This window comes from Neoarius graeffei, chromosome 10, assembly GCF_027579695.1.
Source record: "Neoarius graeffei isolate fNeoGra1 chromosome 10, fNeoGra1.pri, whole genome shotgun sequence".
Taxonomy (NCBI): Eukaryota; Metazoa; Chordata; class Actinopteri; order Siluriformes; family Ariidae; genus Neoarius; species Neoarius graeffei.
The window spans coordinates 14,641,128-14,707,932 of NC_083578.1; the positions used below are offsets into that span (position 1 = coordinate 14,641,128).

General features: G+C 42.5%; 2 protein-coding genes across 6 annotated transcripts in view; both read right to left on the bottom strand.

Annotated features, from left to right (window-relative positions):
• Positions 1 to 14,816: 14,816 nt before the first annotated feature.
• On the bottom strand, positions 14,817 to 47,074 carry entpd4 (ectonucleoside triphosphate diphosphohydrolase 4). Of its 5 annotated transcripts, none has more exons than XM_060930696.1 (14): positions 46,879 to 47,074; positions 46,020 to 46,073; positions 45,780 to 45,900; positions 32,714 to 32,908; positions 32,336 to 32,541; positions 29,771 to 29,921; positions 29,575 to 29,678; positions 29,416 to 29,475; positions 19,597 to 19,751; positions 18,789 to 18,955; positions 18,305 to 18,629; positions 18,108 to 18,193; positions 16,032 to 16,193; positions 14,817 to 15,768 (listed from the first exon to the last, which is right to left on the bottom strand). In XM_060930696.1, exons 3-14 carry the CDS (start codon positions 45,785 to 45,787, stop codon positions 15,537 to 15,539), a joined length of 1,851 nt encoding a protein of 616 aa, XP_060786679.1. In that variant the 5' UTR covers positions 45,788 to 45,900; positions 46,020 to 46,073; positions 46,879 to 47,074; the 3' UTR covers positions 14,817 to 15,536. The 5 variants fall into 5 exon arrangements, with proteins under 5 accessions (XP_060786679.1, XP_060786680.1, XP_060786682.1 ...); XM_060930697.1 differs by having other exon boundaries at positions 46,875 to 47,074; XM_060930699.1 differs by lacking the exon at positions 46,020 to 46,073 and having other exon boundaries at positions 19,621 to 19,751.
• Positions 47,075 to 62,618: 15,544 nt separating this feature from the next.
• Positions 62,619 to 66,805, bottom strand: part of chmp7 (charged multivesicular body protein 7) — an 8,672-nt gene continuing 4,485 nt past the window's right edge. The window contains exons 6-11 of the mRNA XM_060931335.1: positions 65,751 to 65,799; positions 65,463 to 65,582; positions 65,121 to 65,219; positions 64,961 to 65,018; positions 64,223 to 64,439; positions 62,619 to 63,051 (exon numbers count right to left, since the gene is read on the bottom strand). Coding sequence (XP_060787318.1) covers positions 63,039 to 63,051; positions 64,223 to 64,439; positions 64,961 to 65,018; positions 65,121 to 65,219; positions 65,463 to 65,582; positions 65,751 to 65,799 — 556 coding nt within the window. The 3' untranslated portion in view covers positions 62,619 to 63,038. The remainder of the gene's footprint in view (positions 63,052 to 64,222; positions 64,440 to 64,960; positions 65,019 to 65,120; positions 65,220 to 65,462; positions 65,583 to 65,750; positions 65,800 to 66,805) is intronic.

The window sequence follows — 66,805 nt, forward strand, 5'->3', positions numbered from 1 at the left end:
GCCTCTCGCCCATAGTCAGCTGGGATAGGCTCCAGCTTGCCTGCGACCCTGTACAGGATAAGTGGCTACAGATAATGGATGGATGGATGGATGGATGGATGGATGGATGGATGGATGGAAGGACATGGCAGCGAACCCACACACATACCGGTACTGCTGTGCAAAAGCAAACTGCAGTATCTGCATATTGTGTCAGTGGCAAATTGCCGGTCCACATTCACACCTGCCGTCTAGTGGGGACAAGTCCGCATAAGTGGGGCAAGCTGGAAAAAGAAGAAGATTATTACGAATACAATTATTATTATGAGTGGTGCACAGGTTAGCACTGTTGCCTCACAGCAAGAAGGTTCTGAGTTTGAACCTTGTGGCTGACTGGAGCCTTTCTGTGTTGGTTTCGTCTGGGTGCTCCAGTTTCCTCCCATAGTTCAAAGACATGGTATAGGTCAACTGTCTACTCTAAATTGCCAAAAAGTGCAAATGGTTGTTCCATTTGTGTGAACCCTGTGATAGATTGGAGCCAATCCCACCTGAAGTCAGCTTGGATTGGCTCCAGCTTCCCCTTGCGACCCTGACGGATAAGCGGTACAGATAACGGATGAATATTTATTTATTTATTTAGTAGTATCAGTTGTAGTTTCTCAAGTAAAACTTGAGTTGCCCTGGTTTTAAGGATGACGGCAGTAACACACACTGGGCGTATTGTGTTCCGTCCTGTGAGGGAGCTCAGTGCTGACTCATGCTCTGTTGTCTCTGAGTGCGCTCGTATCTCTGGTGAGCTCGCCTGAGATAAACAGTCCCTCTGTAGCAGCTCTATTGAATCCAAACAAGCGACTGGTTCAGAGCTGAATGTTTCAGGCTGAAAATCAAAATGGCGTTTCCCAGGCTGTACTACGATTCACAAGAAACACAGTTTACTGCTATTCATGGTAGAATAACATAAAGCACTCATTTATACTGTACGTTTACTTTTACAGCATTTGGCAGACGCCCTTATCCAGTGCAAATTACACAAGACTTGCTTTGTAGTCATCAGAAACATATCCTCGTGCTAGTACAAATAGGTCAGGATCTAAAAATACTCCCAAGCTAAGCTCCTGTTAGAGACGTTAGTACAATGAGTCGGTCGGTATAGCAACAAAACCCCTATTGCACTGAACTGCATAGAAATCAAATTATTTCTGGATGTGATATACAGCATATAAAACAGACTTGGTCTGAATATGGAGAAGAAAGATGATAGGAAATTATTCAGGGAAATGATATTCAAGCTTCAAAATTGTCTCATTCATCTCATCTCATTATCTCTAGCCGCTTTATCCTGTTCTACAGGGTCGCGGGCAAGCTGGAGCCTGTCCCAGCTGACTACGGGCGAAAGGCAGGGTACACCCTGGACAAGTCGCCAGGTCATCACAGGGCTGACACATAGACACAGACAACCATTCACACTCACATTCACACCGACGGTCAATTTAGAGTCACCAGTTAACCTAACCTGCATGTCTTTGGACTGTGGGGGAAACCAGAGCACCCGGAGGAAACCCACGCGGACATGGGGAGAACATGCAAACTCCACACAGAAAGGCCCTCGCCGGCCACGGGGCTCGAACCCGGACCTTCTTGCTGTGAGGCAACAGCGCTAACCACTACACCACCGTGCCGCCCCTGTCTCTATACATGTAATCACAAATCGGAAAAATTTGGGACGGTATGTTGAAATTGAAACTGAAAACAATGATTTGTAAATAATCTTTGACCTGTATTCCACTCAAAACAATACAGCACCACATTATTATTGATGGTTTACCTCATGATTTTTTTTTCCAAAATAAACACATTTCAGGGTGGCACGGTGGTGTAGTGGTTAGCGCTGTCGCCTCACAGCAAGAAGGTCCTGGGTTCGAGCCCCGTGGCCGGCGAGGGCCTTTCTGTGCGGAGTTTGCATGTTCTCCCCGTGTCCGCGTGGGTTTCCTCCGGGTGCTCCGGTTTCCCCCACAGTCCAAAGACATACAGGTTAGGTTAACTGGTGGCTCTAAATTGACTGTAGGTGTGAATGTGAGTGTGAATGGTTGTCTGTGTCTATGTGTCAGCCCTGTGATGACCTGGCGACTTGTCCAGGGTGTACCCCGCCTTTCGCCCGTAGTCAGCTGGGATAGGCTCCAGCTTGCCTGCGACCCTGTAGAACAGGATAAAGCGGCTAGAGATAATGAGATGAGATGAGACACAGTTCAAAAAAAAGTTTTGGACAGTAAAGCATTTACCACTTTATAATGTCACCATTCCTTCTCGCAACACTTAAAAGATGTTTAGGGAATGAAGACACCAAGTGATGAAGTGTTTCAGGTGTTATTTTGTTCCATTCTTTCTGCAAACAGGTCTGAAGGTGTGTAACAGTCTGGGGTCGTCATTGTCAAATTTTTCATTTCAAAATTCACCACGTTCTCTATTGGGGACAGAGTGAACACACCCTCTTCTTCCACAGTCATGCTTTTGTAATGTGAGCAGAACGTAGTTCCGCATTGTCTTGTTGAAATCTCCCTGGAAAAGACGGCGTCTTGAAAGCAGCATATGTTGCTCCAAAATCTCAGTGTACTTTTCTGCATTAATGCTCCATCACAGAAGTGTAAGGTACCTTTGCTAAGGGCACTGACACAAACCCATACCATGACACACCCTGACTTTTGGACTTGTTCCTGGTAACAGTCTGGATGGCCCTTTTTGTCTTTGGTCCAGAGCACATGGCGTCCATTTCTTCCAAAAAAAAATACCTGGAATACTGATTCATCTGACCACAATAAACATTTCCACTGTGTGATGGTCCATCCCAGATACCCCTGAGCCCAGAGAAGTCAGCAGCACTTCTGGACACAGTTAATATAAGGCTTCCTTTTTGCACAGTAAAGTTTTAACTAGAATTTGTGGACGTAACTCTGTATTGTAACTTAAAGGTTTGCCAAAGTAATCCCGAGCCCATGTGGTTATATCAGCTATAGATGAATGACAGTTCTTGATGCAGTGCCGTCTGAGGGATCGGAGATCACAGGTGTTCAACTTAGGCTTGAGCCCTTGCCCTTTATTCACTGAAATTCTTCCAGATTCCTTGAATCGTTTACTGATCTTATGCATTGTAGAGGGTGAAATATCCAAATCCCTTCATATCTTTCTTTGAGGAACATTGTTTTGAAACATTTCAAAAACATTTTTCATGCATTTGTTGACAAACTGGAGATCCTCGGCCCATCTTCACTCCTCAAAGACTAGGCCTTTCCTGGATACTGATTTTGTTCCAAATCATGATTACAATCACCTGTTGACATCACCTGTTTCAAATCACATCATTATTTAATAGTTTTACCTCGTTACTAGCCCTAAATTGCCCCAGTCCCAAATTTTATCGGAACATGTTGCAGGACTGAAACACAGGAAGGGATGTGTACATTCTGACATTCTGTCACATGTCCCAGACCCGGTGAAATGTAACTGAATTGTCTTGGCCAGCCCTAAGGGTCCCATCTGCATCTCATCATTGCTGAGGAGTGTGCTCCCATCACCCAATCAAGCATCCAGCCAGAGCAGGTCATGATATTTTTTACCATATTAACATGCCATTGTTGTGTGTTATGCCTAATGTAAAGACTCTCGTCTCTGCGAGCCTACCACACAGATTTAATACTTGTCATTTTTAAGGCATACCTAACAACCTGTGTTTTCTTTCTCTCTCTCTTCCCCCCCCAATCTGTCCCTCTGAGTTACATGTTGATCCTGGGATTGAGATGCTGGCCTCTTCTGCCCCTTGGACCTGCTTGATCCATCCTGGTGCCCTGTGTCTGGTCGGAGTTTTATCGCACCGCTCCTGTGAAGGACGGCCCCATGAGGACAGTTGAGGGTTATACCTGTTAAAACTGTTAATATTATAGTCAGGCTGTCTGTTGTTGCCCAAATGAGGATGGGTTCCCTTTTGAGTCTGGTTCCTCTCGAGGTTTCTTCCTCATGTCGTCTGAGGGAGTTTTTCCTTGCCACCGTCGCCACAGGCTTGCTCATTGGGGATAGATTAGGGATAAAATTAGCTCATGTTTTAAGTCGTTCAAATTCTGTAAAGCTGCTTTGCGACAATGTTTATTGTTAAAAGCGCTATACAAATAAACTTGATTTGATTTGATTTGATGTGTATTAAGAAATGAATTGAAGTTAACCAGCAAACCATGAAATATCTTGGGTTCATACTGTCTGCAATGAAATACAAGTCAAAGTAAATTTACAAAATCACTATTTTCTTTTTTTTATCTGCATTTTCCATAGCATCCCAGCTTTTTCTGTTTTGGGGTTGTATTACAATAGCTGAAGTATTAGGTCAATACAGTATCTGACTGTCCTGTACATATTCCTTTTTGTTCTTAAATTGTTCACACCATACAATTAATTAAAATGAGAACACATAAAACACTGTTTGGTATTGCCTTCTCTTAACAAACATTTATTTTGACATAATTCTGACAGTTCTCCATGCTTTGTCATCAGTACTATGAGTATCTTCACAGATATGTAGAACAAGAACACATTTTTCGAGTACTCAATGGGAATCATTTACACTTCAGGGCAATTTCAAGTAGCCAGTTCACCTGGGAGATTCGAGGAAACCCACACGAACAATAACCTGAGCTCAAGATCAAACCAGGGCCCTGAACCTGCGAGGTGAAACCACTACTCGCTGCACCAGTGATATTTTTTACACATCTTGGTCGTGTACGCAGACTTTTAGACCCTCAGGCACAGACAGTAGGCTTGGGTCAGAGAGTGGCATTACAGACTACCGGCTCTGTCCTTTCAGATCATCTCTCTCCAGCCTGACCTCCAGCAGACAGGAGCCACATTACAAACATGACCTCAGTCAGACCCCCTGTGGCCAGGACACACACACACACACACACACACACACACACACACACACACACACACACACACACACTTAAACTCACAGCCTTTTGGGAATGCACCTCAAAAAGGGGCTAATATCCAGCTCCAGGAACGGACCATCTCCTGTGTAAGAATAGCTTCATCACTCAAGACGTAGTAAGCGAAGGTTGGAGAAAACATCCAAACATCTTTTCACATCGAGAATTAAATGCCATTTGAACAAGAAGTTTCACAATGTTGGTGATTCACACACATTCTGAAGAATTTCTTGGCCTGTTTCCGACAAGTAGGAAAAAGTGACAAGAAATATGTGATATCCATCAGATTTACCAAGTCTTCGCCATTAGAGGACAGTGAGGAGACACTCTCGGGGTTCAGCAGACTACTGTATAGAACAAAAGTCTACTATCAAGAATTGTTTTATTCTTCCTTCGTCGTCGTCTTCTTTCATCAACAAATACAAATTTTCTCATTATATTTATCAAAGAAAATCAATCCTGAACACATACAAGCCTTTAAATACAAGAACAACTTATAAGATTTGGTTACATTCTGATAACTTCAATAAAACATCTGCTTGGAGGAGAAAATTAAAATGAAATGTTTTTCTGAACAAGAGATTCACAGATTTCAATTTAATATAGGTTGGTTTTTTTTTTTTTAAGTTAACTCAAATAGATGATTTGTGTCCATTAAGACAACCCTTTAATAACTTGAATTGAAAATAGACTCCCACTTTTGGTCCCCACTAATTAAAAAAAAAAATAATACACCCATACCATTATTTAACCAGCACGATCCCTTGACAGCAGCACAATGCATACAATCATGCAGATACAAATCAAGAGCTTCAGTTAATGTTCACAATGTTCAAACATCCGAATGGGAAAAATTGTGATCTCAAAGTGTGACTTTCTTTCACTGTGGCATGGGTGTTGGTTTGAGCCAGATGGACTTGAGTATTTCAGAAACCGCTGATCTCCTGGGGTTTCACACACAACAGTCTTGACACAGAATGGTGCAAAAAAACAAAAAACATTGAGTTGAGTGAGCGACAGGTCTGTAGGTCGAAACGTCTTGTTGATAAGAGAGGTCAGAGGAAAATGGACAGATTGGGTCGAGCTTTTTTGCCAGGAAGGATTTAGTAACTCACAGCCACTCTTTACAATCGTGGTGAGCAGAAAAGCATCTCGGCATGCAACAGCAGAAGACCACATTGGGTTCCATTCCTGCTAGCCAAGAACAGGAATCTTAGAATCAAAAACAAGTTCCGATTAAAGTGGCCGGTGAGTTTGTATGGAAATAATGAGACGGCTTAGATTAGATTTTAGTAACTCAAATTACATATATTAGCAGTGGCGTGCACAGACATTTTGGGGGGCAAGTGCTCTGGGGGGAAAAAAGGGCACTTTTTTGTGCATGTGGAACACCTTAAGTCTGAGATTTAACCGTCCTCTTGTGTTCAGGTCGCCACTGACCCGTTTTAGTTTTTAAAGGTGTAAAACAACCACTTAATGTTAATTTATTACATCAAGGCTTTTTGACTTTGCCAGGAATCTCTAGTTGAACAAAATAGAAAAAGAAATTTTTGTTTTCCTAAATCTGAAAATGGTCTAGCAAAAAATATAATACTTATGTGCAGTTGTTTCTGTATGCGACGGGCTACTTCACGACAAAATAATTACAGCTTGGGCTTAGAGGGCAAACAATACATTTTCACTCGATTCATGTGTTACCTGGCTGGTGGGGCAGGGGAAGAGCTGACTGACTGCCCGATGTGTTGTCTGCGCTACGACAAGGCCGTGGCTTCCAGGACGCTATGCTGCTGCAATAGGGCTGCACGATATCAGAAAAATATGCGATATTCGATAACATGAATGAATATCTCGATATCGATATGTATCACGATAATTAAATATATAATGCTTTTCTTACCTCTACTCGCCGTTCTGCCCTGTATCTAGCATTTAAAAAAAAACACCCAATGCATCGCTTCCATTCCAACATTATTTTTTATTGGAAAAACATGGCTACACCTGCAATGGTGTCCATCAATCATCTTTAAATCTCTTAATTTTTGTGAGCGCAGCAGAAAATGTCTTAAGTTGAAGTAAACAAAAAACTGAAAACTACATTACATTAACATAAAGCATTTAAAATGGCAATTTCAGCGGCTCCCGGGAGATGAAGGTGAGCGACACAGATTCACCATAAACTCAAACACAATCTGTTAATAACACATGCGGGTGAGAGAGCAGTGGTGTGTGTGTGAGAGAGAGAGAGAGAGAGTGAGCGAGCAGTAGTGTGTGTGTGTGTGTGTGTGTGTGTGTGTGTGTGTGTGTGTGTGTGTGTGTGTGAGTGAGAGCGGTAGTGTGTGTGAGTGAGTGAGTGAGTGAGCGAGCGGTAGTGTGTGTGTGTGTGTGTGTGTGTGTGAGAGTTAGTGTGTGTGTGAGAGAGAGCGCGGTTTTATGTTTTTATGCTTCTGTACAGCAGTGTTTGTCCCAGTGAGCCGCCCCACCACTGTTTTACAGGGACATGTCTTGCAAAGTACCTGAGTTTGCAGCAGTGGCGGCTCCTGAATTTTTTTTCGGGGGGGGGCAATTTTCCCCCGTTATGTCTACACGGACCGTAAATGTCCACAGGACTGAAGTAAATTGACCTAGGTAGCAAATCAATTGGCCGAACTTGGTTTTGCCTGGTAAATTCAGATATCAATATAGACAATATCTCTTCTCTCCACTAGGTGGCAACCCTAAACAAGTTAAAGGTGGCAAACTAAGGTAGCCTAGTAAACTAGATCCACCCGCCTAGCGGCCAAAAATATTTTTGCCTACGAGTGGCAAATATTCACATTAAGGCCCAATCCCAATTCTAATTTCTACCCCTACCCCTCCGCCTTCCCCTTGGCCCTTCCCCTTGAAACTGAGCTACAAGGGATAGGGCTTGAAATTCAACCCTTACGTATTGGGATAGCCCTTCAACGATCGCATACGTCATCGCGTACCTCCGTCAGCGTTTACGTTAGCAAAACGCGACCAAATGCGTCATTGGCTGCGACCAGCCGCTACAGTCAGAGCCAGAGGCAGAACCAGAAATCTCTGCTGGCAGGGTGTGATTTGTTAACTAACACCACTGAATGGGATATCTTTGGCGCTTCGTGCACCACATCCGACAGAATGAGGTGTCAGAACACTCATGTAAACAATAAAAGCGAGAATAACAGAACAAAACGTACGCAGTCAAGCAACCGAAAACAATACTCACTCCCAAAGCTTTTTAGCAGCAGCTTGGATTTCAGAAATCGCTGCTCATTCTCAGCTCGAAAGCGAATCAAGCGGCGTGTTTCCTCTGGATAACAACTTAAAACACGTAAATAATGGAGAAAATACATTTATGACAATCTTTCGCCGCGGGAACCGCCATCTTTCTGAAATCCGCATGGCATTGTGGGAAATCACTCAAACCCCTTCGTTCGGAGTCTGCTCCAGGAAAATCTCCGTTTGGAGGGGTACAGAAGCCCTCCCCCTTCCCCTACCCCTCCGCGTTAACTGGGATTGGGATACCCCTACCCCTTCACGTGAACGCGCAAAATGGAGGGGAAGGGCTAAGGGGTTGGTCCAAGGGGTGAAATGGGATTCGGCCTTAGTCTGGCTTGCCAGGCTAAAACTAAGGCAGATTCATTGTGAAGCCTTCAAAGCAAAACATCTGGCATCACAATCAATTAATATTACATTACTCATTTATTTTCTCATATTATTCCAGTATTCTATAAGAAGTAGACACAAATTCTTAATTATAAACATATTCTAATTTCTTCAATTCTAAAGAATGCAATTAAAGTGGCAGGATATAAATCCAAAACAAGTGTTTAAGTTTTGAAAAAGATGAAGAAAAGCAGAACCATCAAACAAACATGTGCAGCTTAATTAGGGTTTTTTTTTATATGGAATTGCACCATTTTAACAACAAATAATAATTCTAAATAAATTCTGCAGTTTTTCCCCAAGAATTCCTCCAGAAAGCCATGCCTTAAAAGGAAATTTAAAGTATTACAAGCATGTCAATGAACACAAAAGGCTTTAGCTATATACACACACAAGGTTACACAAGGTTTTGTAGTCAGTGCAACTTGGCTGAACAAGTTGGAAAAAAGGTAAGGTGCTGCTGGCTCCAATGAACACATACTGTACAATATATAAAAACTGAAAATATGCTTAATTTACACCAAGTCAGAGAGAACTTGAGGCTACTGAAATATTCCAAGCATGGCAATGTTAAACTGCCTTTGGTAACACACATACACACACAACTTTTGCCTAGTAAATTCAAATATCAGATATCACTGTACCGTCTGCTGTGCTACTTCCAGGGTGGAAGAGAACGCAAGGGGAGCAAAAAAGAGCATTGACTACATCCCAGCCAGCTAGCCAAGTTTTCCGGTGGCACCAGTTCTTGTTAAAACCTCTTGAGCAGGTCTTCTCCCCCTTCGTAGACACTTGCTTGATGTTTAAATTCGGTCTAGGAGGTCCTAGCTGTTTGATTACCGTTTTCTCCTCATTGGTACGACGACTAAAGGGAACTTCTTTCAGAGACGCTATCGTATTGCTGCACTCAACACTTGCCGCCATCTTCATAGAATGTTCACACATTTCCCGCGCAAGTTGCGTTTTCCAGCCCAAAATTATGTTCAAAACCCGCCAAAATGCACAATCTGGCAACACTTGCGCGGCGCAACAGGCGTATGACGTAAGCACGCTGCTTGTGCGAGCACATAAAACCTAATAGAAAATGCATTGGGAGCAGGATTTTCAAAAAAAACGTACGTACCATTAGTGTCAATGGGAGATTTTGGGGCAAATCTGAACCTGACAGAAATCGCCCCAAAAGGGCGTGGCTACACCAGGCGCGACCTTAACCTGATTGGACAATGACATTACTGTTGCCATGGTAGTAGGAGTAGATAAAAAAATAAATCTCCCTCCCTGTTTGGGAGTGTGTCGCCCAAATCGCCCCTATTAACGAGCCGCCAGTGGTTTGCAGTACATCACCCCTCCTGAATCCAAAGTATTCAAATAGCACTTCCAAATAGCAGACGTGCATTTTTTTTTTTTTTGGAAACCAGTTCCTCCTTACACAAGTTTGTCTCACCACACTTGCTCCCGCCTTCGCCATCACCACGAGGCTTTTATTTGTTTTGCAATAGGGGGCGGAGTTATCCCGCGGCGCTTGTTGACATTCAAATGTGATTGGACGGCACAGAAAAATGTGCCTTTTATCGAAATTTAAGTAATTTTTGCGGTATGTGTATCGCAAACTATGATATCGCGATATCGATACTTTTTTGATATATTGTGCAGCCCTATGCTGCAACCTCACATTGAATGCACTGCACGCTTGTTCACGTGACAGAGCAAGAGAGACAGAGGTCCGGTGTGTGTGCGGAGGGGGCACACATCGGGACATTATTTTCACACGCTTTTTGCCGCGGCTTTTCTAAAAGATTATGTCGACATTGGCCTCAGTAAACTGTAAAAAAAAAAAAATTCAAAAGGGCACTTTTTTGGACAGAGGGGCAGGTGCTTGAGCACCACCTCGTGTCTATCGGTGCACGCCACTGTATATTAGTAATAGGCTAGGAGCACTGCTTATGTAAGGAATATTACAGGAAAGTAATAAGCAATGGAGTAACAAAGCAAAGTTACTATCATCACCCAGAGGTTGATTATTTTCAAAGGACAGAATATCCCATAGTGTTTATTCCTCTTATGGCACAGCAAATTTCTAGCAACTGTAATTTTTGCTTATTAGTAAATGACACACTGTACAGTGGGGCAAAAAAGTATTTAGTCAGTCACCAATTGTGCAAGTTCTCCCACTTAAAAAGATGAGAGAGGCCTGTAATTTTCATCATAGGTACACTTCAACTATGAGAGACAGAATGAGGAAAAAAATCCAGAAAATCACATTGTCTGATTTTTAAAGAATTTATTTGCGAATTATGGTGGAAAATAAGTATTTGGCCAATAACAAAAGTTCATCTCAATACTTTGTTATATACCCCTTGTTGGCAATGACAGAGGTAAAATGTTTTCTGTAAGTCTTCACAAGGTTTTCACACACTGTTGCTGGTATTTTGGCCCATTCCTCCATGCAGATCTCCTCTAGAGCAGTGATGTTTTGGGGCTGTCGCTGGGCAACACGGACTTTCAACTCCCTCCAAAGATTTTCTATGGGGTTGAGATCTGGAGACTGGCTAGGCCACTCCAGGACCTTGAAATGCTTCTTACGAAGCCACTCCTTCGTTGCCCGGGTGGTCTGTTTGGGATCATTGTCATGCTGAAAGACCCAGCCACGTTTCATCTTCAATGCCCTTGCTGATGGAAGGAGGTTTTCACTCAAAATCTCACGATACATGGCCCCATTCATTCTTTCCTTTACACGGATCAGTCGTCCTGGTCCCTTTGCAGAAAAACAGCCCCAAAGCATGATGTTTCCACCACCATGCTTCACAGTAGGTATGGTGTTCTTTGGATGCAACTCAGCATTCTTTCTCCTCCAAACACGACAAGTTGAGTTTTTACCAAAAAGTTCTATTTTGGTTTCATCTGACCATATGACATTCTCCCAATCCTCTTCTGGATCATCCAAATGCTCTCTAGCAAACTTCAGACAGGCCTGAAACATCAGCTGATGTGTCACCAACAACATCTGGTGACACTCTGAGGAAGACGACAGTCGTGCGTCGAAACATGTCAGGTAAACAAACCTAAAAATTAGATGTCTGATAAAAAAAAGAAAAAACTAACCAAACGTCAGACAGGCCTGGACATGTACTGGCTTAAGCAGGGGGACACGTCTAGCACTGCAGGATTTGAGTCCCTGGCGGCGTAGTGTGTTACTGATGGTAGCCTTTGTTACTTTGGTCCCAGCTCTCTGCAGGTCATTCACTAGGTCCCCCCGTGTGGTTCTGGGATTTTTGCTCACCGTTCTTGTGATCATTTTGACCCCACGGGGTGAGATCTTGCGTGGAGCCCCAGATCGAGGGAGATTATCAGTGGTCTTGTATGTCTTCCATTTTCTAATAATTGCTCCCACAGTTGATTTCTTCACACCAAGCTGCTTACCTATTGCAGATTCAGTCTTCCCAGCCTGGTGCAGGTCTACAATTTTGTTTCTGGTGTTCTTTGACAGCTCTTTGGTCTTGGCCATAGTGGAGTTTGAAGCGTGACTGTTTGAGGTTGTGGACAGGTGTCTTTTATACTGATAACGAGTTCAAACAGGTGCCATTAATACAGGTAACGAGTGGAGGACAGAGGAGCCTCTGAAAGAAGTTGTTACAGGTCTGTGAGAGCCAGAAATCTTGCTTGTTTGTAGGTGACCAAATACTTATTTTACTGAGGAATTTACCAATTAATTCATTAAAAATCCTACAATGTGATTTCCTGGATTATTTCCCCCCATTCTGTCTCTCATAGGTGAAGCGTACCTATGATGAAAATTACAGGCCTCTCTCATCTTTTTAAGTGGGAGAACTTGCACAATTTATGGCTGACTAAATACTTTTTTTCCCCACTGTATGGTTTATCCGTATATAGTTTCCTTTAATGTTTAAACATCTGTGAAAACATGGTAGTTCCTATTCTCATTTCTTATAACAGATACAGTATAAACTTAAAAGTCAAAGTCAGTAAGAGGGGGAAAAAAAGTAGCTTCAGTGGCAGCACGGTGGTGTAGTGGTTAGCACTGTCACCTCACAGCAAGAAGGCTCTGGGTTCAAGCCCAGTGGCCAACGGAGGCCTTGCCGCGTGGAGTTTGCATGTTTTCCCCGTGTCTGCGTGGGTTTCCTCCAGGTGCTCCGGTTTCCCCTACAGTCCAAAGACATGCTGGGATTGGCTCCAGCTTGCCCACGACCCTGCACAAGATAAGCGGTTACGGATAACGGATGGATGGAAAAGTAGCGTCACATTTTACAGAGAAACAAGAAAACTCTACTTCTCGATAACTGGAAATTTCCATTAAATGTTCAAATCTCCTCAAAACAAATTTTTGTTTGTATAGCGATTGAACTGCATTCAAACAAATGCCAAACTTTTGACTGGCAGGCAGTGTGTTCTGCATTTTATCTCATCTTATAGGCCACAGAAGAACAATAAAAAGACACTGGAGAAATCAAGTTTTGGTTTAATCGTCAGAAAGTAACAACACTTCTGAAAGAGCCATTTTCCACATGCACATGACAGATTTGGCTTGTGAACAACTTAAACATGATGCCAGTATTTTTGCAGGTTTATGCACATCATACCACGATCGATGGCTTCTGAATGCAGAGATCTGAATGATACAAACACTGTAGTAAGGACATTCTCTCTTTTACTCTTTGGTAAGTTACCAGCTTTTCTTTTTCAAAAGAAGAATCATCTGTCTGCTGTAGGAGAAACGAACACTGGTCTCCGCTCATGTGTTTAAATCATTACGGTTAACGGCGTTCGTCTTGACGTACGCAGATACACCGCTGTCGAAATCCCTGGTGTCAGATTGCAACTCTATACAAGGAAATGAAATATTGTGTGTTCCTTTTCATGTAAATATTATTGCACTGCTTCTCTTCATACTTCTGAGACCAAAAATGTACAATCATTGAATTACTATTAATTAACTCAATTTAAAAAAAAAAAATTACAAGACTGGCACCAACTACAGCATTAAAGAAAAAATTAAAAAAAAAAAAAACCTAGTAAAACTAGAAAAAGAAAGCTCCTTAGGTTCCTTTTAACAGACCAAGGAGAGAATCAAATAAATAGCAATACAGTGTTGTCTACAAAACAGTCCAAATACTATGACGAGTACTCTCAATACCGCACACACACACAAACTTCATGGAGACTTCTTTCAAAAGGGAATGAAGTAGAGGAGGATGATAACATTAGTTAATTCATGACGAACTCGCATTTGAAGGAAAAATCTGTCAGAGCTCTGACTACAAGAATGAAAGGGGGAAAAAAAAAAAAAAAAGCGCCACGCTCTATAACTGGAGGAGTGTGAAATCTATGGACCAAGGCTGCATTTATCCAGGATATTTGAGGCAATATATAAATAACAAAAGGGTCAGTACCCTTTGCTACCATGCCCTGATTTTGCCTTTGTTAACAAGAATCAACAAAGTTTTGTTAAACGTGATCTGCAAACATTAAACCTGATCTGCGTGATCCGAATAGCAATAGAGCTTTAATTACAAATCATAATCACCGGCCAAACGTTAGTTAGCTTGTGAGTGAACTACGGCTACGAAGATTATGTTTGTGTTTACAGCAGTGCCGTACTTTAGGTAACTGGTTAGCATCACTTTTACACTAATCAAATTTAACTCCTGACCCACAAAAAAATCTATAGCTCGGCCATGAAAATAAATGCTATGCCTCCTCTGTAGTTTAACCACAGAACCAAAATATATACGTGTGTGTGGGGACCTGCTGATGCTTAGATCCTTTATTAAAAAAAAAAAAAAAAGGCCTTGTCCATATGTTGTATGGATGTTTTTGAAAACTGGATAAGTTTTTCCTCCGACATCTCAGCTTCTCTACCATTGGCATGATCTTCACCTTATTCTCATATTCCTGAGGCATTTGAGAACAGTTTTTGATATACTACTGCCACCTACTGGACCAGCATGCTCATGTAAATTTTCTGATGGAGGAATTTTCGAAACTGAGGTATAGAAATCCTCATCTCGTCTCATTATCTCTCGCCGCTTTATCCTGTTCTACAGGGTCGCAGGCAAGCTGGAGCCTATCCCAGCTGACTACGGGCGAAAGGCGGGGTACACCCTGGACAAGTCGCCAGGTCATCACAGGGCTGACACATAGACACAGACAACCATTCACACTCACATTCACACCTACGGTCAATTTAGAGTCACCAGTTAACCTAACCTGCATGTCTTTGGACTGTGGGGGAAACCGGAGCACCCGGAGGAAACCCACGCGGACAACATGCAAACTCCGCACAGAAAGGCCCTCGCCGGCCCCGGGGCTCAAACCCAGGACCTTCTTGCTGTGAGGCGACAGCGCTAACCACTACACCACCATGCCGCCCGTATAGAAATCCTGTTTTCAAAAATATCCGTAAAAGTCTGGACAAGGCCTTGGATCACTACATGAGAGTACACTCCTAACCTCGCACTCGGTACTTTTCACATTAACAAATGCTTCAAGGCAGCAGAAGTTGTCTTCGTAGCCGAACTGGACTCGTGACGTCCGGCTCACCAGGCACTCTGGAGCAGTCTCGATGAAGACCGATTGCACTGAAAAGCTTTTTCCACTGGCCTTTTAACTGTTTAGTCATTTATCAATATTGTAATGAAAAAACATGAGGATCGTTCCCAACAGTAGGGGCCTGGGAAGGAAGAGAGAGGTCAAGATCTAAATCTTGACGAGCAGTTCCCAGATCATGTAGGATGACAGATGGGACAGCTTAAAAAACCCCAAATCCTCCTTCAGGCCTTGGAGAGGTGCAGGATCCACAGGACTCAACAACCTATACAAAAAAAAAACCAAACAAACAAACAAAAAAAACACCTCTGTACAAGAGTTCAAGTTGCCTTCCAGCTATTTGAATTCTTCATGTCCTTATAAGGTGACAGGAAGGTCTGAAGAGCCCCGCCCTTCCTCCAGCCATTGGACGGAAGGCCCACGGTTCAGCGCGGCTCTGCGATGGATGCGCCTCAGTCGGAGCAGGTAGAGCATGATGGAAAGGAGCACCACCATGAAGCAGGCCAGAAAGAGATAATGATTGTTCATGAAGGTGAAGCCACGGTGCCAGTGCGAGTGCGAGCCCTTCAGACTCTCCTGCTGGATGTCCCTGATATTACAGAAGAAAAAAAAAAAAAAAATTGGGTTTTATTTAATTAATATTAACGAGTGTCCCATGCATAATTAATTTTCAAAGTATTATTACTTCTTAAGCATCATCTTTGACAGTTAGCTAAAACTAGGAGTGTATCGGTTTACTGATCCAAATATCTGTATGACCGAGCAGTTGCTCAGGATGAATGAAGGACATCGGTGTAAGGTTTTTTTAATCCGACCGCTCGCTTGCACCGGACACTACAGATGTAGCCGTACCTCAGAGGTAGGAAGCGTGTGCGGTACAAAATGGCTCCCAGAGTCCACTGCACCTCTTTATCGTAGACGAGCAGAGCCGTTTTGAGGTTCTCATAGCCTTGAGGGAACGAGAAACCAGAATGGAACACCTCATACATCCACGCCGACTTAAAACACTGGTACCTGTGGAGAGATGAAGAGGGCAAATCGATCTCTTGTTCTTTTAGTGCTCGTCATAGCTATATATGCATTTATTCCATCCAAGTTCACTGGATATGCGTAATCGTGTGCTCTGATTGGCTACTCTACTACTAGGCTATCAGCTCGTATACAGTGAGTAGAGAAAAACAAAATGGTGGCGCGTTTTGCTGAACCAACCGAGGATGAAATAAAAACTCTACTTGAAAACAAAACCCCAAAAAATATAAAAATAAAGCAACAAAATATGGAATGATGGTAAGAATGCATCTTTTTTTAATTTTTCAAGAATTATTAATAATAATAATAATAATAAAGTTCAATTTATATAGTGCCTTTCTCAAAACCCAAGGTTGCTTTATAATAATAGGGAGGGGAAAGAAAAAAAAAAAAAGTCCACCAGATAAAGGTCAGGATGTCATTCCAATGGTGTAGCAGCCACAGTCCCACCAAAAAGGCGCACGAAAACAAGTTCCACACCACCAGCACAGCTGCCAGGCAACATCACTCGGAACACCACGCCACGGATCCACAAAGTGACCACAGAAGCACCGCCACGCAGAGCGCCGGTAGGTCCCAAACCACCTGCACAGCCGCTGCGATGCCTCCGAGCAACATTGCTCGGAACATTACACCAAGCACTGCTGCACAGAGCGCTTGACAACCTCATCTCATTATCTCTAGCCGCTTTATCCTGTTCTACAGGGTCGTAGGCAAGCTGGAGCCTATCCCAGCTGACTACGGGTGAAAGGCGGGGTACACCCTGGACAAGTCGCCAGGTCATCACAGGGCTGACACATAGACACAGACAACCATTCACACTCACATTCACACCTACGCTCAATTTAGAGTCACCAGTTAACCTAACCTGCATGTCTTTGGACTGTGGGGGAAACTGGAGCACCCGGAGGAAACCCACGCGGACATGGGGAGAACATGCAAACTCCGCACAGAAAGGCCCTCGCCGGCCACGGGGCTCGAACCCGGACCTTCTTGCTGTGAGGCGACAGCGCTAACCACTACACCACCGTGCCGCCCCGCTGGACAACCACGATGTTAAAATGAGCAGCGAGCTCACTACAGTCCATAGCGAGGAACACAGACATCACCCACAGCGAACCAAGGCCTGGAGGGAACCGACGCCCAAAACTGGGTCCGGAGCTACACCACAACTGGCGGACAAAAACACTCAAATATCAAACTACACAAACACACACACAAAAAAAAAAAAAAACACCACATACATGCATACATACATTTATATATTAAAAAAAAAAAACCTCCGGTGAGAAACGGCAGCCAGAATGCACACGACGTACTCTCAACCGGAAACAGAAACGAAAGAATGTTTCCGTTACTATTATTAAAGCATTTTTCACAAATTGCTCGTCATTTCGCAGGTTTGTTTACATTCTTCATCTTTACACATTAAAATTTGTTGAGTATTTTTTTTAGACTGGTTCAAAAGCTCAAAGAAATTTGCAAATTAAAGAACTGAAATGTCCAAGGAATAATTACATAAATGTCTAAAGCTATTCTATACCTCGGCACAACAGCAAGGCGGCACTTTCTACAAAAAACAAAACAAAACAAAAAACCTCAGGTCAATTCGTGCAGCCATCGATAGGTTTTTGAGAAGTCTGCCTGAGCGGAAATGATTTCATCATACATTTTATATAAAGTTTTTATCGAATTTGCAAAAAATTAAAAATGCTCCAATTCTCAAAATCCAGTGAATGTGGGTAGAATAAAAAAAAATTATTCCACTCAATCTGGTCATACATGGCTTATAGCCAACTTAGTGCTACGTGCCTTGTCGGCTATCTGCTCATGTACGACTTGATTTCGTGGAATTGTTAAATATTATAATCTGTGACTGGAAATGGTGTTGGAACATACTTCAGTCTGTGCAAGTCTGCATGCGAGGCATAAAGGCCACGATCAAAGCGCTCTCTCAAAGTTCTCCACTGGGTAGCGCAGTAGTCCTGCAAAAATTGATGAAAATCTGTTCACAAAAATCCCCGAGCAGGAATAACTAAACTCCAATAAGCCTACATCCAAAATAACTTGAGTTACACAGAGTGGACCGAGCCTACCTTTGCAGCATTGATATATTTGGTGGAGTTGTAATCTCCGCCCATACGCAGCACATCCTCTGTGCAGTAGTAAAACTCAGAGAAGCCATAGAACTGGCTGTTGGTGAAGTCGATCGGGGCCTGGTAGACGCCATTCAGCGAGGTGTTGGTCTCGTTGGTGCGGTTGAGGAAGGGCTGAAGCTGCAGGCGGCACTGCTCGAAATCTCCACTCCCACGCAGGTGTAGCTTCTGACCGGGGAGACCCACCTCGTCCTGGAGGTCCGAGGGCAGGCACGGGTCGAGCACAGGGAAGTCAGGAGTCTCACCACGATACTGATCCAACAGCCTAAAACACACACATCAGTCAGGAAATCTGCATTATTAGTTGACTAAACCACATAAATGAATATTCATTTATCAGGCGAAACAAAAAGTGCAGATTTGCTAAGCAGGAGAAACAAAAGTACATTTAAAATTTAGAAAAAGTGACCCATGTTGTTCTGACCTGTTCTGTAGGCGAGTGCTGCTGATGAGGTTTTCCTCGTATCTCTGGCGTGCTGCATTCCCACCGAATCCCAGGAATGTCGAAACATAAACACGGTACACATGTTCGGTGCGATGAGCGTCACAGCCGAGGTTAAACTCCGCCAGCAAATTCTTAGCCACCTCTTCCTGTCAGTGCACATGAAACCACAAACACCAGCAATCAGACACACGTGAGCTTGTCATGTGGCACGTAAAGAGGGAGAAAAAAAAAATTCATCATCTACAGTCCTTACCAGTGATGTTAATACATGCGCACGACAAGCCATAAGTGCCAAGCACTGACGTTAATAAGCACACGCAGGTATATGGCTGGTTGTTTTTTTTTTTTATGTTAGCACTGCTAAACCAACCATTTTTAAAACATTTAGGATAAACACATGGAAGGCAAATTCATCATGCCCTCCAGCCAGGTGAAATGACGCATAAAAAGCTGTAAAAGCACATGAATGGAACAACCTGCTCCTAGACGATCAGATGTTTTAGTGAAACGCCAGCCTGTTAGTGAAGACACGATGGCAACCTTACAGCCAGAGTTCAAACCAAACACAATGCAAAAATGTCAAAAGGTTGGTTGTTTTCTCTGAAAAATAATTACGCCTTATACACGGTAGACTGATTTTAACCCAAAGCCTCAGCTCTACAGGCCTTCTCAGTCCACAGGAAAGGGCAAGATAGAATAACCAGGAACCAGAAAGACAAGATGGAAATACGTCAATCACCAAACCTAGCTTTTGGCTTTAAGAATGGAAATTGTTGTAGATAATAACCTGTTTTTGGGAAGCAAAGCTTACAGTTTTGGGCACTTCGTATGCTATCTGAGTGGAGACGCCGCCCATGTCCAACACTCCGGCCGTGCGTCTGCGCACCAACGTCTCCTGCTGGTCTCCACCGGGAACCTGCACCTCCACGATCTCATCGTCACCTACGAAGACACCATGATACGAGTGCACAGTTCATAAGAGAAGGAAAAGTACAGGAAAAAAAAAAATCAATTCTAAACCAGAAAGCCAAGTTAAGTAGCAATTAAGGGGGCCAAGCACCAAAACCAGTACATTTTGACAGCTTATTATATATGTGGTTCATGTAAAATATATTAAATGCAATTAGTACACATACGCAGGTCATTATAAAAAAAAAAAAAAATCACACATGCTGATTGGTCAAGAAATTCAGACTATTTCTCGATAATCACCTCGAGCGACTTGGCAAGTTGGCGGCCAATTGCTTTGTCACTGGAAGTGAGGAAGAATTACAAATGAAAAAAAAATGCTGTTCCTAAAAGCACTAAAGATGCTACGAAGTTTGGTCTAAAACTATTCAACGGTAAGGTGGAATTGTGATTTATTTTAAAGATTTCAAAACAAAAGATTTCATACAAGTTGGCATAGATAAGCGACAAGTCTGCGCCGCACCTTCATTACACTGGCAGACTGCTTTTGAAGTTTGAAATGAAGGATTTTTAATTACGATTTTTTTTTAAAATAAATTTACCTGTGTATTTATACGAAAAGAATGATCCACCTCAGGCTCAGTGAATATTGGGGAATCATCAAGACGAAGTCTTGGCTGTTATTAACTACTTATTAACTGAGTGCGAGGTCTTTACAGGAAAATATCAGACTGAGGTCTGATATTTTCCTGTAAAGGCTGAACAAATGAGTCTTTATTATATGGCATTTTTTCCCCCTAAGATTAAAGTTGTAATCATCGTCATGGCTTTGTTGCTTGCTTCCCTGTGCAGCCTCTTCAGGGTAACAAATTTCGATTTCTGAATGCTCTTTCGTTGCTCATTTCTTGAATAACTCGCTGACTTGTTGGTCTTTTCTGTTTCGGCTGTTTTTGATTCCGGTTTGATTTCCATTTAACTTTTTTTTGTCGTTTTGTTTCTTTTTTGCAACATTGAAAGCCGGTGCCTTGGAAACAAAGTCCATAATCAGTCACTAGAGATGAAAGTGGAGCAAAGAAAAAAATCCTGAACTTCTGAAAGTCAAACTAAGATTTTTTTGGGGGGGGGGGGGGGGGGGGGGGGGCGTCCCCTGAAAAAATTTTAATAACATAACACGCAAAACCCTGCATTCTAGTACTTATTTTCACTAAAACAAGTTATAACTTTTAAGCCTTTTTCTTTCATGTACATTAATGATTAACATGTCAAAAATATCAAATTTAATTCCCCTAGTCCAGGGGTTTTCAAAGTGTGGGAGAGTCAGCCCCCCCTCAGAGAGCAAATAAACAACAGCGCCCCCCCCCCCCCCCTTGCAATTTTTGTTGTTGCTATACTTAATGTTCCATTCGTATTAAAAAAAAATGGTTGTTGTACACATTTTAAACATCTGTGCTTTTCTTTTTTTAAACATCTTGTTTAATACATTTTAAACATCTCATAGCATCGTTAGCGAGCACCTCTTGGCAGACAACACACTGTGGCAGTGGAGCATCTTCAGATCCAGTCCATGAAAATCCAAACTTTAAATAATCGTGGTCATACTTCCTTCTTTTTTCAGTCCCCCCAGGATTTCGTGGGCCTTTTTTGTGATTGTTGCGGGCTAAAATGTCTGATGTTGCGAGGGGTTTTCCAAAAAATTGCGATGAAAGTTGCGGTGTTTAGGTTTTTGTTGCGATTACATTGCGGAAGGAAGTGAAAGTTGCGAGAAATTGCTGCGATTTTCTCTTTTTGTGATTAAAATTGAGTGATATGTTAAATATTAAGTTATTACCGAAAAGCTATTGATTAAAAAAAACAAAGACACTGAGAAATGGTCCTATAAACAACTTTACCAATATAAAAGATTACCAGGACTACAAAAATGCAGAAAAATAGGCTTTACTTATCCAAATGCACCTGTTGGTTCAAAAGTTAAAGTGCACAGAACCTCACAGCACAACATGAAGTTACCTTAAAGTGCTGAGTTGGGCTGAGTTGAGCTGAGTGGGGCTGTTGGGGTTGCATTTCGACTACAACCGCGCTGAACCGTGCTGGCTGGAAGTGGGTGAACACATTGGGTGGAGTTAGCGAAAGTGGGTGGACGTCACATGATGTCGTTAGGCGGCGCAAACAGTGACATCAGTGACCTTTTAAGCGGTAGTCTCACGACCCGGATAGTAGAGGTCTGTGCGGGTCGGATTTTTCAGTCCCGCTCCCGCCCGCATTGTGCAGTCCCACTCCCGCCCGCGCCCGCAAAGAATTATGATTTTCAGTCCCGCTCCCGCCCACGCCCACAAAGAATTATGATTTTCAGTCCCGCTCCCGCCCGCGCCCACAAAGAATTATGATTTTCAGTCCCGCTCCCGCCCGCGCCCACAAAGAATTATGATTTTCAGTCCCGCTCCCGCCTGCCATATTTTGTCCCGCTCCCGCCCGCAAATCCCGCATGATGCAGACGTTCGCATTACTTCTCAGGAAAGTTCTTGTCTTGACACAGCGTGATGGTGCCCCGCCCCCTACTTTGAGTGGATTTGAGCATAAATATCTACAGCTCACGTTTGTTATTATTTACCTTGTTTCTGAATTCAGCATGTAGTGTCTCTAATAATAATAATTAGTGCTGTCAAGCGATTAAAATATTTAATAGTGAATCGCACATTTTTGTCACATGAGAAACCATTGTAATTCTCTGATCAGCATAAAAAAGTGAATGGGCTTGCTTTGTACCAATGTTGTGGTTTTTTTTTTTTTTATTGCAAAGCAGAGCTAGCAAGAGAACCATGAGTGAACAACTCTAATCAGAGAGACAGGTTACACAGTGACGGTAGGCTTGACTCAATGCTATCCCAGAAATCCTTCTTGTAAAATGCAAATTTGGCCGCCTCTGATTGGACAGCCAAATTTGCATATTACAGGAAGGATTTCTGGGATAGCACTGAGTCAAGCCTACCGTCACTGTGTAACCTGTCTCTCTGATTAGAGTTGTAGACTAACTCAAGCAGTAAATCACTTCACTCATGGTTCTCTTGCTAGCTGGGTGTGAACGGCGAGTCATTAGAGTGATCAAAGGATTGCCCGTTAGGGTGATCAATGGCAAATTCAAGATGCCATTCCTCACTCAATCTGACTCTCTGCAAATTTAGGCATCTTAAAAATGTTTTTATTAATGCCAAATAAAATATCCAGCACAAATTATATATAATAGACATAAATTAATAATTTATAAATTTTATTTCAAACACGTTTTTAGTTAGCGGGACTGCAGCTTATCACCGCTCCCGCCCGCGCCACATATGTGCACTCCCGCCCGCATATGTGCACTTCCGGTCCCGCCCGCGCCCGCAATGAGCTTTCAAAATTTGTCCCGCGCCGCACTGCTTTGCGGCGGGTCCCGCGAGTCCCGTGGGACTCCCGCAGGACTCCCGCGGGAGTGCAGGGCTCTACCGGATAGTAAACAATAAACATGGAGGACATGGAGTCGTTAGTGTTACTGGTCTTGGTGCTGTGGCTTGTTGTCACCGACAACGCCAACAGATACTGGCAAGAGCGTATAGATGAGGTGAGGCGCATAATTTGTCGTAATTCTTCTTCTTCCGGGTTTACGGTGTTTACAGATGGTGGTTCCCAGCATGCTCGCGGGGCGTGTGTGGGCATGTGAGGACACTCCTCCTCACTAATCAGTGCACAGGGGAGTGTCTCCTCACGCCCCTAGCCCCACTCGGCTCGGTTTGGCTCACTTCAGCCCCACTCCAAAACTGTGAGAGTTTTGGGTGCCGAGTAAGGCTGAAGTGAGCTCAGTCGTGCTGCTCTGAGGTAGTCAAAACGCGAGCCGTGTTGGGCTGAAGTGAGCTGAAAAAGGGTAGTGGAAAAGGCCCATTATTCTGGTTTATGTTTCCTCACGTTGCGTCCCCCCTGAAGAACTCTGGCGCCCCCCAGGGGAGGCGCGCCCCACACTTTGAAAAGTCCTGCCCTAGTTAATGAGTAATTTTCAGGAGTGCATTTAGAAAATGTGATGATTTTCCTGGCTACACAGTTCATTACTTTGAAAAATATCAGACAGTTGAAGGTAAACTCAGCAAAATCCCAAAACAGTCCTGTTAAAAAGTAAAGGTCTGTTAGAGTTTCTAAAGCTTTCAGGTTTCAATGTTGGGGACATTGATAAACAAGGCTCAATCTTTTAGTAGAGTTGTGCGTTTGCAGAAGCTAAAGTGAACTAAACATTTCCAATTCATATTTATGCGAGTTGAAGCCAATTGTTTACATTAGTTCGTATTGTCTGTAAATTTAAACACACCAATGAATACCAAATTTCTCATGTAAATCAGGGGCGTAGCTAGGATTTTTCAGGGTGTGTGTGTGTGTGTCACACTGACTGGCAGCCTGAGTGCATTATGTAACAAAAAAATAAATTACCACTGCTAGTTTTAGGCAGCTTAGAAACCGGCTCTTCCATTATTGCTGTTTCTTCCACGTTTTCTTGATGCTGTGTTCTAGAAACGGCACTAAAACTTGGCTTCGAAGCCACAAAATGCAACTTTGATGGAAAAAATATATAATAAATTGCTTACCTCTCTTCACGTCGAAAGAAGGAGGAAAGCAACTAAAAAGACTGCAGCTACACTGGCAGCTTGAATATGCTTTCTAGTGCGATTGTGTTGCGCTTGCGCAGAACGGTGTCAGTCCTGCGCGCCTTAGCTTGTGCACCTGAAGGCGCGCCTTGGGTGCACGTGCCTAATGAGCTCCGGCACGCGTGCCGTTAACAAAGAACACCTGTCTTTAATCAATGAACTATGTTTGGGCTATTTAAGGACCATGCCCATGCAAGGATGATGCGAAGTATTACACCGCATCTAGGAAAGTGAAAAATCCGAAAAATAAATTTCTCCATTCGGAAAACTGGAGATTTTCAAGAGTTTTGTCAAATATCCGGATTTTCGGGTAAATCCGGAAGACTTTCATCTATAAGCCACAGGCCTTACGGGAAAAATTCTGCCTGCCAAGGAACCAGCATGCTTTCGTCTAAACCGGGGAACAGGGGCGCTGCATCCTCTTACTCTCGGCGTGCGCCCCCCTACTGAAATGCCGCTTGAACCCCAAGTCACACTTAGGCCATGCACTTATATGCTACTGCACAACATGCAATCTTTCTCAAAACGATCTTTTCCCCATGAAAACATCCCAGCAACACCACGTGACAATGTGTCTGATCATCAAATAAGTTATAATTACTCCAAAAATATTCCAACCATAGTACAGTAGATACACCGCCAGACGGTGCAAAAACAATCCGAATTGGCGTTTTCCAGACCGAGGCGCCATGTTGTTTACTTGTCGCAACTGCTCTCGTGAGATTTGACATGGTTTACATACAAGATCAGCTGACTTGTTGAGTGAGATTTCTTGAGACTGAATGACATTTCACCCACCGGCGTGGGAGCTTTTCACAGAAGTTGTTCGCGAGTTGTTTTTGTTGACACTTGGGCATTTAAAGATGTCGTCCCGCGGCATGAAACAGAAGAAAGCCAAAGACTGTCCGGGACAGATGACGACGACTTCTTTTTTCTGTCACAAAGCGGATAAAGATGTTTCCGATGGTGAGATCGCAACAATCGAGGGATCGGTCCGTGCTGCCGGTTCCGGGGCCTCATTGAAGGACACGCCAACCGAGCGCTGTGACAGCGGCGTCGCGAAATCCGTAACGAACGAAGACCAGATGTCTTGCTCTGATGAAGGCATCGAGTGTTCAGTGGAAAAACAAAATGAGAAAAGGCCGAGTTCCAGGAAAAGTTCAAGTACGTTTTTTTTAAAGCACGCTTACATTTTTTGCATGGTTTCAAACTTTGTGATTTGGGTTGGATTCCAACTTTACAATGTTTACTTTTGTAGTTTCCTTTTAAAGAAAATAATTTTGCTCTGGAATTATTATTATTATTATTATTTTTATTTTTTTTTTTCATTTTGAACTACCTTATTCTAGTATAAGAAAACAACAGATTTCTCTGGTGAATGTTTGATTCATTTGAATTTGAATTATAAATTTAAATTTGAATCATGAGGAATTAGTATTGTGTGTAATTTGAATTATGAGGTATTAGAATTTGAATTAAGTGTTGTTTGTGACAAAGTTTTATTTTCTTTTTCAATGTTGACAAATAAACAATTTGTTACAATTTCCCTCTCAGATACCCTCAGAATGTCCTATTGTAGCCTCAACTTTTCAAAGGCTTCGCATGGCGGGGGACGGGGGGACGGGACACCCCCCCGCCATGGTGAGCGCCCTCATACTAAATTTTTCTAGAAAAATCTCCGAATCAGAGCGCATGGTTTTACCGGAAGTAGCTCATGCCATATAATAAATCACCGATATTCACTTTGGCTTCAGTGAACAATTGTTAATTACAACTGAAATAGCACCAAGGCATTGTATGGTTTTGTACAAAAGCACAAAAACGTAAACTACGAAAGTAATGCTCACAACAGCATTTCAGAAAACATGCTTAAAAAGGCCAGAATCCTTCCCATTAAGACAAAAAGTACATTTTCCAAAATGAACGACTGACTATATAGATCTTCCTATGGAAATGTTGTACCAACGACCAAGCATCAGCTGCCCACAACTTAAAAAAAGATCACCCCAACCACTAAGTAATGTAAACCTTAAAATATTTTTTAATATATCAGAATGTAGAAAATGCATGCTGGTATGAAGTTCAAGTCAGGTGCCAAGTGCAAAAATAGAAACAGCATTAGGACACTTGAGCAACTGAACTCCGCCATAATTCCTTTTTATTGACAATATCTATAGTAATAGCAGCGTATAGTAGTAATAACGCCTATAGCTTATCAGTAACAGGCTAATACGTTTATAGATGTGGGGGAAAAAACCTTCTGGGACATTAAAGGCAAGCGAAGTTAAAATCAGGCTGATAAACCTTTGTCTAAAAATAAGCCACAGAAAGAAGGCAGCTGTATAAGATGGCCTTGGATGCAGAAAGCATTCCCAACACACCGTGCCAAGATAAGACACGTTTCACAAACCAGGTGCAAGTCAGTACTTGAAAAATATTTACATTTTAAAAGATTAGAGAGCGCACGGTGACTCATTAGATGATCACTGCAAGAAAGAGCTCAGATTCTAGTATAGTTCATAAGGAAAACTATCCGATATGCATCGTAACCTCATAAGCATTTCGTTATAAATCCAATGTGCCGTTTCAATAGAGGGGAGGTGTCTGCTTTTAGATGAAAATAAACTCAAGTTCTGTTTGCTAGAGAAGCAAAGCTTTCTTCAGAGCAGGAGGTACACTTTTGGTTACAAGGCAAGATTTTGGATTTGAGGATCTAGAACCAGCATCCATGAGCAGAGTATTTATGGATTTCAATTTCCCAATTTAAAAAAAATAAATCCCTTCAAGCACAAGACTTCTTAAAAATGATCAACTACCAAACCCGCCTCCATAAACCTGGATTTTATTTACTTTCTTCCATCCAATTTGGTCATCAATTCCAAATAACTAGATCTGCCTTATTATTCATCTTCACTTCAGTGAAAGACCATTCAGAATAGTAAAACCAAGAAACACTAAAAACACCATCACACTGCCTTGATATTTGACGTAGAGAAGGTTTCTTATTTGCCATCAAAGTCAGACCAAGCAAAGCAGTAAAATGGAATGAAAAATATGTCACAAGCTTTGTGTAATGGAGATTTTGCAATTTTATATATATTAGTGCTGTCAAGCGATTAAAATATTTAATCGCGATTAATGTCGCGACAGTCATAGTTAACTCGCGATTAATCGCAATTTAATCGCACATTTTTGTCACATAAAAAAAACATTGTAATTCTCTTATCAGCATAAAAAAGTGAATGGGCTTGCTTTGTACCAATGTTTTTTTTTTTATTGCAAAGCATAACACGTCTTGACACAGCCACCGCAAAGTGAAACCTAAGCCGAGCACCGGCGCGGGGCTAGCAAGAGAACCATGAGTGAAATGATCTACTGTTTGAGTTAGTCTACAACTAAAGAGAGATAGGTTACACAGTGACGGTAGGCTTGACATGCTTGATTATAATATAAAGTACACTATTATATTAAGTTTAAGTTGTTCGTTGATAAATATTGCATTGAATCTGATCTTTACTGTTTCAGCTCACTTAACACATTTTGTACTTTTACACTTTCTGCCTGTTGATGCGTCGCGCTGTCCAATCAGAGGCGGCCAAATTTGCATATTACAGGAAGGATTTCTGGGATAGCATTGAGTTTACAGTTCAGAGGGATCTGGCTTCTTTAGACGCTGTCTTCTTAAAACTGAATAAATATTTAAAAAGAGCCAAATGAGCCAGTCTTTTGAACGGCTCTTTTCAAAGAACGGATCACAAAGATGCGGATCCCATCAAAGAGCCATAAATCCCATCTCTACTAGCGCGCCCTGCCTGCGCTGATTCTTGGGGGAGGACTCTGGCTGTGCGGGGCGTGGCAGTACAGTCTAGCTGCTATTGGTTTTCTAACCAAAGTCTCTGTTCCAAGTTCCTGGCAGTTTCAAAAGCTTATGAAAAACCTACATCATGCCACAGAGCGTTAATCTCGCGATAAAAAAATTATCGGCGTTAAAATTGAGTCAAGTTAACGCGTTAATAACGCGACATTTTTGACAGCACTAATATATATATATATATATATATATATATATATATATATATATACATACATATAGATATACATATATATATTATATATATATATATACACACACACTCAACAAAAATAAAAACTTTACACTCGTTTCAAAGTCAATAATTTGAACATTTTGGAAAATAGGTTTGAAATAATGATTGTATTCAATTATCTTGTCATTAAAGATGCTATAGCATACAGATCATGTTTGTCATGGAATCGGTTCCACCGGAAATGCGACGACAATGTCCATGATCAAAAACTGTGAGTCACAACTTAATGAAATCATGTCAATATCGGGTGTGTCCTCCATGGGCGTTCACAACTGCAATACAACGTCTCCTCATGGATTGGATGATGCGTCTGAACACAGCTTGGGGAATGCGCCGCCATATTTGTACCAACATGGCACCAAGCTCCTGCAAGTTCTGTGGAGGGTTCCTTACGGTCGGCTGTGGTGCCAGTTTGATGGAGACGTGTCTGGAGATTATGGATGGTCTGTCGACTGCATCCCATAACCCTCGCAACGTCAGTGACAGATGTTCCCGTATTCAGCATGCCAATGGCACGTTCATGCTGAATGTTTGACAGTCGTGGCATTGCAAATTAACGAATAATTAACCATAAAACCTTGTTTTTCTGAGATGACACTCTACTCTGCTACCGTGAGATCAATTGCACGTGTATCAATAGGTCACGTCACTTGTGTCACGTGGAAACGTGATTTTAGCATGCAGTGCTCTCGCACGTGCTACGTAGGCCCGACCAGTAGAATGAATGTGTGACGTAATGCCCTTGACAATGCATTTAACCATAATCACAACAAGAACTCTTTCAAGAAAAAAGTTTCTAAACACTATTTGAAAAATAATGAGTGTCAAGTGTTTATTTTTGCTGAGTATATTTAAAAAAAACAAAAAACAAAACTTAAATCAACCTGTTCAATGCTTGGCCCCCTAACAGCTAACGACTATACTCACCATCGTCGACATGATTGAACCTTCCCAGTACAAAATTAATCCCAATCCACGCGTACACACCTACAAACAATGACAACAGGACAAATCAGTGCCCCGAATGCACAATTAGCTGACTGCCAATTAGCTTAATTTTACAGTTCAATTAATAAGCTGTCTCACCTTCCTGCTTTCCTGAAATGACTTCCACGTGCGAGTCGGAAAAGAGGAAGTTGAAATTCACGGGAATGTCTGTTCGCAAATCCTCCAGTAGCGCCTCCTGCTGACTATAATGGAATGCAATATATAAATAATGCTATAAAATAAGGCATGCGATTGTTATTCACAGCAGCTAACAAAGGTGCCAGAGCAAAAGTACCTCTCTGGCAGAACCCTCATGCCTGCGGTGCACAGTACGTATAAAGGAGTTTCCTGGTGCTTAGCTTTGGGGATGTGTTCAGCAGCGAAGCTTAGCAGAGGGTACATGTAATCGCTGGCTTTTCCTGGAGTTGTTGCATATTCAGAAATACCTGCAAAGAAATATTCAGATGTTAGCAATCTACTGTTGCAACCATTTTTTGAACATCTCACTCCAGACTTGGAACTCCTTTTGCTGATATAATCAGGGCTTTGAACCAGAATTTTTTTCCTATTGGTTCGTTCCGAACAGAAACGGAATTTTAACGTTTCCGGTTTTGGGTTCCACCATTAAATAGACATTCCCGAACCGGTTAGAACAAAAAAATTTCGTTCCCGGAACGGTTAATTACGTTCCCTGTCAGCTGTTTAACAAATGGCTATAAAATTATGTCTCATCCAGCTTAAGCCAAATGTAGGCTAATTCTATTACAACCTTCATTAAATAAGAAATAATTCAAAACAATTATTTCAAATGTTGGCGATTTGGATTCTCAGTATGTCTTCCCATCTACACAAACAGAAAAAGTGCCAAAAATGAAAGATAATTCGTTTAGTGTGTTACCAAAGGCTAGTCAGGCCCTATACAGGCAGGGCTCGAAATTAACTTTTTTTCTTTGTATCCCCCAGTGGTCCCGAATTCTGTGTTGTATTGTCCCGAATGGAAGCAATAGTGTCCCCATTTTTTTCCTCTCTGAAATAACCAGTGGTTAATATTATCATATGAAGTCTCATCTCATTATCTCTAGCCGCTTTATCCTGCCCTGTTCAGTCGCTTCATAACATGAAATGCGTCTAGCGATTACCGTAAACCGTGTCTGAGTCTCTGACGTCTGAATGTCGTAAAATATACTTCCTTTGTTTATGTTGTGAAATTCTCAACGATTCATGATAACACATGGCTGTCGGTTTGTGATAATTCTAAAAGTAATAACTTTGTGTTGTTGAATGACTGTTATACTAATTATACTACTGGACCTATTATTAATATATGTAAAGACATACTACAAATTATTTTATGTGGTTATATTATACATTGATATCTTGTTTTATTTTAATTGATATATTGTTGAATTGACATATTCTAGCTTTTTCGATATGTATCAATAGCTTAATTTAGACAGATACATATGTCATGTTTTTGATATTTTGAGTGTTCTAGATCATTATTGTTTCACTGTTTGAGATTTTAAAGTTCTCTGCTGCCCATACTCTTGTGCAAATAGATTGATATTACATACTGTTTCCCATTTTTCATGCATATAAAAATTCATGAACTATTTTTATCTTTATTTATTCAGAATGTTGGAGAAAACGTTTGACTTTTTAGATACAGCACTACTTTATACTTGCACATGATTATGTAATTTCTATTATTTTTATTGCTCGATATATTTATAATTGGTTAAAAAAAATTACTAAAAATGATACGTCAAAAATTTTCGGCACGCTAAGCGCAAAAATAGTAAAAAAAAAAAAATTTAGGCTCGCTACGCTCGCCATGGTGCCCAAATTAAAAACCTGTTTTTGCCCCTGGACTTGTATCGCGGACGCTTCACATAAACGTATTTATTAAATACGTGTTGTTATTTAATATATTTTTGAGAAAAGTCAAGTTTTCTGTCCAGAGAAGGGTTGTTTTTTTTTTAACATTTATGGAAGGGAGTCTCTAGTGTTAGCACTCCAGAAAAGTAACTTTCCACCATGGGAAAGTCTTCCAAGACAAAGATTACTTGTCAATAAATCGACTTGGTGCTCAAAACGTAAAGGCTTTGAAAGCCGATTTTGGCCTGTGACGGATTCTATATCTAATTTTTCGCAAAAAAAAAAAAAAAGCGCCATTATTTCCTGAAATGACAACTTATCTTTCTTAAACAAATAATGTCACAATGCATCACATTACACTTTATAAACTCTAAAGAAGGTTGATTAATAATCAAACTGCCCTGTTCTTCCACTTTGGGTGTGCTCAAAATGTTGTCCATCAACATAACGAGGCATCAAGACCTGTTTGAAACTGATCAAACTCTCTTTTCCTGTCTAAACGGCCTTCAAACTGCCCCGTTCAAGGCAATATACATATCCTCGATGCTGCCTATTACCTATAAATCTGTGTGACAACTCCTTCAAGCAACATGAAAAATATTTTTTAAAAAGCTGGTGGATCAAACTTCACAAAAAAGTGATTTTATATACAAAAAATAATTTTTTCGGAGCTTTTCAGCTTAGATTTTTGAAAATTTAAAAGAAATAAACATAGTACTCTCTTATAACCCAGTGACTGTAACGAAATATATTTTCTGATGTGCTTTGGGAAGCATAGGTTCACCAGCTAATTAACTTTCTGGTTTAGTTGCACAGCATGCTGAAGCCAAACGTTACGGTAAATGATATCTTAAAAGGTCATTTGAAATGAACATACTGAAAAGATGCCTTCAGTCGAAAGTCCTGACTTATAAGACACTTTTAAGACACTATTACGGCAGCAACCTTCTGTTTCAAACGCAGCCTTTATCTCCACACAGACCTGGTTTGATTTTCATGACCACTGGTTTGCGGTTCTGGTCTCTCATTTGCTGGATGTCTAGCAGGTCATGAGGGTTTCCGTTGTGCCGAGGCCAAGTGTAGACAAACACTCGCGAGCCGCTGCTCCCGCAGTCCACCACCACACCGTAGTTCAGATTGGGATTACTCGTATCAGTGGCCTCCATGTCCGTCACCCGTGACAAACGCCTGGAAATGAAGGACAGTTTACAAATGTTCCTCCCAAAACATCTCAGTATGTCCAAATGTGAACAACACCAAAAGTAGTAAATACCAAATCCTGGGGAGAAAATAAATAAATAAATAAATTCCCCATACACCTTATAACAAAAATTTCATCATCATGTTAAAAGCATCTGACCTGTGATAGTGCTTGTTTTGGAGCCAGATGTTCTGGCCTTTGCCTGTGACCAGCAGCAGGTAGAAAAGACCCGCGAGCACCACCACGGTACCAAGCAGGAGCAGCTGCCTCAAAGAGGGGAACATGAAACGGGAAAACACGGCTGGAGAAAAGCTGAAGTGCCACGATGCTGGAAACAAGCAGGAAATACTAATCCTGTGGATGAAACAGAGAGAACAAACTACTTTCAGCGTCACTGCTGATTAATAAATGATGACAAATGAGCATGAAAAGATGAGAACTGGATTCCTTTCATGTATTAAAGGTAGACTGCCATTCAGATTTTTTTTTTTAAAGATTTTTTTTTGGGTCGGAATCGAACCCGGGTCCCCGGATTTATGGTATGGCGCCTTATCCACCTGAGCCACGACGCCCCCACCATTCAGATTTTTAAAGTGTAGATCATAAAAAGAATTCTCCCTGACACCCAAGTGTTTTTGTTTAGTGGACCGAAAGCTACGAAATTTGAATCACAGACTTCCAATTTTTAGTGGGTTTTTTTTTAAAATAAAACAATTAATGAATTTAGAGCCACGTGGCCCTAAACTCTCTGTGATTTTTTCCTGCTTCACCATGACCCAATTCAAGATACTATATGTCATGCGTCACGTGGTGGGCTTTCCCAGTTTGCGCAAGGCATTGTGGGATACAAATTTGAAACAGGAGAGGAAAATGGAAGACGCGAGTGTGCGAATGAAATGTGAAAGACCGACTACAGTAATGGAAAGCGAGGAGAAAAGACGTGTAGTGGAAGTTCATTATGTCTGATTAAGTATTTTTAAGTTTGCTTCTTAGACAAGGATTTTAAGATCGTTACCTTGTTAACAGTTTCAGCGTGAATCTTCCGCCTTCCTCAGAACTGTCACCAGATGTTAGGTGGTGACGTGCCTTATCAGCTGATTTTACGTTACGGAGGCGTGAACATCCTGCCCAATTTTGACAGGTAGCTAGTTCACGCCTCCTGCTGTCAGGTCGCTCCCCCAGGACGGCGCTCCAGGTGTGCGACAGCGCATACGCTCCCTCATCCCGGTTTATCATCCTTTGTGCCCGCTTGCGTATCTCCACTGCCTCTAAAATCCAACGCTGGTATCTATTTTCTTCAGCGCGAATGACTCTGGCCTCTTCCCAATTCATTATATGATTTTGCCGTTTGCAGTGGTCTGAAATGGCTGATTTTAGGTTTTCTTGGTGTGCCTTTTCTTTTTCGGATCTTGTGTGTCTTTTTGTTGTTTCTTTCTCACATTCTATTTGGTGTTCTTTCCTTCGTGTATGGAAGCATCTGCCCGTTTCACCAATATAGACTTTGTTACATGAACGGCAAGGGATTTCATAGATGACATTGCATTTGTTGTCCGGTTGTATTTTGTCTTTGGGGTGAACTAGCAACTGTCAGAGGTTCTTATATGGTTTGACCGGGGTATTGATATGGTATTTCCTCATGGATCGTTGGATGCGTTCTGTGACTCCTTTTATGTATGGTAGTGTGACAAAGCCACCCCGGTTTGTTTTTTCGGTGTTTTTTCTTGTTTGTTTGTGTCTGTAGCTTCCCTTTTCGGATTGCCCACGATGGATATTGGCAGTTTTTTAATGCCTGTTGGATGTATTGGTCCTCCTCCTGTCTGTCTTTCTCCTCCGTGATGTTCTGTGTTCGGTCATACAAACATACAACCACCTCATCCCCATAGCAAACATGACCCCCCGGATATACGGCACACCAAAAATTCATAAACCCGGAGCACCACTAAGACCCACTGTAGACAGCATAGGGTCAGTTACCTACAACCTTTCTAAGACACTTGCAGACATAATCAAACCACTCCTCGGACTTACGGAATACCACTGCAAAAACTCAAAATAACTGGCGAAAGAATTAAAGGAAATCAAGATAAAAAAAGGATGAAATCTTCGTATCACATGACGTCATATCCCTCTTTACAAAAACACCGGTCACAAACACACTCAACATAGTAGAAAACCGGTTAAAAGCAGACAGAACCCTGAAAAAACGCACAAAACTTACAGCGCAGGATATAACAAAACTGTTACATTTCATTTCGACTTCCACATATTTCCAATTCAGAGGCACAATTTACAGACAAAAAGAGGGATTTGCAATGGGGGACCCGCTATCTGCCACTCTATGCAACTTTTTCATGGAGGATCTGGAAACCCGAGCCATAGAAACAGCACCGGATGACTGCAAACCCATTTTCTGGAAACGATACGTTTATGACATCCTCGAAATAACCAAAACAGGCCACACACAACAACTCACGGATCACCTAAACTCCATAGACAAGACAGGCAACATCAAATTCACACACGAAGAGGAAACGGACAAGACAATAGCTTTTTTGGACCTAAAAATACACCACACAGAAGAAGGTAACATTAGAATTACAACATACAGAAAACCGACACACACCGACCAATATCTTCTCCGGACATCTGAACATCCCATCACACACAAAATGTCAGTAATCAGAACACTATACGACCGAACACAGAACATCACGGAGGAGAAAGACAGACAGGAGGAGGACCAACACATCCAACAGGCATTAAAAAACTGCTAATATCCATCGTGGGCAATCCAAAAAGGGAAACTACAGACACAAACAAAGGAAAAAAACAAACAAACAAGAAAAAACACCGAAAAAACAAACCGGGGCGGCTTTGTCACACTACCATACATAAAAGGAGTCACAGAACGCATCCAACGATCCATGAGGAAATACCATATCAATACCCCGGTCAAACCATATAAGAACCTCCGACAGTTGCTAGTTCACCCCAAAGACAAAATACAACCGGACAACAAATGCAATGTCATCTATGAAATCCCTTGCCGTTCATGTAACAAAGTCTATATTGGTGAAACGGGCAGATGCTTCCATACACGAAGGAAAGAACACCAAATAGAATGTGAGAAAGAAACAACAAAAAGACACACAAGATCCGAAAAAGAAAAGGCACACCAAGAAAACCTAAAATCAGCCATTTCAGACCACTGCAAACGGCAAAATCATATAATGAATTGGGAAGAGGCCAGAGTCATTCGCGCTGAAGAAAATAGATACCAGCGTTGGATTTTAGAAGCAGTGGAGATACGCAAGCGGGCACAAAGGACGATAAACCGGGATGAGGGAGAGTATGCGCCGTCGCACACCTGGAGCGCCGTCCTGGGGGAGCGACCTGACAGCAGGAGGCGTGAACTAGCTGTCAAAATTGGGCAGGATGTTCACGCCTCCGTAACGTAAAATCAGCTGATAAGGCACGTCACCACCTAACATCTGGTGACAGTTCTGAGGAAGGCGGAAGATTCACGCTGAAACTGTTAACAAGGTAACGATCTTAAAATCTTTGTCTAAGAAACGAACTTAAAAATACTTAGAGAAGAAAAGACGTTATGTTATATACGAAGGAAAGGAAACGCAGGACCAAATTAATAAATATCGGCGCCCAGCGAGCACCTCGGTGTGATCAGCTGTTCGTTTAGCGACAGAATGATGGAACTGTCAGCGCACGGTCAAAGGTAAACCTGTAGATGGTGCTAACGCGACACTGGATGCCAGCTGCCAAAAAACCCAAAAGATGAAGGAGGTAAGCCTGCGCGAGCGCACACGGACTTCCTCTGCCTGCTTGACTGAGCGAAGCAAGTGATTTCATGCACATTATTTGCTTGGGAATCCCCTCAAATTAAATAATTTCCAGCCATGGAACGGCCTTTTTTTTCTTTTTTTTAAAGATATTACAGAAATAAACATGTATCACAATGACCAAATTTCAGAGGGAGCTAAATTTCACCGATTTTATGAAATCGAAAAGCCATCTAGCCTTAAAGAAATTATCACAGAATGCTAATTTTACAGCTATAATCAAATTAGGCCAATATGTAGCATTACATTCACGCTAGCCCTGTGACGACCTGGCGACTTGTCCAGGGTGTACCCCACCTTTCGCCTGTAGTCAGCTGGGATAGGCTCCAGCTTGCCTGCGACCCTGTAGAAGGATAAAGCGGCTAGAGATAATGAGATGAGACATTCACGCTATATGACCAAAAGTATATGGACAGCTGACCTCACTAATGTACTTGTGGCTCAATGGAAAAATAATCATAACCACGCTCCAAAATCTAGTGTAAAGAAAAATGGAGGTTATAATAACAGTAAAGGGGACTAAGGCCATGTACACACGTAGCCGGGTATTTTTAAAACCGAACATTTCCTCCCCTCCGTTTATAAAAATGTTTTATCCACACCACCTCGTCTTCGAAAAAAATCCCTTCCACACATAACCGAACATCTGCATTTTCAATCACATTCATAAGCATTCCAAACCTGTAGATGGCATTATTTCCCCAAATCCTACCCCCTAATCACATCAGAATAGCACCTGCACAGTAATTAACGCTTTCAAGGCACTACTCCGATCCATTACTCTTTGTCCATGCTTAATCTGGCTTCTGCAGTAAACAAAGGTCGCACGTTTGACGTCAGGGCAGATTTGTTGTCATTTTTTGGCGCAGATTGTGACGTTCAAAAACGCAAAACTCCGGTTATCTCTGTCTACATGAAAAGGCATACACGGAGTTTTCAAAAATCTTCACTTTGCCCGGAGTTTTTTTAAATATTCGTTTTTGATGTGTTTTCATGTGGATGACAGGCCAAAACGTAGAAAAATATCTTTGATTTAGCAGATACCCGGCTACGTGTGGACGGGGTCTCAATCTGTAACAGGACGTTCAAAAAGCACAAATGTGATGGTCAGGCAGAGGTTGTTATATAAATAATTTTTTTTCAGGGTGTGGTCGAGCATCGGCTGTGAACAGCGAGGAGTCAAGTTGAACCAGCAGGTAACATGACAAGTTACACCTGTATCTAATTCCTGGCTGTCTATTAATGTGTCTCTGTGTGTCTTGCAGACAGCCAGTACCGAGAGAGAGAGAGATGCATTCCCCAATGTATGCGTGTGCATTCATGTGCTAGGTAGTCACTGAAAAATGCAAATAAAGAATAAACGCACCGTAGCAAAGTTGCTCTTAAGATTCCTTCTTACGTCATGAGACTGGCTGCACTGATTCAGTTACAGGTTGCCAGGTCTGTATAAAACACCTACACACTAAACAATTTTAAACTCAAACATTATCCTGTCTGTCATGATGCAGTGCGGGGTTTTTTTTCTTTAAACCTACAGGTGGAGGATATTAAAAAAAAAAAAAATACTCAAACACAATACTGTTAAAGTCTTGGCACCCTATTGTTTTCTTCATACAAACTTTGTTATGGACTTCTTTTTTATGATTTCTACATTATGGAGTAATGAACCTACAGTCTGAGAGAGTTCTACACAAACACACTTAACTTTACAACAGCTGCATGCATGTAAAACGGAAATAAATCGACTAAGGCAGGAAAACTATTTTTCATAAAATTATTGTCCGTTACCAGTAAAAGTAACCAATAACCAAACTTAATAATAAACTTAATCGATAACCAAACTTCAACTCAGTGCGTTATCTTCATTTTATGTTGCAATTCACAACTATTCAATGGTTTTCCTAAAAAAAAAAAAAAAAAGAAGTGGTACTCGCAAAATGGGGGGCAAGTGATAATATTGGGGGGCAAGTGGAAATTAACCCCCACTTGTCCCCCAGGGCAAGTGGGTTTAAAAGTTAATGTCGAGCCCTGAAACCTACCCCAGGTTACTTCCTGTTATCGCTTATGTTATAACCACTATAATGAGTCGTTCCATTGCGTGCCTCTTTTTTTTTTTTAATCTTTAAGGCAATCACAGCTTGTTCTGTAACCAAGAAACCACAAAGCAGCATCCTGAATCCTCTCCCAAAGCAGAAAACACTAACCGACACTGAAAACTCCTTCTAAAAAATCATAAACATCTCCTGACAGAAACCTTCACCATATCAACAAATCAAAACATTTCTGAGCCTTTATCTGCTTAGAAACATTAACATATTACATTAAGCGCATTAATATAATAAAAGCCTGCTGCGAACGGCGAGGAGTCAGGTTGAACCAGCAGGTAATGTGACGAGTGATATCTATGTCTAATTACTGGCTGTCTATTAATGTGTGTCTTGCAGACAGCCAGTAATGAACGAGAGAGAGAGCTGCATTCCCCAGTGTATGTGTGTGCATTCGTGTGCTAGGTAGAAAGTGCAAATAAAGAATAAATGCACCTTAGCAACGTTGCTCTTAAGATGACTCCTTACGAGTGAGTTCATGAAGACAACGTACAGAGACAAAGTTTACCAGTTATACTAGTTATTGTACATTGCATATATATTATATTGTGTAATGTCTATAATGTAGATTACATATTTTGCGCAGTGTGGGAAATAAGGCCAGACCGGTGAACATTTATCCGTAATTTTTGTGGTTTTTGTGCCTGTATTTCAAAAGCATCAAACCGGATGGCCAATAAAAAAAATAATTTGAATGTGTCCATCTGTATTTTCAAACTGGACGGCCCATGAAAAATTCTAAAGATATGGGTCTAATCTACTTCTAATTTCTTTCCAAATGTTACACTGGGTGAATACATTACATCGTAACACGGCCTGTGAAACGGGGGCCCCCGCAGACCTGACTTTAAAAATTCATAACTTGACCACCGAAGGTCCAAGGCCCGCCAAAATTTACAGGTACATCCCTCTCCGAGACCTTTCAAACAAGCCCAGGTTCAGCCCGATCCGATGTCAGGAGCGAGCACGGATCGCGGAAAGCTTTAGCACGAGCCCTGGCTCCAGCTGCTCGTGCGCACGGAGATTTAAAAATTCATAACTTGGCCACCGAAGGTCCTAGCCCCGGCAAGATTTACAGTCATCTCCCTCTCCCCGAGTGGCACACTAAATAAGACAGTAATAATACACTCAGTATTCACTGTTGTTTTTATTGCACGATGCAGTTGAACTAGTGTTTTAGGGTTGACGGTATCTGATTAATCCAATCAGTTGATTAAGAATTCAGTTTACATGAAACTTTGCAGTATGATGGTACCAAACTGCCAATCAATGGTGGTTATTATTATGTGCATTTTTTTTTAATTCATAATAAGAATGACAATCATAGTCTCATGCTTTGTAGGATGTAGATTTATATTTTGATAGTTTTTAATTTTCTTCTATTTTCCATGTTCTAGTCCAGCAGATTTTAGTCTGAATGCCAAATGATAGTCCCATGTCTAGTTTTCAGTCATTTTAAAAGTCATTTTGTTACAAAGTTAATTGGAATCTCGTACTCCAAATTTTAAGATAAGAGAGCCTTTTATTAACCCAAAAGGGGAAATTTACATCGTTACAGCAGCAAAATATATAAAGAGAAAAAGATAAGGCAGTGAAGGAGTAGTGCAAAAGTACTAAGTATACAAAAAATTATATATATAAAGGAAATAAACTACAAATTTAGAAATAAAAAAAATTAACAAATTTGCATAAATTAACAGGTTTGCAGATATAGACAGTAGGGTTGGGCGGTATTACGGTAAGAAGGTATCCCGAGGTATCCAAAAGTACCAACGGTATCGGTCTCATTACCGTCATTTTAAAAAAATATATAATATCTAAATAAATATGGAGTACATGAGGTCATAATATAAAATAATAAATTGAAAATCATCCCGAATAACTGTGTGATCGTATTTTCACTAATTCTATCAATTTCCTAAAGAAGTTTTCATCGCGTGCAGGGTTGTTTATGTCGTTACCATGGCAACCCTGCGTGACATTTTGGAGTCTGACAGAAAGCTTCGCAAGAGACTGAGACCGGGGGTGTCATGGCTCAGATGGCTAAGGCACCGTACCATAAATCCGGGGACCCGGGTTCGATTCCGACCCGAGGTTATTTCCCGATCCCGTCTCTCTCTCCCCCGCTCATTGCCTGTCTCTCTATCCTGTCCTATCTAAAAAAAAGAGACTGAGACCGCGGTTGAAAGATGGCAAGTCAAGATAACGAGTTAGTGGCAAAAAAAAATACAACATCGGCAGTGTGGCAGCATTTTGGTTTCAAACCAAACGAAAAGGAAGAGCCAGCAATAATGTAAATGACCGCGCAAAATCGAAAAAAATCTAATATGTCCCCTAAGGCACACCATAGCCTGGGGTACTCCACTTCCACGAGATCTCTCCAATGAGTTGTGTTTTGAGTAGGTTACATGAGTAACAACAAGGTAAAATAATATAACGTATGACATTTGGGATGTGGGTAATAAACGTTTGAAATGTCATCTACTGAAGAAACGGAAGAAAACATCGTAGCGTAAACTGTTAGGTTTCTGGTGGGAATCAGCAATGCGCTTGCTATCTTTGTTGGGTGTGTTAAACCGTATGGATTTAAGTGGAATAATTGTAAGGAGTTATGTGATCAAGACAACGTTTTAAGCAAGGTAAGGCCATTTGATTATTAATTTCCCCGCCATGGCATGACGTGGGCCCATATGATTTTGCCTTGTGCAGCTATCACGCATTTGAATTAGGTTCGCCTCATTTGCGCTGAAGAATATGGTTTATTGCGCAGTCTAAACGGACTTGGGTGTTGGTTGATTCTTTTTCTTTTTTTTATTTCCCATGCTTGAAAGGGTATGATCCTGCTCATCGTGTACTTTTTTTTGATGGAGCAGGTGAAATAGTGCTGCAAATGGCGTTTCAACGCAGACATGTGTAAACGACAGTTGAATGCTATTTTCAAGATGAAGGAAGAGTTGCGTGATGCTTTGAAATATCTCTTAATCCATTCATCAATGCACAAAATTCGCTTTGCTGCTTAATCCATACCACAATGCACACAATTCGCTATGCTGCTTTTAAATAGTACATTTGAGGCATAGGCGCACGTTACACAGTAGGCCGAAACAAAATATTATTTTTTTCTCGGTAATACCGCATACCCCGGGAAAACACAGAGACGGTTTAAAGGTATCAAAATTTGGATACCGCCCAACCCTAATAGACAGTTAACATGTGTATTACAACTCTATTACCGTAAAATACCAAATAATAGCCGAGTTCCAATTAACCGCCGAGTTCCCTTTAACGGCCGGGTGTACGCGTGTGTTGTGACAAATAAAGGCCGGTTCCGAATACTCGCCGGGGTCTAAAAAAAAAAAAAAAAGCGTCCGAATGTTCTATCTAGAATCTTGAGGCCCAGCACTTTTCTGGTTTTCTGGTGTTTAAACGATTTTGCATTGCATAGTTTTCTACCGAAACAATATGAATGAATGAATGAATGAATGAATGAATACAAAATGAAATTATTTCTATAATACTGTTTACAACATTTTGTTACGTGATAATAAACATGCCATTTCAATGTTATAATCTTGGTCTACCGTAATATTTCTTGAGGAATGCAACTCCGTAACTTTTGACAGATGTCTTAGCCAATTACGTTTGACATGGGTGTGTGGGATATCACTTACGTCATCGAATGAGGAATACCCCTTTGGGTATACCCAACGAAAGCCAGCGTGTGTGGTGACATTGAGGACTGCGGGTTTCCAAGGTTGGACTGCTGCTTCTGTTAAACGACCTAAATTGCCGAATGCATGCGTCAAAGCACACACTGAGTTTTATTAAAGACCTTATACCATTTCACTTGCCCTTACCCATTCGGATCTGGAAGACGCTTTACAAAAAAGGTGAGAGCGTTCTAACATGCATTTCAGTCTGCTCGCGGCCAATCTAATCCAAGGGGCCTTTTTAACAAGTAATCTGTCGTGCAAGTTGGGCAGAAGCACGCGTCAGGCAGGCAACATGTAGGCCTACAAGTCAGTAACCTATTCAACTAACTTTCATCCGAACTTTAAGTTTTCTACGGGGTCGAGCCACCGTACCAACTCACTCGGGGAATAGGCTCATATCGGCCAAATAGGGAGACGTCTTGGAGAGAAACGTGAGAATGCAAGATGACAGTATGTAGCCACTGCAGGTCCCTTATTTTTCAGCATAAGAAAAAACCCTTTGGTTTGACACTTCGCACCCTAATTATGTTGCTTCAACGTCGCGCCCTCCATGCAATTTCAGATTGACAGACATCGCGAAGCGCAAAGGGTGGAGGCTGCATGGGTGAGGGTGATAGCAAGTGACCATAACTTTGCAGAGTAATTAAATCACAGTGCTGCGCACAGACAATGGTGTGGTTTCTTGATTATTTTGTAAAGCATGCGCTTAACTAGTCATTAACAGGAAAAGGTGTGTGATTTATCCTTTATCCACCCCGACTGTGCCATGCGAAGATGCATTCTGCGCGTCTTCAAAATTCCCCGAAGTCGGCACCGTGCTATCTGTAATCTAACTCTAAACAAACTGTAAGTTATACTGGTTAAAAGTAGGCCTATCTGAGAATGATTTTTTCCCCGTTTTGAGGTAGATTTTGGGGAAGGTGTTTGTGAAGAAGGAATTAATCGCCTGTTCCAAATAGCCGCCTAGTCTCTAATATGCGCCGGGTCTCTTACGTGATTGAGAGAAATAATAGCCCGGGCTATTATTTGGTATTTTACGGTACTTAAAAAAGTTGTATTGTTAATTACTAAATTTCTTATAGACTTATTATAAACATAGTATATAAAAAAAGTCATTGTTGATATTATGTTTCATGGGTGTTATTATAGTACCTATAGATGAGGACCAGTAAGTTTTAACCAACTGGAACATCCCTGGGCCCCCCCATACTTTTTTCTAGACGTGGAACTTAGAGGTCTGCGCGGGTCGGATTTTTCAGTCCCGCTCCCGCCCGCATTGTGCAGTCCCGCTTCCGCCCGCAAAGAATTATGATTTTCAGTCCCGCTCCCGCCCACAAAGAATTATGATTTTCAGTCCCGCTCCCGCCTGCCATATTTTGTCCCGCCCGCAAATCCCGCATGATGCAGACGTTCGCGTTATTTCTCAGGAAAGTTCTTGTCTTGACACAGCGTGATGGTACCCCGCCCTCTACTTTGAGTGGATTTGAGCATAAATATCTACAGCTCACGTTCGTTATTATTTACCTTGTTTCTGAATTCAGCATGTAGTGTCTCTAATAATAATAATTAGTGCTGTCAAGCGATTAAAATATTTAATAGCAAATCGCACATTTTTGTCACATGAGAAACCATTGTAATTCTCTGATCAGCATAAAAAAGTGAATGGGCTTGCTTTGTACCAATGTTTTTTTTTTTATTGCAAAGCAGAGCTAGCAAGAAAACCATGAGTGAACAACTCTAATCAGAGAGGACAGGTTACACAGTGACAGTAGGCTTGACTCAATGCTATCCCAGGAATCCTTCCTGTAATATGCAAATTTGGCCGCCTCTGATTGGACAGCCAAATTTGCATATTACAGGAAGGATTCCTGGGATAGCATTGAGTCAAGCCTACCGTCACTGTGTAACCTGTCTCTCTGATTAGAGTTGTAGACTAATGGCCCTTTTCCACTACCCTTTTTCGGCTCACTTCAGCCCGACATGGCTCGCGTTTCGACTACCTTAGAGCAGCACGACTCAGCTCGCCTTACTCAGCACCCAAAACTCGCACGGTTTTGGAGTGGGGCTGAAGCGAGCCAAACCGAGCCGAGTGGGGCTAGGGACGTGAGGAGACACTCCCCGTGCACTGATTGGTGAGGAGGAGTGTCCTCACACGCCCCGCGAGCATGCTGGGATCTGTAAACACCGTAAACCCGGAAGAAGGAGAATTACGAATTACGAGAATTTCTGAAGCCTTATGCGCCTTGCCTCATCTATACGCTCTTGCCAGTATCTGTTGGCGTTGTCGGTGACAACAAGCCACAGCACCAAGACCAGCAACACTAATGACTCCATGTCCTCCATGTTTATTGTTTACTATCCGGGTCATGAGACTACCGCTTAAAAAGATCACTGACATCACTGTTTGCGCTGCCTAACGACATCACGTGACGTCCACCCACTTTCGCTAACTCCACCCAATGTGTCCACCCACTTCCAGCCAGCACGGTTCAGCGCGGTTGTAGTCGAAATGCAACTCCAACAGCCCCACTCAGCCACGTTGGTAGTGGAAAAGCGGCATAACTCAAGCAGTAAATCACTTCACTCATGGTTCTCTTGCTAGCTGGGTGTGAACGGCGAGTCATTAGAGTGATCAAAGGATTTCCCGTTAGGGTGATCAATGGCAAATTTAAGATGCCATTCCTCACTCAATCTGGCAATCTGACTCTCTCTGCAAATTTAGGCATCTTAAAATGTTTTTATTAATGCCAAATAAAATATCCAGCACAAATTATATATTATAGACATAAATTAATAATTTACAAATTTTATTTCAAACACGTTTTTAGTTAGCGGGACTGCAGCTTATCACCGCTCCCACCCGAGCCGCATATGTGCACTCCCGCCCATATATGTGCACTTCCGGTCCCGCCCGCAATGAGCTTTCAAAATTTGTCCCGCGCCACACTGCTTTGCGGCGGGTCCCGCAAGACTCCCGCGGGAGTGCAGGGCTCTAGTGGAACTGACCTGTGTGTGCTACTGTTTTCTTTTCTTGCGTAGAACTTTAAGCATATTTTTCTTAAATCTGACATTTTTTTGTGACTTATATTCAAATTGTTATGTAATTAGCAACTAATGTCTAGTGTAATTTGGCCTTTGAAAATCACAAAAATACACCTGGAAATAGCTGAGATGCCATCTCCAGGCATCTAAAGCCCTTCAGCTTTCGGGGCCTTAAGGTAGGCCCTGGGCCACATTGTTCTGGGCCATTGGCCCATCATTCGGACAGGCTGAAATTTGGACGGGCAGACAACATTTCAGACTTGTCTGTCCTGTGACAGTCCGCTTAAAATTCCTTCAAACTTTCTTTCCCCCTACCCCGTATCGCTCGAGAGACACCAACTGTTGGAACCAAATTCCTTCTGTACATCAACATACCTGGCCAATAACATGATTCTGCTTCTTGAGAATTCACCAGTGCCATGGTGTAATAAATAACCGCACGAACAATCGTTTATACAGATTTTAGATGATTTAAGAGTTTGAATCATAGTTTTAAAAATGGACCTACCTTCCCATTGTGTACTGTATCCAATGGTAGTAAACACTACAGGACGTGGAACTTTCACACCTTTCAGGAGATCTCCACCTCCTTGAAACAGGAGCTCTCCGTCCGGACTGCCATCCTCAGCCTGAGAGAGAGAAAGAACAAACAGCACTGCTGTTAGACTCAACATGAACCTGTAATAAACTTAGCCACATGTGAAGGAAGACGTGGCAAAAAAAAAAAAAAAAAAAAACCGTTGCTTACATGATCACCTCACCAGGGTATTAACATATGGGTCAGAGAATATTCAAATTACACCTAAACACACACAAACAAACAAATAAAGCTGCTGGGTTGATATGTAGTGAAGAAAAAACAAGACGTCAAGCTAGTTATACATTTTAACAACAGATACAGATCTGACAAGCTGGAAAAATAGATTTTAAATAGGCATATTACATAAATAGATAGTGTTTTCTCTCTCTGGCCTATGTAAAGCGACCTTGAGTTTGACAAAGGCGCTATATAAATATAACATTATTATTATTATTAACTAACCACTACACAATAAAATCTTCACCAGATAAACATTGTTTGTAAATATCATTTTGTGCCATTTTATGTTACCATCTTGAGTATTTATTCCTCAGAATTCTTCTCAGCAATGTTTTTATTACTTTATTTATTAGCATTTTGTTATACAGCACATAAGTTCTTGACAATATCACACTTATTCTCCACACTATCTAAATATTAAATACCCAAAGCTACCTTCCCTACATTTTTATTATTAAATGTTATTTCTACAAAACACAGTAGCTATTATATTTATAATTATTTATATTATACTTCCTGTCGTGAACAACTTCCCACAAACCGACGAAGAGAAGCTACCAAACTACTCCATTATTATCATAATTAATAATAATTTTAAATATATATATATATATATATATATATATATATATATATATAATTATCATCATTATTATTATTATCCTGAATGTAGGTTAGAAAGTGTCCACTCTTGTACCTTGCTAAATAAGTTTAAAGCCTTACTGATTAGCTACCCAGGCTAATAGTCTCGCGCTGAATTGCGTAAACTTTAGCTTAAATTACCCACTGTTGGCTCGATTAGCAGCAGCTAGCTGTTCCATCGCGGGGAAATCTGTAAAGTCATTGTCCTAAATGATAAAATCCGTGTCGGAAACATCTACAAATATCTAAACAAACAAACAGCAATAAATTCCGCTCCCGGCTCCGCTGCTAAAGCAAATGCTAATGCTACAACATCGAGCCGACAGAAAGCTCGTGCGTCGCCGAGTAGTTGGCCAATGCGCATGCGCCATTCTGACACGCAGGCACGCGCCGGTGGTCAGCATGATGACGTCAGTATGAGTGAATGGTGTGGGTTCGGTAGCAGTGTTTAAAGTGAATTTAATGTCCCTAAACCACACTTTCTTTTTGCCTTGTGCAAAGCAACAATCATTATGTTGACTGACCATTGCTTTTGAACCATAGCTGATCCAAGCAGCCATGAATTAACGGAAAATCAATAAAATCAGCCGATTTTCACAGAATCTGTCGAGACTGAATCGGAAGATATCCCGAAAGGGGTGTGTGACGTCACACCTGTAACAATCCAGGTATCAATTTCGTTCATGTGTGCAGAACTAGTTCGACTAGTCTCATTATGGAATCGCGTTCTGGAGAGAATTCTGATAGTGATTTTGATTCTTATATGTCGGATGAAGGGGCAGATGATTATCAAGGATATTTCGGAGTAAATGGTTATCTTTTCGAGCCCCCAAGATGAGAAACAGATGCCAGTTCACTCATTTCACAACAATCCCGCTCACCGCTGATAGTGCACCACCAGCCAGAGAGAACTGGAAACACAGATTAGTTTGTGGATTTTTATTCTAAGATGGCTGCTGCGCAAGAAGGTCCTGGGTTCGAGCCCCGGGGCCGGCGAGGGCCTTTCTGTGTGGAGTTTGCATGTTCTCCCCATGTCCGCGTGGGTTTCCTCCGGGTGCTCCGGTTTCCCCCACAGTCCAAAGACATGCAGGTTAGGTTAACTGGTGACTCTAAATTGACCGTAGGTGTGAATGTGAGTGTGAATGGTTGTCTGTGTCTATGTGTCAGCCCTGTGATGACCTGGCGACTTGTCCAGGGTGTACCCCGCCTTTCGCCCGTAGTCAGCTGGGATAGGCTCCAGCTTGCCTGCGACCCTGTAGAAGGATAAAGCGGCTAGAGATAATGAGATGAGATGAGATGGCTGCTGCAAAATATAAGGAAAATATTTACATGTACACTACCGTTCAAAAGTTTGGGGTCACTTTGAAATGTCCTTATTTTTGAAAGAAAAGCACTGTTCTTTTCAATGAAGATCACTTTAAATTAATCAGAAATACACTATACATTGCTAATGTGGTAAATGACTATTCTAGCTGCAAATGTCTGGTTTTTGGTGCAATATCTCCATAGGTGTATAGAGGCCCATTTCCAGCAACTATCACTCCAGTGTTCTAATGGTACAATGTGTTTGCTCATTGCCTCAGAAGGCTAATGGATGATTAGAAAACCCTTGTACAATCATGTTAGCACAGCTGAAAACAGTTTAGCTCTTTAGAGAAGCTATAAAACTGACCTTCCTTTGAGCAGATTGAGTTTCTGGAGCATCGTGGGGTCGATTAAATGCTCAAAATGGCCAGAAAAATGTCTTGACTATATTTTCTATTCATTTTACAACTTATGGTGGTAAATAAAAGTGTGACTTTTCATGGAAAACACAAAATTGTCTGGGTGACCCCAAACTTTTGAACGGTAATGTAGTGTACCTCAGTAAATGCAGAAATATAATCTTTAAAGTGCATATCATGGGTAAATTCAGGAGCAAGATCAATGTAATTCTCCTATTTTATATTAAACTTTGGTCAAATATCTGTCACATTTTGCGCAATTTTTTTTACCTTGCGCAATACCAGAAAAATTCAGTTGAAATCAAGCCATTGGAGGCGAATTGGTCTGCCTCTGAAAAAACTTGGCATTTGGATTTCTCAGCAAACATTGATTTTTGTGATGTCGCGTGCAGGACACCTCCTTCTGAATCCTACGTTGGCGCTGGTTTGTTTATGAGAAAACGACCTGGTGGTTTTCTGCAAATTTCTTCAACGTTATCGCGTAATTATTAAAATGGTTAACAGATGTATCATAGGAGGGTGTAGCAACACCAATCTTGATGGGATTAGTACTCATTGTTTTCCAAAAGACCGGACAATGAGAGAGAAATGGGAGCGCTTGGTCTACACAGGCTGTGCACTGAAACCGTGCAAAGCTCTCGCAGCCTGCTGGCGCTTCCACTGGTGACATCACGAATCTGGCTCCAGACTCCCTTGGGATTTTTCCAGACGCGTTTTGTTATTTTATTTTTTTCTGCTGTAGACAGATGGCCTTGTGCAAAATTACCCTTCTGGATGAGTGTGTAAAGGGACATGTTTTCATATTAAAAAAAACAAAATTGGTCCAGAATATGCACTTTAAAACATACACTTATTCAGTGTAATTATTAAAAGGAAATATGAAGTGGGCAACAATAGGGGAATCGACAAACTGTCTAAATGTCAGATTAAATGTCATTTATTAAATCAATGGGTTTATTTTTTGCTCCATTAATTCCCATGTGGTCATTTTGGTGGTGATGAACACTTGATGAATCAGATTTATTATTAGTAGGCGACACGAAATCTTCCCGCTTCGTTTGCACAAACCTCACCTACTGTCGCTTTAAATTAGTGTAATTTCTCGAAAATTCGTGAACTGAATGTTCTGTTGTATATGGATTTGAACATTCAAACACAACTCAGTGCTTTCCCATCGTTATTTTTGTAAGATTCCAACAATAATATCCGATTTCAGCGAGTAAACAAGCATGGAGTCAGATGAACCAAAATAACCCAGATAACCGGGGTTCCACATGTGATGTCATGCGAGATTAGCCCTGGGGCAAGGCTGCCTTTTTCCGGGATCTGGATGCCACAATTTATCGATAGTTTTGTGCTTGACAATAAAATAACAAATAATTCATATTATTTTTCACCCCTGCTTTATTAATTAATTTTGGTTGTTATTAATGATATATAATATTCATTTTAAAGCATTAAAATAAGGCATTACATACACTTTAAGAAGTTGATCAGCTAGCCTGTGTTTGGTTTATTAAAATGATCAGCCAGTGTACTTCCAGTAGAACGATGCAATCAGCCAGTTGCCTTTCAGTTTAATGAAATGATCAGCCAGGCGTCTTTTGGTTTAATGAAATAATCAGCAGGGCCCAACATTAACTTTCAAACCCACTTGCCCTTGCCCCCCCCCCCCCCCCCCCCCCCCCCCCCCGGGGGGGCAAGTGGGGGTTAATTTCCACTTGCCCCCTATTTTGCGGGTACTACTTTTTTTTTCTTTAGGAAAACCATAGAATAGTTGTGAATTCCAACATAAAATGAAGATCACACATTGAGTTGAAGTTTGATTATTGATTAAGTTTATTATTAAGTTTGGTTATTGATTACTTTTTACGGACAATAACAATTTTATCCAAAATAGTTTTTCCTGCCTTAGTCGATTTATTTCCATTTCACATGCATGCAGCTGTTGTAAAGTTCAGTGTGTTTGTGTAGAACTCTCTCAGACTGTAGGTTCATTACTCCATAATGTAGAAATCATAAAATAGAAATCTATAACAAAGTTTGTTGTAAATGTTTGTAACACAGTACTGTGTTTGAGAATATATCATCTCATCTCATTATCTCTAGCCGCTTTATCCTTCTACAGGGTCGCAGGCAAGTTGGAGCCTATCCCAGCTGACTACGGGCGAAAGGCGGGGTACACCCTGGACAAGTTGCCAGGTCATCACAAGGCTGACACATAGACACAGACAACCACTCACACCTACGGTCAATTTAGAGTCGCCAGTTAACCTAACCTGCATGTCTTTGGACTGTGGGGGAAACCGGAGCACCCGGAGGAGACCCACACGGACACGGGGAGAACATGCAAACTCCGCACAGAAAGGCCCTCGCCAGTCACGGGGCTCGAACCCGGACCTTCTTGCTGTGAGGCGACAGCGCTAACCACTACACCACCGTGCCGCCCATATATATATATATATATATATATATATATATATATATATGGGCGGCACGGTGGTGTGTATATATATATATATATATATATATATATATATATGTGAGTGATTCCACGCTTATGGGTACTGAAATGGGGACATGAACTTATTTTTAAAAATTCACCTAAAACCATTTCTTTTTTTACCATCAGGTCACAAAACATGTAATCTTTAATGAATGATATGTTAAAAGATAACTTTAATTTTCTGAGATGTAATAAAAACATATTTATATGCCAAAGTCAGAACGTAACAGAAGTGTTGTGGACATATATATTCTCAATTTTAACAATGTAGAATTACTTTTTGAAACATAGGAAGGTGATGTTTTAGCAAATATAATTAATAAACATGTGTAGTAGAATAAACATACACATTCTTTCAATAAGATTAACATGGTATATAGCTAGATTGTAATTAATTTGTAACAGACGCGAGATGGACAATCGTAACAGAAGTAATGTAACAGACATCATTTTGGAACTCATAGGCTTGACTTTGGCATATAAATATGTTTTTATTACATCTCAGAAAATTAAAGTTATCTTTTAACATATCATTCGTTAAAGATTACATGTTTTGTGACCTGATGGTAAAAAAAGAAATGGTTTTAGGTGAATTTTTAAAAATAAGTTCATGTCCCCATTTCAGTACCCATAAGCGTGGAATCACTCATATATATATATATATATATATATATATATATATATATATATATATATATATATATATATTATTATTATTATTATTAGTTATATCATCCACCTCTAGGTTTAAAAAAAAACTTGCTGCGTCATGACAGACAGGATAATGTTTGAGTTTAAAATGATTGTTTAATGTGTAGGTTGTGGGTGTTTTAAACAGACCTGGCAACCTGTAACTGAATCAGTGCAGCTGGTCTGTCATGACGCAGCGCAGGGTTTTTTTTTTATATAAACCTAGAGGTGGATGATATAACAAAAAAAAAAAACCAATGATATATAAATATTTTGCACAGGACTGTGTTCCTCTGATAACAGAAACAAAGCTCCAGCTCTCTCTGCTCTTCATCTGTTCTGTTCTTTCAGGATTTATCACGCATGTCACTCCTTGTTGAGTTTTTTTTATGCCAGAGTTGTTTGAAACCAATCTGGGTTTTCTGTCTCGAATAAGGAAGAGGCTTCACCTGTAAGAAAATCAAACACTTTAATGAAGGCGCTAACTCGAATGCAAGCAGAAAAAAAAAATAAAACGAGATTCTTAAGCAAACGCTTCCGTCCTCACTTCCGACTTTCTATTTTTGTAAAATACATTTTAAATACAATCGTGAATTTCTCTGGAGTTTTCAAGCTGAGCCCCTCTCTTCGTATTCTTTAACCACTCACTTCCTCGTTGTTCTTGAAGCATTTGCTTCTATTTGTTGAAATTTTTCTTGATAGCGGGGAGACGGTAATGCCTTTTATCTATTTCTCTGTTTGAACAAGCAAAAACAGCACAAAAATGAACCATATTGAAGACAGATTAAGCCTTGCTTTCATGAAAGACGGTGTCTGTCTGACCCCAGCTGTAATTATCATGTGATGCGTGAAGTCATGTACAAAGGGTCGAGACAGTACATGTACCATACTACAACAGCGGGGGGAAATATAAAATAACTTGCAAAGCAGTAAATGAAACCGAGAGTAAGAAAACAGCCAAGACATAATGGCGGATACGTAGTGAGGGACACTTTTAGGAACTGAAATAAAAGATGAAAAAGCCTAAATTGTGTGGTGCTAGTTCGTAATATATGCTCATTCCAACTTGCCCGGTCGGGCATGTATCCCACTTGCCCGAATGCATGTGGGATATGTCCCTGACACACACACACACACACACACACACACACACATACAGTTAGGTCCATAAATATTTGGACAGAGACAACATTTTTCTAATTTTGGTTCTGTACATTACCACAATGAATTTTGAACAAAACAATTCAGATGCAGTTGAAGTTCAGACTTTCAGTGTTAGGACTAGGACTGTTTTGGCCTCTAGAGGCCGCTGTTATTTCCTTTTCATGTCGTGTTTATTTTGGCCTCTAGAGGCCGCCACTGTTCCTGTGTCTTGTGTTTGTGTTAATTGCCTAATTATCTTCACCTGTGTCCTTAATTAGTTTGTCTATTTATACCCCTTAGTTCAGTCCTCTTGTGACGGAGTCTTTGTGCTGTTATGTTTATCTCCAGTTTCCTTTGTACTGTGTTTTTTGATCTTCTTAGCTTTTGAATTTTTGCACTTTGCTTTTCTTTTGGATTATACTCTTTGGTTTTTTTTTTTGTCTTTTGTTTTGCCCTGTATATAGTGTATATAGTTTAAATAAACCTTTTGATTCTTTTTCTACTTCCGCCTCACGCCTCTGCATTTGAGTCATCCCCCTGGTGGCCTAGTGGGGGTTTGCTGGATTATCACACCAACGAACCAGGTTCGAATCCCAGCAAAACCCTAACAGAAAGACTCCGTCATGACCGACTCAGCAGAGGCTGCTTCAACTGTCTACCCGGCCAACCTTCAGGGAATTATGGCAGCTTTGACACGCTTCGGAGCGACCATGGACGCTCATGGACGTACGCTCACCAGCCAACGTGAGGCCCTCGCTCGCCACGAGGAACTGCTTCAGCAAATTGGGAAAACCCTGGCACAGCTGACATCTCTGCCTGCATCTCCTGCTCCTGATCCAGCTCCCACTCCTGCTCCAGTGCCTCCTGCAATGCTGCCTTCTTCACCTCGCGAACCCAGCCTTCCTGCACCACAGAGGTATGACGGCAAGCACAGTGAGTGCCGAGAGTTCCTTACCCAGTGTCAACTCACCTTTGAGCTTCAGCCTACCACCTACACTACGGATCGCCGCAAGATTGCCTTTGTGATCACCTTATTAGCTGGTAAGGCGCGAGCCTGGGCTACTGCTATCTGGCAAAGACAGGGACCTGAGTGCTTTGATTTCCAGCTGTTTTCTGAAGAGATGCTTCGGGTCTTCGATCAGGCAGACATCAGTACCGACGCAGCCCGAAAGCTCATGTCCATCCGGCAAGGAGGAAGCGTCGCAGATTACGCCATCTCGTTCCGAACACTCGCAGCAGTAAGTGGATGGAACGAGACTGCCCTGGTGTCAGCCTTCCACCATGGTCTGTCTGACCCCATCAAGGACGGTCTGGCCTCTATTGGATGCCCAAGTGACCTCGAAACCCTCATCTCACATGCTATTCGTCTGGACAACAGGATGAGAGAACGCCACCAAGCCTTGAGCCCCCCCAGCCTCCCTACCTCTACCTGGAGACCGTCTACCTCCTTCAGTGACTGTCCAGAACCCATGCAAGTGGGTCGTACTCGCCTCTCCGCATCTGAGAGGGAGCGCAGAAGGAGGGACAAGTGCTGCATCTACTGTGGCAAGCCTGGTCACTTCCGAGCATCATGTCCCGAACTCTTGGGAAAAGGACCGCCCCGTCCAGCCGAGGGAGGGTTGTGACGGGGCCTACCCTCTCTCCCGGACTCCCTGGCCAAGGAATCTACATCCCGGTCTCCATCTCCTGGGGTGAGTCTGTCCACTCTTGTCAAGCTTTGATAGACTCAGGGGCGGCTGGGAACTTTATGGATATTCACTTCGCCCAAAGCATCAATATTCCGACTGCACCTCTTGAAGTCCCACTGTCTGTGTCTGCCCTCGATGGCCAAGCGTTAGGTGATGGAAGAGTCACCCAAGTTACTTCTCCAGTTTTCCTCCAGTCTCAAGGTCACAAGGAAGAAATATCCCTGCACCTGATTCCTTCACCTGAGTTCCCAGTTATTCTAGGCCTTCCTTGGCTTACTCGCCACAACCCTCGCATAGACTGGGTAACAAGCCAGGTTGTGGAATGGGGCCCTGCATGCCATGCCTCTTGTCTGCTCTCTAGCTCTCCTGTGTCTCCTGCCGAGCCCCCTGATCTCACCGAGTTATCTCAAGTTCCCACAGAGTACTGGGATCTCAAGGAGGTATTCAGCAAGAGCAGGGCCGCCGTTCTTCCTCCGCACCGGGCCTACGACTGTGCCATCGACTTGCTCCCTGGGACTACCCCTCCTCGTGGCAGACTGTTTTCACTCTCTCAGCCAGAACGCAAGGCCATGGAGGAATACCTCAAAGATGCCCTGGTCTCTGGGTTTATTCGACCCTCCACTTCACCTGCTGGAGCCGGCTTCTTCTTTGTCGGCAAGAAGGATGGGGGGCTCCGACCATGTATTGATTACAGGGGCCTGAATAAGATCACTGTGCGCAACCGATATCCCCTTCCGCTGATGTCCACAGCTTTCGACCTGCTCCAAGGCGCCACCGTCTTCACCAAGTTGGACCTACGGAACGCATACCACCTCATCCGTATCCGACAGGGAGATGAGTGGAAGACTGCCTTTAACACCCCGTCTGGGCACTACGAATACCAGGTGATGCCCTTCGGACTCACCAACGCACCAGCTGTTTTTCAGGCCCTAATCAACGACGTCTTAAGGGACATGATTAACCTATACGTTTTTGTCTACCTCGACGACATCCTTATCTTTTCCAAGACCGTGCAGGAGCACCGCCACCATGTCCGCCAGGTTCTCCAGAGGCTGCTACAGAACAATCTGTTCGCCAAGGCCCAGAAATGCGAATTTCATGTTCCCGAGGTCTCCTTTCTGGGATTTATTGTACGGACAGGCCAACTCCAAATGGACCCTGCCAAGACCCTGGCCGTCCGGGATTGGCCTACTCCCAAGTCCGTTAAGGAGGTTCAGCGGTTCTTAGGATTCGCTAACTTCTACCGCAAGTTCATCAGGAACTTCAGTTCTGTGGCAGCACCCATGTCAGACCTCACCAAAGGGACAGGTGGATCTTATGGCTGGTCTCCTCAGGCAGAAAAGGCATTCAAAGACCTCAAGGACCGCTTCTGCACGGCACCCATTCTGGTTCTCCCGGACACCTCCCAACCATTCATCGTGGAGGTGGACGCCTCAGACAGTGGTGTCGGCGCGGTGCTCTCTCAACGTTCGGAAGGAAAGCTGCACCCCTGCGCTTACTTCTCCCACCGCCTGAGTCCTGCTGAGTCCCGGTACGATGTGGGGGATCGAGAACTGCTAGCGGTCAAACTGGCCCTTGAGGAGTGGAGGCACTGGCTGGAGGGAGCACAACATCCATTCCTGGTTTGGACTGACCACAAGAACCTGGAGTACCTCCAGCAAGCCAAGAGACTGAACCCTCGACAGGCTAGGTGGGCCCTGTTTTTCAGTCGGTTTGACTTCACCCTCTCATACCGCCCCGGCTCCAAGAACACCAAACCTGACGCACTGTCCAGACTGTTCTCTGCCACTAACAGGGAGAATGAAGTCGGGCCTATTATCCCTGTGTCCCGGATTGTGGCCCCTGTCCGCTGGGGTATTGAGGAGGCTGTCCGACGAGCCCAACGCCAGGACCCCGGTCCTGGGACGGGGCCACCAGGCCTCTTGTACGTCCCACATCAAGCCCGGGCCAAGGTTCTCCAGTGGGGTCACTCTTCCCCTCTCACCGCCCACCCGGGAGCTCGGAGGACCCTGGACTTCCTGAAAAGACGCTTCTGGTGGCCTAACATGGAGAAGGAAGTAAGGTCATTTGTCCTGTCCTGTGAGGTTTGCACCAGAACCAAGAACCCACGACAGCGTCCCCAGGGTCTCCTGCATCCTCTGACCATTCCCCGGCGTCCCTGGTCCCACGTGGCAGTCGACTTTATCACGGGTCTCCCTGAGTCACAAGGTAACACGGTCATTTTGGTCTTAGTTGACAGATTCTCCAAGGCCTGCCGCTTCATACCACTGTGCAAACTCCCCTCTGCTCTTGAAACTGCGAAACTTTTGTTTAATCATGTCTTCCGAGTCTTTGGTCTTCCACAGGACATCGTCTCAGACCGAGGGCCCCAGTTCTCCTCCCGAGTGTGGCACGGGTTCTGCAAGGTCATCGGAGCCACTGCCAGCCTCTCCTCTGGGTTTCACCCACAGTCCAATGGTCAGACGGAGAGGCTCAACCAGGACCTGGAAACCACCCTGCGAGGCCTGGCTATGGATAACCCGACATCGTGGAGCACCTGGCTGCCATGGGCGGAGTACGCCCACAACACCCTGCAGTCATCGGCCACCAAGCTGTCGCCATTCCAGTGCCAATTCGGGTTCCAGCCACCTCTGTTCCCGGACCAGGAGGAGGACGCGGGGGTGCCCTCGGTCAACCAATATGTGAGACGGTGTCGCAAGACCTGGAGCAAGGTCAGGAAGACCCTCATACAGACCTCCAGAACCAACCAGACTCAGGCCAACCGCCATAGAAGACCTGCACACGCTTTCCGCCCTGGGCAGCGTGTTTGGCTGTCCACTAAGGACCTTCCACTGCGGGTGGAGAACCGCAAGCTTGCTCCTCGCTACATTGGCCCCTTCAAGGTGGTGCGCAGGGTGAACCCTGTCTCCTACCGGCTCCAGTTGCCCCGGACTCTGAGGATCAACCCCACTTTCCATGTTTCCCTGTTACGGCCCGTACTGACGTCTACGTATGCCCCTGCCCCTAGGAACCCCCCACCCCCCCGCATCTTCCAGGGGCAGACTGTGTTCACTGTGAATCGCCTGCTTGACTCCCGCCGGGTCCGCGGCGGGTTGCAATATCTGGTGGACTGGGAGGGCTATGGTCCTGAGGAGCGCTGCTGGGTTCCTGCTCGGGATGTCCTTGATAAAGAACTATGTCGGGACTTCCATTCGGCCCATCCGGATCGCCCTGGGAACGTCAGGAGACGCTCCTAGAGGGGGGGGGTCCTGTTAGGACTAGGACTGTTTTGGCCTCTAGAGGCCGCTGTTATTTCCTTTTCATGTCGTGTTTATTTTGGCCTCTAGAGGCCGCCACTGTTCCTGTGTCTTGTGTTTGTGTTAATTGCCTAATTATCTTCACCTGTGTCCTTAATTAGTTTGTCTATTTATACCCCTTAGTTCAGTCCTCTTGTGACGGAGTCTTTGTGCTGTTATGTTTATCTCCAGTTTCCTTTGTACTGTGTTTTTTGATCTTCTTAGCTTTTGAATTTTTGCACTTTGCTTTTCTTTTGGATTATACTCTTTGGTTTTTTTTTTTGTCTTTTGTTTTGCCCTGTATATAGTTTAAATAAACCTTTTGATTCTTTTTCTACTTCCGCCTCACGCCTCTGCATTTGAGTCATCCCCCTGGTGGCCTAGTGGGGGTTTGCTGGATTATCACACCAACGAACCAGGTTCGAATCCCAGCAAAACCCTAACATTCAGCTTTAATTCAGTGGGTTGAACAAAATGATTGCATAAAAATGTGAGGAACTAAAGCATTTTTGAAACACAATCCCTTCATTTCAGAGGCTCAAAAGTAATTGGACAAATTAAATAATTGTAAATAAAATGTTCATTTCTAATACTTGGTTGAAAACCCTTTGTTGGCAATGACTGCCTGAAGTCTTGAACTCATGGACATCACCAGACGCTGTGTTTCCTCCTTTTTAATGCTCTGCCAGGCCTTTACTGCAGCGGTTTTCAGTTGCTGTTTGTTTGTGGGCCTTTCTGTCTGAAGTTTAGTCTTTAAGTGAAATGCATGCTCAATTGGGTTGAGATCAGGTGACTGACTTGGTCATTCAAGAATATTCCACTTCTTTGCCTTAATAAACTCCTGAGTTGCTTTGGCTTTATGTTCTGGGTCATTGTCCATCTGTATTATGAAACGCCGACCAATCAGTTTGGCTGCATTTGAGCACACAGTATGTCTCTGAATATCTCAGAATTCATCCGGCTGCTTCTGTCCTGTGTCACATCATCAATAGAGTGCTTCGAGGTCAGCGCGAACCCAGCGGCGGCCATATTGGAAGTCAAAGCTCGCTGTGTCAGTGCATTGTTGTTGTTCAGCGAAGCAAAATGGGGTGACAATGCCGAATACGTGTGTCATTGTTGGCTGTAGTAGCCGGGGGGAAAAGGGTGGCAAAAGCTTCCACAGACTCCCTAAAGTCGTGACTAACCAGGGAATTGCAGCACAGGAGAAAAGCGAGCGGAGGAGACGACAGTGGCTGGCTGCCATTAACCAATCAAATTTAGGACAACTTGACTGTATCCGGATTTGTTCTGATCACTTTGTGACAGGTAGGTTAATATTGTCTTGAATTTCATAGTTACTAAAATAGTTACTAAAATAGTTATTTTAATTTCATAGTTACTGGTAGCATCCAGTATGCCGGCTGTTGTGTGACCGTCGTTCTTTCCCTCAGTCTCGTGGCCGCTTCAACATAAAACAACAGGGAAGCAACATGGGAGCAACATTCCCCAAGTCCAGCAATGCAGTTGCAATGTGCCCACAAAATAGCATGTCTCTTGTCAACTATTATCCAGGGGGGTAGACTAGGCTGGGATAGTCTCTGCGAGTGTAACACTTTCCCTCTGATCACTTTTGTCTCTCCGTCTTCAGCAGTCAACATCGTGGACCCAACTGGACACAAATCTATCGTATGCTTCCATACTCTTGTAGTTCTGGAAATCCTTTAGTTCACAAAATGGACTTGGGTGAAACACTAGATAGTTCACAAGATCGATGTATGTCACATGTGGCAACAAGCTGGGGTCAGCTTTCCATTCCTTCTCACTAACAGTGTATGGATCTACATTCCCAATGAAACGTACCTTCTCAGCATAACGCTCCCGTGCCTGCTTATCCAAACTTTCACAGTAGTGCTCCATCACTTCAGATGTCTAAATTCTTAAAAAATCCAAGCTTCTAAGCCCTCTAACGCGGAAACGAATCAGTGAATGTGTACTCTATGATGTGTACTCTATGAGCGCTCTGGAGCGAGTGACTTCCAAAATGGCCGCGCGGACCGCAGTGTTACTATTTTTAGCATCATCTCGGAGCACTCTATAAGCACTAGTGACCCAGTGCCACTGGCAGCCATGCATGCCCAAGCCATCAAATGCATCCGCCGTGTTTTACAGATGATGTGGTATGCTTTGGATCATGAGCTGTACCACGCCTTCGCCATGCTTTTTTCTTTCCATGATTCTGGTAGAGGTTGATCTTGGTTTCATCTGTCCAAAGAATGTTCTTCCAGAACTGTGCTGGCTTTTTTAGATGTTTTTTAGCAAAGTCCAATCTAGCCTTTTTATTCTTGAGGCTTATGAGTGGCTTGCACCGTGCAGTGAACCCTCTGTATTTACTTTCATGCAGTCTTCTCTTTATGGTAGATTTGGATATTGATACGCCTACCTCCTGGAGAGTGTTGTTCACTTGGTTGGCTGTTGTGAAGGGGTTTCTCTTCACCATGGAAATTATTCTGCGATCATCCACCACTGTTATCTTCTGTGGGCATCCAGGTCTTTCTGCATTGATGAGTTCACCAGTGCTTTCTTTCTTTTTCAGGATGTACCAAACTGTAGATTTTGCCACTCCTAATATTGTAGCAATTTCTCGGATGGGTTTTTTTTTCTGTTTTCGCAGCTTAAGGATAGCTTGTTTCACCTGCATGGAGAGCTCCTTTGACCGCATGTTTTCTTCACAGCAAAATCTTCCAAATGCAAGCACCACACCACAAATCAACTCCAGGTCTTTTATCTGCTTAATTGAGAATGACATAACGAAGGAATTGCTCACACCTGCCCATGAAATAGCCTTTGAGTCAATTGTCCAATGACTTTTGGTCCCTTTAAAAACAGGGTGGCACATGTTAAGGAGCTGAAACTCCTAAAACCCTTCATCCAATTTTAATGTGGATACCCTCAAATGAAAGCTGAAAGTCTGGACTTTATGTCCATTATAGAACTATAACTTGAATATGTTTCAGTAAACAGGTAAAAAAACAAAATTTGTGTCAGTGTCCAAATATATATGGACCTAACTGTATATGTCAAACAGTCATCTTTCAGTTTAACAAAATGATCAGCCAATCTGGTTTTAGATTAACAAAACATTCAACCAACCATCTTTTACCGGTGGTGTAGTTGTTAGCACTATCGCCTCACAGCAAGCAGGTTCTGGGTTCGAGCCCAGCCACCGGCAGGGGCCTTTGTGTGGAGTTTGCGTGTTCTCCCCATGTCTGCGTGGGTTTCCTCCGGGTGCTCTGGTTTCCCCGACAGTCCAAAGACATGCAGTTAGGTTAACATGGGGCGGCCTTGGGCTGAAGTGCCCTTGAGCAAGGTACCTAACCCCTGACTGCTCCCTGGATGCTGTAATATGGCCGTCCACTGCTCTGGGTGTGTGTGCGCGCATGTGTTCACCGCTTCAGATGGGTTAAATGCAAAGGATCAATCTCACTGTGCTTGAAGTGTGCATGTGACAAAGGTTTCTTTTTCTTCTTTAGTGAAATAATCAGCCAGTCATCTCTCCTTTTATATAGTTTATATTCTGACTCATTATAGAAATCAAAGCTAGGAGGAACACTGCATTTTATAAAGTGTTCAGGTGTGATGTAAAGATGACTGGGTCAGAGGTACTTGGCATTAAACTGAAGATCAGATATGGGGACTGACCCACTCACTGCCCTACTATACTAGAAATTAAACACTTACAGAAAGGGGTAGAATTCAGAAAGCTACTGATGCTCAAGAGTGGAAAGCAAGCTACACACCTGTACAATACAGAGCACAATAACATATTTGAACAAGTGCGTTATACAAGCCTGGCTGCTGGAGCTACTATCAGAGCTGCTGTTACAGAAAAATAAACACCACCTTCGGACTGAAGTCAAAAAATCAACAGGGCTTTGGGATTGCAGACCAAGATCTGTTTTCATCCACATCAGATTTGCTGTTTTAAAATGTCTTCAGTCGGATTATTTTCAACTTTTGTGGAAACAGAGGACAACAGGAAATACACAGAATTGGAATGAAGAGGAGAGGCTGGGGCTGATTTCTCTCTAACCCAGGCTGTTCCTAGATCTGATCTCCATTTGGGCTGATATTCTTTAGCCCAAAATACAGTACATATATGTTATTTACCAGCTGGGAGGTCCGTATCGTGAAATACCGTGACCGAGGTCTTAAAAGTACTGAGCGAGTCCCTCTGGGCTGAGGTCAGTATTCAAGGCCGAAGTCACGGTATTTCACCATACGGACCGACCTTAAGCTGGTAAATAATATATTTATTTTTATCTTTACCAAATTCTAACAGAAAACGAGAGCGCCCGAAAGGGAAAACCGAGGCGAGCTGCCATTTTGAATCCTCATTCACGGCTGTAATGCAAATGGCTTCCTCCTCGGTATACAAGTGCACTTCCATGGCAGGAAAAAAAAACAACAACTATATTTTGCCGCCTATGTAGTCCCTTATTTATACAAAATTGAGTCATTCAGGGATTCAGCCATGTTTTTGCTTGGCGTTAGCAAGTTACAGGTTCAGCTTTCTCCTGAAATGTTTTCTTTTATTTCTTCTTCCTCAGGGTAGTAAAACTTGCTTTCACTGTGAAGACTGTCGTTATCACTATCCATGATGTAAAATTAATGCTATTATGATGAGAAATGCTGGCAAAAATTTGTAAGATTTTTGATAAAAATCTTATAAAAAAGATAAATGTTGACAAAAATTGCTACTATGTTTGTTGTTGTGAACGAGTGAGTCGCCAGAGGTCTGTAACTGGGGTCCGTACCGTAGGATACGGACCCACTCGCCAGCCAATCAGAGCGCAGGATTTGACGGAAACTGGACCGTGAAAAATTTTTTAAAAAACCTTTATTTCATCATCTTTTTCCTGTAATATCATGACCAGTCGTCACTGCTGTACAGTTTCTGTGTTACTATAATTCCAATCAGGTTCAATCAATCAAGAATGAAAGATGATTCAACTCTGAAGAACCTTGTTAAGCATCATAACTCGTCATTTTTATTAGAATACATATTATATTTCAGCCCAAAGGCAACTCTTTTTAAAATGTTTAAAAGAAAAAAAAAATCAGAAGCATGCCATTACAAACATAAACAAAGGCAAAGAAAAAGAAAGAAAGAAAACCCAAGCACATAAGCTATTGGACTGCCCTTTCTGTATTCAGCGACAAGCCTATCTAGTTATTTGCGCCAGCCATTTCCCTTGTGCCGTGCCAGGAGTCTTGATCACGTTTATCCATCCATCCACGTTTTATGTTGCCTTCCTAAAGTTAGAAACAGAAAAACACAAGAAATGTTTGCATATGTCCAGATGAGAATAACCCATGCAAGCTACACAAATATTGTATTGGCTTCACTTAGAGAACATAAATTATGGACTTCTAGAGAAACTAATTCTAATTATTTATAGACTAGAGGCTTTTTAATCCATAGACCCAAGACTGTTGGATTGGTGGACAAGAGCAGAGAGTGTGTGGGGGGGGGGGGAAGAATGACATAACCATAACAATTTTATTCGCTTTTTATATTGGAAGGTGCTTCCTATTCAGCATAATTTAATGTAATGCAAACAAGATCAACTGTAAGCTACTGCTCACTTACGTATCCCCCCGCTCTCGCTTATATCAGAATGCAAGCAATCGAAGGAACAGGACACTTATTATGAAATGTTGACTTCAACAAATAATTCCCCAGGGATTTCAAATAGCATCGTGATAAACTGGCATTTAGAAATAGCATTTTGCTTCTTCAAATAGTGTCAAAATCCACGCTGTGTTTCTCGTAAATACATTCAGTCGGTAAACAGGAAGTCGATGTGCGACAGACCTGAAAACGGTATACACAGTATAGAACCCCAAGCTGAAGCTCGGTACCAAATATCAAACAGTTGTGATTTGTCGTTGCTGAGAAAAGTGTTATGAAAATTTTGTAAATCCACGCTATATGTTTCATAAATACATTGTCAGTAAACAGGACGTCGATGTGCGACAGACCTGAAAACAGTATACACGGTACAGAACCCCAAGCTGAAGCTCGGTACCAAATATCAAACAGTTATGATTTGTCGTTGCTGAGAAAAATGTTACGAAAATTTTGTAAATCCACACTATATGTTTCGTAAACACATTCAGTCAGTAAACAGGAAGCTGATGTGTGACAGACCTGAAAACGGTACACGGTATAGAACCCCAAGCTGAGGTTTGGTACCAAGTGGTTATGATTTGTGGTTGCTGAGAGAAAGGGTGTTTCGGACAGACGGAAATACGGACGGACAGAGGTAAACCAGTATACCCCCCTTCCTTTGGAGTGGGGCTATAGAAAATAAAATAAAATAAATAATAATAAAACCTGTCTGATACAAGAAACTGACAATGAAGGAAGGACACAGAACCATCTTTGTAACACGAAAGGCAATGAAAGAGGAAAGAAACGCACAGACTGATTCGAGCCAGCTCTCTCTCCAGCTCCTCATCGGCGATGTTAGTGTCAGGCACGGAGGGCAGAGACTGAAAGAAAGCATCATCCAATACACTGGTATCTTTAGTAGAGACAGGGTGATGTGGGATCTCTGGTAGTGTTCGACTCGTGTCTGGAGCATTGTCTTCCAATAAAGATTTGAGCTCCTCCTCCAGCTCTTCTGATTCTTCTCCAGCTGGGATGAAAACAAAATCGTTAACTTTACGCTGCTATCATTAAGGTGAGGCTTTCTGCTTCATTAAACAAAACAAATCTCTTTTTTTCCACTGCAAATAGTAGTGCAACTTTAGGCCAAAAAATAAAAACTCTAGCTCTGTTTATTTACTCCAGTATCAGCCAAAAATAGTTACAAAATTCGAGTTGTGTTTTTTTTTTTCTGCTCAAGAGAAACTAATGGTATTTGGCATCTACAATCCTTATTTATTTATTGAATATTTAGAACATTGTTGGCTCCGTAGCTCATTCCAGCACAGAGGCATTTTGCTGTAGCTAATAAAACAGAAAAAACTTCAAGTTGACGTTGAATTTAACAAATTACATCCATCATCAGCTACAATGACAATGCAGCCGCTATAACGGTCATCATTGTGACATTTTCACTTGTCTTTCAAGTTTTACCGGCTCTCTTTTTTTTTTTGAAGTTGCAATGGAAAAACAGCTGTACTGGTCCCATTTGTGAACATAATGTCGACATACTTGTGTCTAAAGCTCCTCCAGCCAGAGTCTGGTTAATTTCATCCTGAGTGTCACACAGCTGACAGGAAAGGAAAGGAAAAGAAAAGAAAAGGACATCACCAGGAGAGCTCTATGACAGAAAAACGCAACACAATTACACACGGACACACACTTCTCTCACCTCCTGAATCTGATCAACCAGGTTCTCCGCTCTCTCAACTGTTATACCCTTCAGTGAAATCCTCAGAGCTGCGACACCTGCCTGGTATGCCTGCATCACCTACACACACACACAGTATTCATTTGAAAGTTGCAGCTTATCAAAAACCTGAAATCCCAATAAATCATTTCAAGTGATTTGCAAGCAACAAAATGAATGTGAAATTTCATTAGAAAACATGATTAAAAGTATATGGGAAAAAATAATGATAATAAAAAAAAAAAACCCACCAAAAGCATAATACCCTGGATGCAAAAGTGTTCACATAATTTCAATGTAAATCAAAATAAATGTGTATTTTACCAGACGATCAGTCTGCGAGTTCGCTATCCTCTCCAGGATTCCTTTGACTGTTTCGAGCTGAGTGTACAACCGATCTGCTTTGCCCTCTACACGCTTTTTACCCCTTAGACATCTTAATGCCTGGGCGGGGAGAAAAAAAAGAGAGAGAGAGAGAGAGAGAGAGAGAGAGAGAGAGAGAGAGAGAGAGAGAGAGCACTGTTTATTTAAACCTGGTTATCAGTAATCAATAGATAAAATCCTTATTTTATATATATATATAAACAATTTTTTAATGTAATGTCCTCATACCTGAGACTTCTTCCCCTCTTTTAGCAGAGCCTTTGCCTGTTCTTTACATCTGAAAATATAAGTCATAACACAAATGTGTGCCTCATTAACCAAACTCTAATTCAATTTATATTACAAACGTACAACACAAAAGTCCTTAAATGTTAGAAGTAAAGTGTCTATTGTGGTGTGTGTGTGTGTGTGTGTGTGTGTGTGTGTGTGTGTGTGTGTGTGTGTGTGTGTGTGAGAGAGAGTTAATACTGGTATAGGTAGATAGTGCTTAATGTCATTTCTGAGTATGTATCTATGAATGTGGTTGAGTAATGAAAAAGCTAAGGACACAAGGTGCCAAGAGACTGAAGCTAGTAATGCGTGGTAATGGGGATTTGGGTTTTGTTAAAACTGAGAGAGGTGGGTGGGAGTAAAATTAGTAGTGAAAGGCCATTATGAGAGGGGTTAACCACTGTGGGAGGGGTCAGCCAGGCATGATGCACGAAGGGAAAGGGGGCGGGAGGGGCAATTCTGGCCAGGCAGGCACGAAGGGAAAGGGGGCAGGAGGGGCCATCTGGCCAGGCAGGCACGAAGGGAAAGGAGGCAGGAGGGACCATCCGGCCAAGCAGGCACGAAGGGAAAGGAGGCAGGAGGGACCATCCGGCCAGGCAGGCACGAAGGGAAAGGAGGCAGGAGGGGCCATCCGGCCAAACAGGCACGAAGGGAAAGGAGGCAGGAGGGACCATCCGGCCAATCAGGCACGAAGGGAAAGGAGGCAGGAGGGACCATCCGGCCAGGCAGGCATGATAGGAAAGGAGGCAGGAGGGACCATCCAGCCAGGCAGGCGGGACCATCCAGCCAGGCAGGCACAAAGGGAAAGGAGGCAGGAGGGACCATCCGGCCAGGCAGGCACGATAGGAAAGGAGGCAGGAGGGACCATCCAGCCAGGCAGGCGGGACCATCCAGCCAGGCAGGCGGGACCATCCAGCCAGGCAGGCGGGACCATCCGGCCAAGCAGGCACGAAGGGAAAGGGGGCAGGAGGGGCCATCGGGCCAGGCAGGCACGAAGGGAAAGGGGGCAGGAG

Bases quoted from the DNA above. Each gene is read 5' to 3' on its own strand.
- entpd4 (XM_060930695.1), bottom strand. The intron at 32,542-32,713 runs GTCAGATGCTTT...CTTCATTTCCAG, and splicing joins CAAAACAAGCACTATCACAG to GCGTTTGTCACGGGTGACGG. The intron at 29,679-29,770 runs GTACTTTTGCTC...ATTCCATTATAG, and splicing joins ATGAGGGTTCTGCCAGAGAG to TCAGCAGGAGGCGCTACTGG.